The sequence below is a fragment of the Pagrus pagrus genome (assembly GCF_965226575.1).
Source record: "Pagrus pagrus genome assembly, chromosome: 10".
Classification (NCBI taxonomy): domain Eukaryota; kingdom Metazoa; phylum Chordata; class Actinopteri; order Spariformes; family Sparidae; genus Pagrus; species Pagrus pagrus.
In genome coordinates, this window is record NC_140194.1 from 33,396,668 (window position 1) to 33,468,756 (window position 72,089).

General features: G+C 40.2%; 1 protein-coding gene across 2 annotated transcripts; it reads right to left on the bottom strand.

The window, feature by feature from the left end:
* Window positions 1–6,218: 6,218 nt before the first annotated feature.
* On the bottom strand, window positions 6,219–37,553 carry LOC311263687 (paired box protein Pax-6-like). Of its 2 annotated transcripts, none has more exons than XM_084363948.1 (11): window positions 37,464–37,553; window positions 32,379–32,432; window positions 24,235–24,365; window positions 22,583–22,798; window positions 20,611–20,773; window positions 15,427–15,579; window positions 10,094–10,176; window positions 9,640–9,790; window positions 8,432–8,541; window positions 7,936–8,077; window positions 6,219–7,201 (listed from the first exon to the last, which is right to left on the bottom strand). In XM_084363948.1, the coding sequence occupies exons 1-11, from the start codon at window positions 37,474–37,476 to the stop codon at window positions 7,116–7,118; spliced, it is 1,302 nt and encodes a 433-aa protein (XP_084220074.1). In that variant the 5' UTR covers window positions 37,477–37,553; the 3' UTR covers window positions 6,219–7,115. The 2 variants fall into 2 exon arrangements, with proteins under 2 accessions (XP_084220074.1, XP_084220075.1); XM_084363949.1 differs by lacking the exon at window positions 37,464–37,553 and adding an exon at window positions 34,957–35,014.
* Between the last annotated feature and the right edge of the window lie 34,536 nt (window positions 37,554–72,089).

Below are 72,089 nucleotides of genomic sequence, written 5' to 3' on the forward strand. Positions count from 1 at the left end.
ATGCACACAAATGTGGACATGACTGATATAGTGTTTTAACCACAGGTGGTCTTCTTCAGGTCTAAGCAAAGAAGTGAACATACCTGTATTTAATATAGCCTGATGAAACATCACAGGCACAGCATTATCTCATAATTCACCTAAATAAGTAATTGGACCACTTCTGTAGTCTTATTATCTTCATGTGATTGCACAGACCTGGATAGGTGTCTGTTCACTTCTTTACCTGATGAAGACCATCTGTGGTTGAAGTATTCCAGATCTACAACAAAAAAAAAACAGAAGTGTGTCGCATTTTTTCTTCCTTTTTATTTATTTAGTTACTCTCTACTCAAGTAACTTTTTAGTTAGTACTTTTGGACTCTTACCCAAGGAGTTATTTTGATGATTACTTTAATTTCTACTTAAGTACAGTTCTCTAGCCAGCTTTAGTGAGTGGTTTGGGGGATTTGTCAGTTCAAATCCTAGTTCATGGGAGAGAGGGAGGCTGAATGTGGTGTTATAAAACTTTTTTCTCTGCGGAGTGTGGTGCATCACCTTTACACACACACACACGCACGCACGCACGCACGCACGCACGCACGCACACACACACACACACACACACATACAGTCATAGTCCCATTACAACCAGAATAACCTAACGATCTTGTCATCAGTCTTGTTTCAGTGGTAGGAAGTCATCATTGATCACTATCCAAATGTTCTTTGATGATGAGGGTTCCTATTGTGCTGTTTGATGCAGACAGTAATTGATAGGTGCTGACATGATGTGGATTGTGTGATATGTAATGGAATGAAACTTTTCAGAGTGAAACTGCAGGTCATCTGTCTTGGATCCCCTCTCTCTTTCTCTCAGTGACAGCCGTCAGCTCCTCTTTCTCTCGCTCTTTTTTCCAAACCTTTGTTAGGGAAATGAGGAGAGGATGACCCCATTCTCATTTTGCAGCCACCCGCTGGCCAATGGAAGACAGAAAGAAATGACAGGCTGAATGAATGAGGTAGAGGGAGAGAGCCAATGAATAGTTTTTTTTCCTATTCAACAATGCTTCACTTATGAATTTGCAGTGTATGAAATTTGGGTGTACCTTGTGTGTGTGTGTGTGTGTGTGTGTGTGTGTGTGTGTGTGTGTGTGTGTAGTTGTGTATGTGTAGTAGTATGTATGTGTATTAACCCTAACCCTGTAGTCACTACTAGAGGATATTATATTACAAGATAGGATATTTAACTGAAAACAAATAAAACTACTAATTTGTTCGTACTGTTTGTTTATATTCAACATTGTTTTCATGCATACACTTTCCTTTCCTACATAGCATGGCTGAGGGCTGATGAAATGTATTATTATTTTTTTTAAAAACATGGAGTTAATTCAGGAATGGACGTAGATTTTTTTTTTTTTTATCTGCTATGGGACCAAGGGACTGTAGCTGCCACATTTTGTTTGACTGAACAGTGGCCAATTAAATCCATGGTGGATGTGCAAGGGATACATTTATTTGTTCCAGCTACAAATACTACAGTATTTGAGAACTGTCTCCAAGATGTAAAATAACAGCAGGAGTCAGGCGAAGTCAGAAAAAGTATATATGGTGGTGAATGGCAAGAGACAAATACTGTAATATGTTGAATTGTGTCATGAATCAACATATGATGTTTGTCAATTTAAAGATAATCTTCCAATTCCAGAAAGTCTCAGTTTGTCATCAAACTAATGAAATATAAGACTGTGAAAATATGTAATTATAAAGACTTTACACAGCCAACAATCGCGTTAGTGAAGTTGTCTCGTTGAATGCTCACTAAAACTGAAACCTTGTAGAGCTGGTCCTGTATATAAGCTATCTCACAGAACTGAATCAGAACCAACTCTGCTTTCACATAACTGCCGCTATCAATATGAGCAGACTTGTTTGGATTTTCACCCTTTCTAATACTTCTTCTGTGCTATGGTGACAGCCATGTTGTTGTTGGTGAAACATTTTGAGCCAGACGATGTAGTTCACTGAGTGGTTTTAGACAAAAGCATTTCACTATCTTAAAGACAAAGCGCCATTTTCTTGACTTTTTAAATTATCTTTTAAATTGACAATGTGTCATGTGTAATTAAAGGCACAATTCAAACAGGACTAAAATGTATCTGTCTCTAGTCATTGACTTCTGGACAGATTTTTTCTGAAATAAGGTCCAATGGGACATATTGGAAGGGGCAGGACTTTGCCTCCCGTGAAAACTGTTTATTTCAGCCAGCCTTAGTATTTTGGCTGCACAATTAATTGAAATATAACCGAAATTGCAATATGATCAAGTTAACATTCAAATCACAGAAGCTGCAATTTTTGTGTGACAAACATCATTTTAATAAAGTACTGTAGAGCTGCAGAGAGGTCCTGACTGACAAATCTTGTTCTCAAGATGGAAAAAAAACATGCTTGTTTGCTACAGACCCCATCAGATGTCACACTAATGATTTTTTTTTTGTGAAAATAAAGACTGATGCTAAAGTGATTATTCACACTAATCATCAATTATATCCCGATTGCCTTTCCTGTAAAATTAATCATAATATAATGTTTTAATGCTATTGTGCAGCCCTAGTATATAGAGTAAAAAGGGGACTGTAACTGTCACTGTAATATTCAACAGTATAAGCCATTTTCACAATGTGATATGTGAGCTGGTCCTAGCTCTTTACTATAAAATAGATGTAGTTATCACAGGTTGCTCTAAAATTTGAAGGTTTGCCAATGGTGTTAAATAATGTCAACTCCCCAAAGGGAGCAAGAGAGAGACAAATACTTTATCTTGTTGTAGAAATATGGTCTTGTAAAGTTGTATAGGACACCCTAACACCACTTTATGTCATCTGTGTCCAGTTTTAGTACTTGAACGGTACCAAGGTGTTTTGTTTTGTGCAATACTGGTATCCTTTGGCCTCAGGCAATGTTGTCTGTAAGAGCTCATGCTGCTGATGATAGGCCTGAGCGTGGGTCCCTTCTTGTGTATCTTAGGGAGTCTTGTGTCTAGCATCATAGGCATGCTTCCTGAGGGTGGACTTGTTGTGCGGCTGTTGTTGGCATCCATCCATTTATTTTCTACACTGTATGAATGTGCTATATCCTTTGCAGGATCATGTGGGACTGAAGCCTGTCCCAAAACACAATGGATGAGAGGTAGGGTACGCCCTGGACAGGTTGTCAGCATAGTATTGATCTTACACATAGAGAAAGCCATTCACTGCCACATTCATACCCAAGTGCAATTCAACATGTTTTCACAGCTAAGCAGTTGATTCAGCTAGTTTAGGCTAGTGTTAACTCTGTTATTTAAACTCTCATGAGGAGGACACAACTGCACCAAGCCTGCTTGAAAAGAAAGGTCTAGGTCCAATTCTAAGAAAGCCCTGGTGTGGTTTTATGGCACAAGCTCAAAGCAGATCAACCACAGGATTATGGCATATGAGGTGTGTGACATCATTAAGATGTCAAAAGCCAAACAATGCATAAGTAAAAATGTCTGCAATCTGATATGCGGCCCTTGACACGTGTCATCCCCCCTCTCTCTCATCCCCTTTCCAGTCCTCTTTCTGCTGTCAAATCAAGAAAATATTTTTATTAAAAGGTAAATTAGAGAAAAAACACAGCAACTATAGTCTGCCAGAAACAAAAGAGAGAAAGTAAGAGCTATGTTACTGGCATGAACAGTAAACTTAAAAATAAGACAACAAAAACGCAGTATACATGGTCTGATGACCAGTGCAGATGACCTGGAAACAGCCTGGACTGGCGTTATTCCTGGCCCAGTTCACCCCTGCTAGCAAGCCAGGTTGGGAGCTGTCACTACCCAATCTAAGTAGATGCCCAATTTGAGTAGTGCATGAGCGAGCATGTCGGCCATCTTTGAAAAAGCGAAGTACAGCAAAGACCACTTGGACAAAAACAAGATATAGAACTGCAGTGAAACATGCAATTTGTAAAGTTTTGAATTTGCTATTGATTATTTTGTGTGTGGTTGCTCATGGAGTATAGCATTTTTTCAATTATTATATTGTGTACTGTACAAACATTTGGACAATGTACTTTTTTGCTTTGGCAATATTGTTCTTGAAACTTCTGTTCCAATAAACCCTTTTTGAATTGAGTTGAAAAAACAAAAAAAAAAAGGTTACAAGAGGCAACCACACACATCTGAAAGACTCATTGACAGTGTGTGATTTGTCCAAGTGATGTTGCCTTACCCAACTGTCCAAGACAGCAGAAGCGCTTGGGCATGGGCATCCACTCGGATCAGGTAGAATACAGGCTATTGAGGCTGGGTTGCACAGGTTTTTTAATGATTAGCTTTGCAGCCACTGTTGCTCACCAGCTAGTCCTGCAGTGGTCACTGCTTCACTAAGCTTCCAGCAGCAGATATTTGAACAGAATAATCTTTGCTGTGCCATTTTCTGGTGAGACTTATTTATGTAACTCTGACAACCATCACACATCTGTCTGTGACCTTCACATCCTACATTTGACCTCAACAATCATCATGTGACAGCATTTGACAGCACAGTCTTTAAATGACTCATGTAGAAATAATCTTTGTAGATGAGCTGTATAACATTTTCACGACTGAATAAAAAACTCATCTTGGAGATGGTTATTCTTTGTCCTACCACGGGGATGACTGAACATGTTCATCTTCTGCTGCAAATGACACCAACAAGTCTCTACAACAGGCAACAACAACTTCAATGCTTCTTGTTGTAGCGGGACGAGTATTTCCCCTTTTGTGTTGCTCATTGCCATGGTTGTTGCTTTAATTAAGCGGTGTATATAAGAGGGGAGGGACCCATAGATCGCCCCTTTCTCTGGCAGCTGGTGCGCGCTTCCCTTCCGGGTTACCTGGGTTCAGGTGCTGCAGACACGCTGCATCTCCCTCTCCTCCATGCTGTTGTGCAACAACGTCTGACAAGACAGTGCCCAGTGTGTGCGTTGGCTTCCTTTTACCCTGTCCTCCGTGCTGTTGTGCGACAACGTCCAACAAGACAGTGTCCAGTGTGTGTCGGCTTCCTTTCATCTTCTCCGCGCTGTTGCGCAACAACGTCCGACAGGACAGTGTCCAGTTTGTGTGTGTGTGTGTTGGCTTCCTTTCACCCTCTCCTCCTGGTGTTTGAGCCCAACGACGCTGACGGGCTGAGGTCTCAGCACATGGCCTGCAGGAGCCACGCCACTCCACTCGGGACCGCTGCTGCTTTATGGAGGCTTGAAACTGCTGTTAGATGAAGGCTCAAACGTGTTGCTGTGTTGAGCCTGAGATGAACTGGTTTTGTTTATGATTTGAAATTTAAATTTTGATTTATTACCAAGTCCTGATTTGTTTGTTTAATTGTTGGTGTTGTTTTTGTTTAATTATTTCAGGATCAGATTGATTATTGCTCTATTTGAGATTAGTTTCCTGCTTAAATTTGAATTATATAATTTGGATATTGTTTTTTTATATATATATAGATTGTTTGGTTTTGTTAGAATACATGGTTTTGCCCTCACTAATTGTTTGTCCGTTTACTTCCAGGCGCTGAGGGCCCCACTGGTGACCCCCCCCCCCCCCCGTGTTGGTGATGGTGTCCTATTGTGTGTAGTGTTTCCACTTCACTCCTTTTTTTTAGCTTTACCCTTGTGTGTGTTTGTGTGGTGTATTATGTTGTGGATTGTGGTGCTTCCATTTTAGTTGATGCCTTCACTGCCCTCATCCCCCCCCCCCCCCCCACACACACACTGGTGACCATAGAGGCCCCAGCCCTGGAAGAAGCCCTTTTTCTTTTCTTTTAAAAGTAAGGTTGACTTTTAGATACATCTTTACTGTTTCATATGTATTAAATAAATTGTTGAATATTTTGTTTGGAACCACGTCTCCTGCCTCCCAGTATAACGAACCTGTGTTGTCCTTAATTCAGAATATCTACTTAATTGCTTTATTCACACCTTTATTTCTTTGTTCTTCTTTCTTTTCTTTTCCCTGGGTTAAACCCTGGGGTGGCGTTGTTGGTTGGTTAATTTTTGCTTTAAGTTAAATCATAACTTATTTGAGGTCCCCCCCCTCGCACGCCACAAAGTCATAGATTCTCCAAGTCTATGGAGGTGTAGAGACAAACTCCAATTCAGTGGTTGTCTCAGAGGGCTGTACATTTGAGTTCAGGTGCACCAGGGATGGTTCAGTGTTACTCTACAAGGGATTATAATTGAAATAACTTTATTATGGAAACCCTCCTTGATGGAGAGGACAAATACTTTACACTTTGAAATTAGAAACCGATGTACATCGCAGACACAATCTAATTTTCACTTTTTATAAGCCAGCAAAGTGTTTGTTCTGCTTAGTCTTTCAGCAGTTGCTTTACTGTTGAATTTCTGGACATAGGAGCTTTGGAATTAAAACAAATTGAGACCCCAAACAGACACGTTTTTTCAGTTCAAAATCAGCGTCTCTGCCAGTTAGCAGATCACATCCAGGGCAATGTTTTACAATACCAAACACATTTCACCAGAATCCATATTCTCAAGTTCTGTACACATTCCAGGCTGGAGTTTTTTGGATCTGCTCATAAAACAAGATCACAGCAGACAGGCGATTTCAAGTTTTGTTAAGTTCTTCCCTTTATGTTTCAGTCATTGTTGCCACAAATACACCAACATGATATAAATTAGGAACTGAAAGTGGAGGTAATATGTCTTCCCACAGAAAAGTTTCTTCTTGTGTGGACTACTGCTCCACCCTCCTGAGCTTCCTGAGTACAGCTCAGGCTAGAGCTTTTCCTTTCGGGATAGTGTCCTCACCAGTCAGACTTTGAATGGTGGCTGATGGTTTACAGTAATATTAAAATCCTTCAATTGGAACAGTATTCAAACTCATTCTTGTCCTGCTCATCTCCACAATTTGGTTTGAACATTTTCTTGCAATTGCTAAAGAAAGTAATTTCTTCATATTCATTTGCTGCAGTATAGGCCGTTTCAGTTGATGACAGGTCCTTTTTGACATTCAAGCTGTAAAATAGGGATAGGTCAGGCTGTGATGTCCCAAACAGTCCTGTTGCATTTCCAACAGGCAAGAAGGACTGACATGAGAAACAACATCACTGCAGGCGTGGCCAGTACTGTGACATGTCTGCTTCACTTCCTGGAACTTGGACTGGAACTGAGACACCAGGGGAAATCAGACCTGGTAAGAGGAGAGCAGAGGGGTTTTAGATTATAGTTACAGAATAAGACCGACATTACACAACAAACATGTTGAGTCCACACGGAGTCCAAACTGTGCATACTGTATGTCATGGAAAGAGCTAAGAGAAAGCTTGTACAGTTTCTTGGGTTGCACTGATAATCAATACAGAACAATCTGAGATTATTTTGAAATCTAACTTTGTAAAAAATGTCCGTCTGCATGTTTTAGTTTTAATCTGACAAACTCTGCTGGACCTTCCATCTTTACAAAGTAATGTGGTACAGCTAAGCATTGGCTGAACTTTACTTTTATTTCCAAAAGTAACAAAACGTGACAAATGCAGAATCTTTGGGAAATGCGTACAAAAAGCACAACATACTTACAATATTTCCATTTGACGGAATGCTGCAGAAAACTGCACAAAATAAGTGAACTTTTTGTTGTGCAGCTCAATTGGGTTAGCTTATGCTGCAAGTCTTGTTTTTTTGTTTGTAAGTTGTAATTAAATGATCCAGTCTGTTTCTTGTTATACTTTTTGACAATTTTAATATTCCAGGAATTATTTAAAGGAACAACCTTATTACACCGAAATATTCAAACCCAAGACACCATGTTTTAATGGCTACATCACTGATCATCAGCAGGGTGTAACAAACCTGACACAAAAATTTAAAAATCAGGAGGAGGGGGTCTGTAGAATATCAAACAGTTGCCAGTTAGTAACTTCCTACCTGTTGACGATGTTGCAGAGGAGGTCATTGACTGGCTGTTGATGTGTGGCTGCATGTGTGGAGGAGTGTATGTCTCATAACTTCTTCCATTTACAGTGGGGCTGGTGGGCAGCATGCAGGAATAAGATGTCTGACTGGAAGCCTGAAAGCATACATTAATGTTACCCATTTAAACAACACAATGTAACACTCTGATTGACTATTGGAAAAGTGTCATGCAAGATTGCCAGTGTTGTTACATCCTCGTAACTATCAAGATTACGAGACTCCATAGTATGTTTTCTGAGTTAGAAGCTAGGTAGACCTGAGGCTGGAAAGAGCTTAACACCGACTCCAGAAACACAAAGAGGCAAAAGGTATGAGCAAAGCACGCTAATTATTCTGTTCTTGGCTGTTGTCTGAAAGTCTCCAGTCTCCCCACTATCTAAAAATATCAACACTGGAACACTGGACTGGAAAGGCGGAATGTTTCAGCAGTCTTGTAAAATAATCTTACTTGCATAGGCAGGCTGGCAGCCATACTGAAGCTGGGCATGGCTGGTAGACTGTAGCTGTTGGAGAGAACTGGATCTGATCTTCCCAACATGGATCCCGATGAGAAGGATACTAGAGACAGAGAGATGTGAGACATGGAGAGAACCAACAGATCTGTAGTGTCCCAGGCAAAGTAACACACAAACTAGGGAGACAGTTGGTCCAAGACATTGTTTTACAAGTCATGGGTCACATGTTAATCTCAAATTGGAGTAGGTAAACCGTTAATTCTGGAGTTAGTGGTTCAATTCTACCCACATTTTAAGGTGCAGTCATATCCTCAGAACTCTGATACCTAATTCAGTTGTCAGAAATCATATTGAAATTAATGAAGAACAATAGTATAGTTATATTTTCACAAGCATGTACAAGAAAATGTAGTTTTCTGAGAAGTCTACAATTACAGAGCTCTGATGTGATGTGGTTTACCATGGTAGTACTGAGAGGCCTGTTACACTTTACAAAAAAAGAGAAAGTTGTGCTGGACTAACCACTGAAACAATGACACAAGTTATTAGGTTGGAAATAAGTGCTTGTCAAATGTATGTTGTATACAGTAGGCCCGAGGGGTGAATTGTTAGAAAAATGACCAAAATGCATCCCCCTTGTTAACCTGCCAGGTTCCTCTAGTAGCAGAGAGTCCAGGTACAGAGAGGTTGTTTAGTCAAATATGTTAGTCTGCCTGACTCATTGATCTTTAATCTGACTGAGGGTTGTGGCATGACCATGGCTGTGACATATCATAACTGTGCTGATAAATCCATGGTGCTGTCAGTGGTGATCATGTAGCAGATGCCGTTTTCTCTCAGTCCCAGCCTTCTGTCACTTTAGTTGACAATATTCTCTAAACTCTATACTATAAATACTCAGTTCTATACTAGTTTGTATTATGTAACCAATATACTCTATAGAGTTATGTCACCTTCATGATCAAAGTGACAAGTAAGATGTAATAATGCGTAGTAACGTATTGTCACAGAAGAGTGAAGGGCTCATAGAGACACACTGCTGCCTGCATTATTCCTGTAATAGTTCTACAGTCATCATCATACTGTATTTGACCACAGATATAGTTTTTACTCAAGGGTTTCAGTTAGGGTTTGGGCCATCCCTCCTGTTAAAAATTATAAATCACAGATTTACCATATATATATATGTCTTTGTCAGTACCTGGTGTAGTAGGTTGTGGCAGAGGCTGGTAAACACTGGCGTTGAAGCTGCTGCTGATGGGAATGTGGTTGGCGGAGTTGGACACCTGGCGGCGTTGATTTCTCAACTTTTCCTCTCTTCTCCACTTTGCTCGTCTGTTGGAAAACCAAACCTGCATGTTCCAGAATAGAAAACATGGGTTGTTATAATCGTTAAAGAACGTGTTATTGGTTGATCTAATAGTTCTTCCTGTCCACACTTTAGTGAGGAATACATAGGTTTTTTATTCTATGCAAAAATACAAAAATACCTAATTAAAATCACTCAAACAAAGAATCCCTTCACAGCCAGTGTGGACTGGGAAAACCATAAGTTATTACAACACACACACACACACACACACACACACACACACACACACACACACAAACAAACAAACTTGTAAGCTTTAAAAAATAGTCTACCAAGAGTTTACCTGAATTCTTGCCTCTGGGAGGTCTATTTTGTTGGCAAGGCGTTCTCGGGCAAACACATCTGGATAGTGAGTCCTTTCAAATTCTAGAACAAAGACAAACTGTGTCATTACATGATAGCATTAGTCAGAATCAGAATCAGTATTCCTTTATTGTCTCACAACAGAGAAATTTGTTTGCCACAGCAGCCAAAGGACAGAATATTTACAAAAAAACAATAACAATAGCCAAAAATTAACAACATACAAATTAAAAAGGTAAGAAATATAATAGACTTGTATATACATATAAACATGATATTGTACGAAATTAACAGCAGTGAATTTTTATTTACAATATAAATAACAAATATGGGTATTACGAAAATTGACAGTGCAGAGTGCAGAGAGAGGTCTATTGGGAGCAGTGCTGATTGTAGACTCTGACAGCAGCAGGAAGGAAGGACCTGAGATACCTCTCCTTCACACAGTTAGACCACTGGAGGTGGTTGGGCTGGCACCAGTCCACAAAGTCCTTAATAAGTTCTCTGTAGGCTCTGTTGTCCCTGTCCCTGATGAGGCCGACGATAGCAGAGTCGTCAGAGAACATTTGTAGATGGCTGTGGGGTGTTTGGTGGGAGAAGTCTGCAGTGTACAGGGTGAAAAGGAAAGGGGCCAGGACTGTTGCCTGTGGGGCCCCCGTACTGCAGATGACCGTGTCTGACACACAGTCCCGAATGTGTTGGTCCACCCCTGCGAGCTCCAGCTTGTCCCCCAAAAGTGCAGGCTGTATGGTGTTGAAAGCACTGGAAAAATCAAAGAACATGATCCTCACAGTGCTTCCAGGCTTCTCCAGGTGGGACAGTGATCTGTCCAGGAGGAAGATGATGGCGTCGTCCACTCCGATGCCAGGTTGATATGCAAACTGGAGTGGGTCCATAAAAGGACCCACCAGAGGGCGGAGATGGACGAGGAACAGCCACTCCAGGGTCTTCATCAGGTGTGAAGTGAGAGCAACTGGTCTGTAGCTGTTGAAGTCCTTAGGGTGAGGGATCTTTGGTACTGGTACCACGCAGGAGGTTTTCCACAGCAGTGGCACTTTTCCCAGCTTCAGGCTCATGTTGAAGATGTACTCCACAATCCTGCACAGCTGGTCTGCACAGGACTTGAGGAGCCTGGAGCTGATCCTGTCTGGACCTGTAGCCTTCTACACCTTCATCTTCCTAAACTGATTTCTCAACTGGATAGTGGTATAGTGGATAGTTTTGCTAGGTCTAATTGATATACTATATCTTGGACAGTAAATTTGGAGTGAAGACAGTGAGGCAGAACTCACTTTATGACACAGAGCCGGCCCGAGGCATAAGCGAACTAAGTGGCTGCTTGGGGGCCCCCAATCGAGAAAAAAAAATGTATTTTAAATTTTTTAAATTTTTTTTACTTTTGGCCGTCCCTGTACAGCCCGCTTGAGGTCAATAGTAAATCAGAACATAAATGAAAAAATATTTACGCCATGCATGCAATACAGCTGTGTTGCTTTTATTTTGAAAATGGTGCTTTTGTTTTTTTATTTACATGCAGATGCGCATGTATGCACAAGCGTGGACAGCTATAGATGATGCTGATGCTAGCAACTAGCCCTCAAAGTGTCAGCTCACGCCAAAAAAAGAAAGATTGATACCGAATGTCGTATTTTTAACAAGACATGGACTGCCAAATATTTATTTACAGAAGTCAAAGGTAAAGCCGTGTGCGTAGTTTGTGGTGCAGAGGTCGCGAAGAGCGGGCAAGGGAGTCAGATGCTTTGCTTTTTACCAAACTTCACACATCCAGAGATGCAGCTGTCAAGACAAGTAATGTCATATCCCACAGAATCGCTAGAAACAGTAAACCGTTTATTAAGGAGTGTTTGTTGGCACTAATATGCCCGGAGAAAAAGGATGCTTTTGAGAACCTGCCCCTCTCCCGACGCACTGTAATGAGGAGGATCGAGGACATTGCAGGAAACCTGGAGCTTCAGCTGCAGAACAGCGCTGTCAACTTTGACTTTTTTATTCTTGGCTTTGGAAATTTGAACGTGGGATAAATACGGACTTAAAGATCACAGAGGAGCTGGCAGCCATGCAGTCAATGAAAGGGACAACAAGTGGGAGTGATATATTCACAGAGGTAAATGCATATTTTAACAAGTTGGGACTGAAGTGGGACAAACTGGCGGGTGTGACGACGGATGGTTGTCCAAATCTGACAGGGAAAAATGTTGGACTTTTGAAGAGAATGCAGGATAAAGTGACAGAAATTAACCCTGAACAGAAATTGGTATTTTTGTATTGTATCATACATCAGGAAGTGTTGTGTAAGTCAGTGTTAAAAATGAACCATGTTGTCGACGTTGTAAATAAAATGGTTAACTTCATCAGGGCAAGAGCATTAAATCACAGACAGTTTGTTGCACTTTTGGAGGAAAATGAGACTGGACATGGTGACATAGGCTACCACACAGCTGTCAGGTGGCTCAGCCTGGGCAAAGTGCTTAAAAGAGTGTCGGATCTAAGAGAAGAGATTCAAGAGTTCTGTGTGAGCGAAGGGAATGACATCCCACAGCTTTCAGATTTTGAAAATGAGAGAAAATTAATCTCTCATCTCTCTCTCTCTCATCTCTGATGAGATGAGAAAATTAATATTGAACAAAATTAAGTTCAAATTTTTGTTGGTTCGGCCCTCCAACACAGCTCAGGTTTGTTATGTGGCCCCTTGGTAAAATTATTTGCCCACCCCTGCTCTAAGGTTAAAAGGTGACTGGTTTGGTGTAAATAACAACTATATTAACACAGGGGTCTACCAAGCCCAGGGGGCCAGAGGTCTAGAGGGGCCAGGAGCCCCAAAACATTTGTGGCATATGAGCAAGGATGGATTACTGAATGAGCCTACTGGGCCCAAGAGGTCAAGGGGCCCTGAAACCCAAGTCGTTGCGTGAAGTCACTACCTCAATAAGTCAAAAAGCAAAAGGCTATGAATCTGAACTAATTTAGGTATTGCCCTTCTCCAGCTGGCCATCCAAAAAATGCACCAGAATACAGGAAATCACATCTACCAAATTCAGAATTTTCTGGTGGAGGACCCCCAGACCCCCCTTCCCCCATTTGCACCCATTTTCATAAAAATAAAGTGTGGGGGGGGGGGGTCCTTATGCATCTGTGCCCAGGATGACAGTAGTTCATAATCCATCACTGTATTAATACAATTTATAATGTAACATTATAGTGTGACATTTGTGTCAATAATTGTCAAGCACAGGTGACTCCGCAGTGGTGGGAGGGGGGCCCCAAATCAAATTCTGCTTACGGCCCCCAAAAGGCTTGGGCCGGCTCTGTTATGACACAAATAGACACCCTAGAAGTTACCTGAGTTATATTTGACCACGCTAGGGCACAGGGGCGATCCTAGGATCAGACCTTTAGGGGTAAAATTCTATTGTGGATGATTTTTTTCCCCTTCAGCTAAACAGTTACTTTTTCTTGCACTAAAACAATCTTCATTATCTGTCCACTGTCTCATCTGGTTCTTTCTTTTCTCCCTCTTCATCCTCCTCTCTCCCTCACTGCACATCCAATCACACACAAATACTTTGCAACAATGCAGCCAGAAAATGACATAAAGTAAATGGTTATGACGCAAATACATGTAAGAGGAGTTTGGGGAGAATCCACATTTGATAAATGGATCCTACTGATATTAATCACAGTGTTAAGTTTTATGACCTGGACCGCCCAATCCACAGGTTTTCCGCAGTGTCCCTGGTTATACCTGTGATCCACGCATCACTACTGTGATAAAAGCAAACGTGTGTTTTTGTTTGCAGTTTCTAGTGTAATCTGTTCAGACATTTACATGATAATAATTAAAGTTATAGTGAAGGCCCACACTTGGACATTAGACTGTGATTGACTTGATTTATGGATGGTTAAAATAAAGATTAGATTTCTTTTTCTGTGTGCTGTGTATTCACACTGTGTACTGTGCATTTATACTGTGTATTTATACTGTGTACTGTGTATTCACACTGTGTACTGTGTATTTATACTATGTACTGTGTATTCACACTGTGTACTGTGTATTCACACTGTGTACTGTGTATTTATACTGTGTACAGTGTATTTTTACTGAGTACTGTGTATTCACACTGTGTACTGTGTACTTATACTGTGTACTGTGTATTCACACTGTGTACTGTGTATTTATACTGTGTACTGTGTATTCACACTGTGTACTGTGTATTTATACTGTGTCCTGGTCAGAGGTGCAGGAACCATTTCTACTTGCAGAATGTGTTTATATATTGATTCATTATCTGCCTCTGTATTAGGTGATATTCTGATTGTGAAATCATCATGTGTAAAAAGAAAAGAAAATTGTTTGTAATAAATGAAGAAAGTTGTTTATGGTCCTTTTGTTCTCCTACAGTCAGGCTGACACATTTTAAGTCACTGATGAACCAGAAACAAGCTAAATATAAAACTTGATGGGGACACACTTGAGTGTAATCTGTAATCTGTATGAAACTCCAGTCATGTTGTGATGTATCAGATCAGTCTGATCCGCTGCAGTGTCCAATCAATAACTGATATCAACTAAAGGCGCATGTCGGCTGGTCAAAAGACTTCTGTGAAGGCTGCTCTCGTGTGTCCTCGCTCATAGCTCTGCAGAAATCACTCCTTGGGGCACAAATAAGAGCTAACCAAGTGGTATTTGTGCCTAAATCTAACCATACCGTAAGCACAGCATTGTAATAAAATAAAATGCACAATTGAACCTAAAGAAACGTAGAATTACAACATAAAGATATGATACGTTTCAACATATCTGTGGTTTGCACAAATGTACAGTCGTGCCATCATTAATCATAAATCACATTAAGACTAATTGCACTAATACACTACAACATGTAGGCTACTGTCTGTTAGTTGACTAAATAGCAGCAGCTAGGCTGACAGACAGGAGTACAAGTATCAAAAATCAGGTTTTGAGTCAAATGAGGAAGACGCAAATCTGCTGGTGTTTCATTTTACATCCCCAATACAGTATATGTTCAATAAAGTTGAAACTGTTGTTAATAAAGTTATACAAGATCATGTTATCATGTAAACATTCCCTACAGTTAAGACAACTGTAGGGAATGTTTACATGATAACATGATCTTGTCTACATTGGTACATTGTGAATCTGACCCGACTCATTCAAGTGTCACATACAAAATTACAACACCGAATAGCTTGTAATTGTTTACGCATACATATAAATGTCTGTTTTTGGTTCCATGATGTGCTAAGGTATATGACACTGTATCATGCAGTTACCTTTCTCCAGTGCTTCTATCTGCTCCTGTGTGAAAGACGTCCTGTTTCTCTGCAGTTTCCTCTTCAGCTGAAGCCTCATCTGAGTCTCCTCTGAGTCTTCACCATTGGAACTAACTGATATGGTGTTCTCCCCTCCCTCTGAAGGTGGGCACTCTGTACCAAGGAGGGAAGGAACAAATACATTGAGTTACTCTAATGCTTAGATACACTATCAGCTGGGTTAAGGTGAACTCCTGCCATCAGATAAATGTAGTGAAGTAAATAAAGCACTATCCTATCCTACACCAGCACGGGATGTTATTGGAGCCAGCCAACCGTAAGAAAAGAAAGCGGAAGCGGTGCAAATGTAAACAAAAGAGAGGGAAGAGAGCCAGGATCCATGCTAGGTTAAAGGCGAACCCCTCCAGACCAGCAGTACCGTCGCTCCTACTCTCCAACGTCCACTTCCTCGACAACAAGCTGGATGAGCTACGTCTGTTGAGAGAAACCCACAGGGAGTGGAAAGACTGCTGTGCATTTGCTTTGGCTACAGGACAATATCCCAGACGCGACCATACAGCTGGAGGGGATGCCGGCTTTCTGGGCAGACAGAGATGCAGCTACCTCCGGTAAAAGTTGAGGAGGGGGTCTGTGCATCTATATCAACAAAGACTGGTGTGTAAACGTCACGTTAGCCACTAAACACTGCTCTCAGCTGGCGGAGTTCCTCACCGTGAAATGCTGGCCATTCTATCTGCCGAGGGATTTCACCATAGTGATTGTAGCCGTTGTGTACATAGCTCCTAGTGCAAATGCTAAAGCTAACGCTAACAAGCGCTTGGAGGGCTACAGTACACGATGCCATCAGTGAGCTCCTGACTACACACCTGGACAGCTTTGTAGTGGTGGCAGGGGATTTTAACCACACCAGTTTAAAGGCTGTTTTCCCCAAGTTCAAGCAAGTCACCGGGCAGCTGTAGCTCAGGAGGTAGAGTGGGTCGTCTAGTGATCGGAAGGTCACTGGTTCGAATCCCCGCTCCTCCCAGCTACATGTCGAAGTGTCCTTGGGCAAGATTCTGAACCCCCAAATTGCTCCTGATGAGCAGTTGGTGACTTGCATAGCAGCCTCTGCCATCAGTGTAATCAGTCTGCCATCAGTGTATACAGGGTGGAATTTGAGCTGTCAGTACACTGGAAGAGCGCTAAGACCTTCACTGCATGTGGCAACTGGATGACTACAGAGGTGTAGTGCTGATAGCCCGAGATATGACTGCTCTCTACTCACGCTCTCAAAGGGAATCAAGGCTGCAAAAGGCACCTATGCAGAACAGGGAGTCCAAGCTGATGCTGACGGAATACAAGTCCAGGCAGGGGGTCAACAACGATGATGCTTCTCTTCCAGACAGGCTCAACAACTTCTTTGCACGCTTTGAAGCACCATCAACGCAGCAGACACACGCAGACCAGGGTCAACCCACAGAAAGCTGGAGACCCAGATAACATCTGCCAACAAGTTCGCGGAATGAGGAATCAATGTGCAGAGAAGAAGTTAAACACCTAGAGGGTTGGTGCAGAGAAAATAATCTGGTGCTCAATGCGGACAAAACGAAGGAGATGATTATTGACTTCCAGAGGTCACAGCCCGAGCACACTCCTCTCAGCATCAGTGGCTGCACAGTGGAGAGAGTGGAGAACATAAAGTTCCTCAGAGTGCAGATCTTGCAGGACCTAAGCTGGAATAAGAACAGCTCAGGGATCAGAAAACGGGCCCAGCAGAGACTGTACTTGCTGAGGAAGCTGAAACAAGCCTCTCTCCCCATCAGCATCCTCAGGAATTTCTATAGTGGTGTGGTGGAGAGCGTTCTGACATATTGTATCTCGACATGGCACTCCAGCTGCAGTATGTCAAAAAAGCACTGCAGAGAATAGTAAGAGGAGATGAGAGATTGATTGATTGATTGATTGATTGATTGATTGATTGAAATTACCCAATAATGTCAACTGATGCCAACAGTGTGTTTGTTCTCATTCTGTGTTTGACGGCTGCATTTGACACAATTAATCATGATATCTTAATCTACAGATTTGAGAAATGGGTAGGTCTCTCTAGTAGGACTTGACGGGTTTCTGTCAAACTTGTCAGGAAGACAGTTTTTTGTGAGTTCAGGGGATTTTGTGGCCTGGACATTTGCCCTATTCTATTTTCTTTACACAAGAAGAGTTCATTTGCAAAAACAAATTAAAGCCATTCTGAAAATGAATAAGCCAACACTAGGAGATAACTGATTTAGCAAATGAATGCTGCATATTCTGTATTAAATTACTATAACAAAGAGGACTGCACAATTGTATATATTTGTTTCGCCAGACAACCTCAGGCCTTTACCTGCCTCAATGCTATCAATATTTGGATAAGGAAAAAGTACATGAATCAATTAAACTAAATGGAAACTGATACTCTACTTGTATGCAGAATCGAAATATTACATTTTACAAAGTCAAAAGAAACATGATCTTTTCATTCAAGAAAAATTAACCCATTTTGAAGTTAGAACAATGGTAAATGCTGACACATTCATTACAAGTTGCTTAAATTCTCTTTTTACCAAGATACATAAAAGACTTGGTTAATTCTAATTCTGAACACTGCATCCACAAAAACAGAGTTCACATTAAACCACTGTGTTTTCAAATGTGTTTTATAATCCTTTTACATCTCTATAAAGCCTACAACCTTTCTAAAGTGTCGCTTTCTGTTTTTATGGCCCTATTCTGTGAAACATCAGCCCCATAATTCTTAGAACAACAAACTCATGGTATATTTAACAAGAAGTGAAGGACCTATATTTAAAATCTAGATTGTAATTTGAGGTAATTCAGCTGCCATGTTATATAAATCTCAACCTTTGATATTGATATGTAACTTTTTCCTCCAGTTTTCAGAAGGGTTGTTTTTTAATGTTTTAATTGTTATAGAACATTTACTTACTGACATCGTTCATTTTCACTTCATTGTTAACTTTTTATTTTCATTGTTTATTTTCATGTTGGTTTTTTGCCTTGCTTTATTTTCCTGTTAATCCTGTTCTGTAAAGCATTTTGGGTTACATCATTGAATGAAAGATGCAACAAAAAGCTATTATTATTATTATTATTATTATTATTATTATTATTTTATTATTATTATTATTATTATTATTATTATTAGTAGTAGTAGTAGTAGTAGTAGTAGTAGCAGTAGTAGAATATATAGTATTGCATATGTACATAAGCAACTGTTTACTAACACATTAACTTAAATGACGTGTTTACAGCTTCTTCTTTTTCTTCTAGGCCAAGAAAATAAAAAAAGCTTAATAATGCTGCTGTTAAAATAAAGGGTCACATTTTGGCTAGGTCCATTCACTTAACATGTATAAATTACAGCAATTAGTATGTTTATTATGGGTGCAGCCTTATATTTCAGCTCCCTGAAGTCTCAGCTCTGAGTTGGGTCTGTGGAATATCAATGCATTTTGTAAAATTGATCAATTTAGAAAAATAAATGCCTGTTTTAAAACTCTTTGATTACGTAAGTGAACACTGAGCCACCTCTGTTTATTTGTTCAAAAATGACTGATTCAGCCTTTTATTTCATACATAATGTACATATATACCTCCATAAAAAGGTTTTGATTTTATAATAAACATTCAAAAAGATACCTTTGAAAAGTGCAATATTAGCCTAAGATATTCCATGCTTAATGAATGCATGTGAGTTAAAGATAAGTGAAGGTACAGGGCACTTCAAAGTGGAGATCTCCACCATGTGATCTCTGAGCAGAAGGGAGCTTGACTCCAGCTCCCTGTGGATCTCATGTTATTTGTGGTGCTAGCCTAATTATTCATTATCCCCAGCAGACAGAGACTGCAAAACAGAATGAAGCCATTGCTCAGTGTCACAATCAGTCAGGCAGAAAGAGACACAAATGAGAGCAGACGCCCCTTACACACACACACACACACACACACACACACACACACACACACACAGGCATAAACATGCTGTAGACTGAGGAGGCAGCAGCCGTGGTAGTATAGCACGACTTGGTTTCACTGTTGTAATCCCAGGGTGCTGGAGGAGGAGCAGCAGCATATGAGTCTGCTCCATACAGCAAATGGGGCCCTCAGCCACACACACTGAAGGAAAAGGAAAGGAAGCTGTTCATGTCAGCTCTACACACCGTGTCCTCTGCTCCATGAATTTAAATACATTTTGCAAGTGAGCAATTAACTACAGTAAAATTATAATAATTTAAGGCAATGGCATTGAGGAACATCATAAAAGAGAATCAGACTTAAATGTCACCTGATACGAACAAAATTCAGTCAGAATCTTTGTATTTAAAACCAGAACCAGATTTAGTCACAACAGATACATCTTGAGTTGTGGTACTTTAAAAGAAATGAAGAGAAAGAAATACATTACATACAAGTTTCAACACTAAATTACAAACATTTAAAAGTTTTTGTTGTTGCTGATGATGTTTTTTCTGGCCTTGTTCATGTGATGAACAAAATGTGGTAGACAGGAGGAAGGATGTGAGAACATCTTTGTGTATTTAGAGAAAACTGAAAATGGTGGAAAATCATGTTAAAACTGAGCTGTTGTGGTGGGGCAGGGTCAGTCTTGCCAGTTCATGCCAGTGGCAGCCCAGTCACCAGGATAAAATGTTGGCATTTAATGTTTCTGCAAACCACTGATTCATTCACATTTGTGCGTGTCATACTCTATGTACCATATTGTCATTTCAACAAAATGTGGAGGGGATGGTGGTGGAGTTCAGGGCACCAAAAATATACCTGTTTTGTCACAACTAACATGGTTTGAGTTTTCCCGAGGTCTCATCAAAAACACCTGCTTTTGTCACCACAAACTGGTGGAAAAACTCAGGAAACTGTCAGTCTCAAACTGCTATCACTGCTTTGACAGCCTGCTGGCCTGTAACTCCATCACCAACCCCTCCACCATCTGATATATCAGTCAGGTCATAAACATGTAATGTCAATGTGATATGACATGTAGAAACGTCAAAATGGTACTTAGCCATGTGTATGCTACGTAGTGTGTCTCAGCGGTGGTTGTGAGTGAATCCCTGTATCATAGTAGCAGTGGTAAAGTAGAAGCAGTAGTAATGTTATTAATAGTATGAGTTAGTGTCTTACCATTTGTAGTGAGTGTGGTCCCGGTGTACCACCCTGAGCGTCCTCCCCACGTGGTTTGTCCATTGAGCATCTTGAGTTTGTCAAACATCCCTTCAGGTCCCACTGTGCCCATTTGCTGCTTGTCACTGGCCAGATTCCTGAGCACTCGATTAATGGATGAAACCTGGTCATACACACAACATTGTAGTTATTTATTTATATATTTATTTAAGTGTACAGTTTAAACATAAATACCAACATTTGATGTATTGTACCAGATAAGTTTCAAGATGGGTTGTATATGCAGTCCCTTGGCAGGTCAGATTACATAAGAGCATATATTGTTGGACATGTATGGCATTGTTTGACAGAATCTGTATGATATATGATGGTAACAATATGTTAAAAGAGAAAGGCAGCAGCTACCTGTGGCCCCTACCTGTGCACACACACACACACACACACACACACACACACACACATATATATTGTTTACTGTAAAGTTGTAACTGATATTTATAATACCTGGTAAATGGTCAATAAATTATGTGTTCATCTATAAACATTATTCAACTTTAACATAAAATTGATTTTTGAGTCTCACAACTCGTCAAACATGCTTCGGCTACCTGACCTACAATCCCAATAGCTTTGTTACATATTATAAACCATTTAATAAATGTTTTATAGTATGTTTACTTGTTTGTTAACAGTCACACTGACTAAAGTTAGCGCAACATGATGTAATGTCCTGACCTTACAGTAACAGATTCAGCATCATGTTGATGGTACAGTGTCTGGTCTCTGCCTCTTGTTTCTGCTCTATGTAACTTCAGTGAGAGGGTAGGATCACAGCGTTACATACATGTTTACTTCAACATACAAGTTTTCAATACATAACATTGTTATGATGTCATGAGTTAGTACCTACATTACATCTGACAAACTGTTACAGTTACTGTTACCTGGGATGTGTATTTACCACAGTGGTGTTAACTATAAATTTACCATTTACCATTTAGTAATAATGGTTATTAGTGTTACCAGTTTAAAGTCCATATCCATTCATGAATTGAGCTAAGCCAGGATAGGCTCACTGTTCCACATACAGAACTTTAAAACTGTGCACAGAGAGATAACAAAGGCATTATGTGTATTACTCCGATAAAAGTACTTAACTGTCAAATTCCACGTTTTTTTTTTTTTTTTTTTTCTTTCACTGAACTTATATATGCTTGACTACTGAATTAAGTTTTAGGTCAATAGCCATTTTGATACACACCTCTATCGACCGCAAATTCTAATTAGATCAATATTAAAGGTCTGATGGTTTTTTTTTACCTCCGCTAGCAAAGTTATGTTTTCACCTGTCTGTTTGTTGGTTGGTTTGTCAGCAGTATTGCACAAAAAACTACTGAACAGATTTCAATGAAACTTGAATGGAGGATGGGACTTGGCCCAGAATAGACACCATTAACTTTTCGTGTGGATCCGGGCAAAGGGACTCATCCAGGAATTTTTTCTAACTTTCTTAAACATTTTGAGGTCGGACATTTTCATTATATTTCTCAGGCAATAATGCATGGATCTTGATGAAAATAATCAGAGGTATTTAGGTGGCTGGTATCTATGAGTGACGACAGTTTAATGCACATCCTAGAGCTGTAGATCTGAAATTATGTTAAGCAGTTATGGCTAGTTTCAAATTTAGAGTGATAAAGGGCTAAAGAGTTTGATATTTGATGTTTGATAAGGAGACTGCTGGGCCTTGGCACAGATGTGAGTATCATTCTAGTTAAAACTTCCTGCTCCAGCTTATTTTTGTGCCACATCTGCTGACTCCCAGGAACTTCTAGTACCAAGACTACCCGCAAGCCTGTTGTTAGAGTGTAACAAATGTACAATGTTTCACTGATTAGTCTCAATGTTTGGCTAACATGCCCTGAGCAAAGCTCTTATTGACATGACTTGGCTGAAGAACAGAAGGTCTTACACTGGGTATATTATCGTTGGTGCAGACTCCCTCTGCCAGCAGTCGGTCTCTAATCTCCCAGGCAAAAATGGATGGACACTCTCTCTTGTACTGAGCGATCTTTCCCACCACCTCTGGAGTGGCCACCCTGGGTTTACTCCCTCCTATGGCCCGAGGACGGATGGAACCCGTCTCGTAGTACCTGCCCAAGATCTTACTCACACAGCCATTAGACACCTGGACACAAAAAACAGCATCACACAGATTTTTGTGGGCTAGGGCAAAAACTGATTGGCTTTCAAAAGGTTTCTGTTTGAAAGATGATCTACAGAGCCATCATGGCAATGGCTAAAGGGGGACTCCACCACATAACATATGAAAGTCTGCTTATAGGTACTGCGGAGGACTACGGCATATGTGGAAAAAGTCGTGTTAAGTCTTTGATAGCTTCAGAGACGGAGCTGGATAACCACAAATCTGCTGTGATGTCACCTGAGTCAGTGTTGGTTGGGACTGAAGATGGAGCTGAACGTTAGAGACTCAAGGACACATTAACAACTGCTAGCATATCACATGCAAATCTCCCACCAAACTGTTGGCAGGGGGATTGTGTTGTGGAGAAAATAGGCACCAGGTTTTAACAGGGAAGAGGAATGTGTGGAATTAATAAATATATGTAGGATATGCAGCACGCATGTACACAGCAGCTTTGGGTGAACAACTGGGCTCAGCTCAATTGGGCTCAGCAGTGAACACAGCTGGACAGCAGACTGGGACTGAACACAGCCTCTGAGACTGACGGAGGTCAGTGTGTAGACAGGGGATATGGTACAGAGGTGATTGACAGCGGCTTCTACCAGGACTATGACTCCAGGGACAAAAAGAAACGGTAGTTGAGGACAGGAGAGAGGTGAAGCAGCAGAGGAGAGAGAGAGTTGGACATCAGCAGTGGGTGAAAACGGCGTATAAAGCCAGAATATTTTCACATCTTACTCTGTAAACTTAGGATTTATTTGAACCAAACCAGAGGTGATTGTGGAAAGACAAACCAACACTGTTCTGACGAGTTTAATTAAGTTATGACAACTTTGGAGTGTGTTTTATGATGAGTTAACAAGGCAATTAAGCTTGTCTTAAGAAACTTAAATTAAAAAGATGGTGTACAGTTGTGTTTTTCTGATTTAGGAAGGAAAATAGGTTTAAAAATATTTCCTTTCTTGACATTTTGTGAGTTTATTTTGCTGACATATTAGACTGAGTAACGAACTCACCACCTGCATACATCTCTCACCCGGAACTAAACAGATATCAGACTATCATCTCTTGAGCTACAAAATTATATTTGAAAGTTTTTTGACTGTTTTATCTCAGGTCTGGCTATATCTTACACACTGGACCTTTTCAGTATAGGTTAGGGTATGACTGTAGGTCATATGTAGGCATTTTAACAAAAAACAGAAGTTGTTGTTTTTCTTGGGAGGACAGTGTTGATGTAGGGTGACATACATAAGTCCAACTGGATGCCATACCAATAACCTAACCCTACCAAAATCCAGGGATGCAGTGTATTGTATTATTTGTACTGTGTGTTTCTCTGCATGACCTGTGACTCAAATTAGATAGATAGACTCTACAACCACTGACAGTATCAGCTTTGAGCCTGATGAGTTTACCTGTAGTATTCTGGAAATGTCACAGGGTCGAGCTCCACTGTGTGCCAGCTCCACTATCTTCTGCCTGGTAGAATCAGGTAAAGGTCTCCCATTCACAAACACACCTCCCAGCTGGTTTACTCCACTGTGACCTACACACACAAACACACACACACACACACACACACACACACACACACACACACACACACACACACACACAAACAGAAAGTAAAATAAAGGCTTTTAGCTATTGGTCTACAAAGCTTTATTTATTCTACGATGATTTGATTCAGTCCAAAGCAGAAAAAAATGAGTGGAAATGAAAAGTGAAGCCTAACCACAATGAACTGAATAGCCAAACTGCACATGCAAGCGAAGAGGGAGCTCAGGTCAGGTGTGCAGGGAAAATGAAACTTGACCTGAGTCAACCAGGTTAGGGTCAAAGTTTCATACTGAGGGCGCCCCAGTAGCTCAGCTGGTAGAGAGTACGACCCATGTACAGATGCTGTATGGTCACTGTAGTGGCCCAGGGTATGAGTCCAACCTGCGGCCCTTTGCTGCATGTCATCTCCCCTCTCTCTCATCCCTGTCATCTCTTAAGCTGTCCTATATGGCCAAAAGATATATGTTTTTGTGTGAAGCTTAAAATTCTGTCTGCTGATCAACATGTTGCACGTCTGACATGTTTCTCTCAGCGACCACAGCCTGTGCTGTGACACTGTGCAGGTTAAGTAGGGATTTACACTGAATCAATTGTCTATTGTCTGTTAATGGCTCTGTGGGGGAAAGCATATTGCAGATTTATAAACCTCTCTACAGGGCATTAATAAATCATACAACCGGCCAACACACACACACACACACACACACACACACACACACACACACACACACACACAGTGTGACCAGGGAAGTTGGGCTGCTGTATATCAAAAAAGTTTTCACTTTAGATGCTCCATTCAGTCATCATTGGAAGGATGACTGTCATAAATATTAAAAAGATAGGATTAGATAAGATAATCCTTTATTAGTCCCACAACAGGCAAAACTGCATTATTACAGCAGCAAAGGGGAGAGCAAAAATAGAGCTAAGCATCAATAAAAACAACAATGATAAGTAAAAACATGTAAACAAAAAAGCAAGATATTAACAAGAGAAACAATAAAGCAGTAAGAACAATATTAACAATATTAATAAGAAACAAACACAACAGTTCTGTAATATGACACCATGCTACCATTGTTTTTAGCCAAAACATGATCTTTTCCTAACCATTACCATTACCATTAACCCTAACCCTAACCCCTTCACTTTAATCAGCAAGTGACAAGCAAGAAATGGGAACTTATTTTAGGTCCTGAGGAGTTGTAGCTTTTAGTTACCAACAAACAGCTAAACACACACTGCTACGTTCACCTCTGTACTATTACTGCTGACATCACACTCACTGTCACTTACACGCTCTATCCTTCTCTCGCTTGACTTGCTAATGTTACACACACAGCTTGTTATTCCTTAAAGGAGTTCACTGCTAACATGACTACAGTGTACATTTTAGGACATCCTCGGGTGTCAGGCTTCAGCGTCAGACCTTAGATGAAAAGGCATCAGGTCTCAGCAAAACCTCTGTCAGACTCGTACTAAACAGCCTTAGAAAAAAAGTCATCGGACCAAAAGTCATCAGAAAAACAATCATCAGGCTAAACGGCATCAGAAAAAAAAATGATCAGACTAAACGGCATCAGAAAAAAAAGACGTCAGACGAAACGGCATCAGCAAAAAAGACATCAGATGAAACGGCATCAGAAAAAAAATCATCAGATGAAACGGTATCAGAAAAAAAATCATCAGACGAAACGGCATCAGAAAAAAAGACGTCAGACGAAACGGCATCAGCAAAAAAGACATCAGATGAAACGGCATCAGAAAAAAAATCATCAGATGAAACGGTATCAGAAAAAAAATCATCAGACGAAAGGGCATCAGAAAAAAAGACATCAGACTAAACGGCATCAGAAAAAAAGACATTAGATGAAACGGCATCAGAAAAAAAGTTGTCAGACTAAACGGCCTCAGGAAAAAAAGGCCTCAGCCTCAGGAAAAAAGACGTCAGGCTGAACGCATCAGGAAAAATCAGTCACATACATAGACTGTTAAGAAGTCGCATAAAAACGGACTGCAGACTGTAGGTGCAGAAGAGTGTTTGTCTATCGCGAAAATAAATGAAGTCATCAAAACACCACAGCGGTAACGAGCATGCCATAATGAGCCAGGAACAACTACGCCATCAAGTCGCGACCATAGCGGCAACAGGCAACAGGCAGATATATTAGACCGTCTTTGGCTACAGCAGGACACGAACGTAAGTGTTATTATTTCTTCTTTCTTTCTCTCATAACTCAAAACTGTTTATAAACATTAGCTATTTGATGTGAACCAAAGGTGAACTATGCAAGTCCGTTTGCTTTTCCGGAGTTTTGCTAACCTTCTGCATGTGCATTTGTTGACATCTGATGTCTTTTTTTCTGATGCCGTTTAGTCTGATGATTTCTTTTCTGATATCGTTTCATCTGATGATTTTTTTCTGATGCTGTTTCATCTGATGTCTGTTTTTCTGATGCCGTTTCGTCTGACGTCTTTTTTTTCTGATGCCGTTTAGTCTGATCTTTTTTTTTTCTAATGCCGTTTAGCCTGATGATTGTTTTTCTGATGACTTTTGGTCCGATTACTTTTTTTCTAAGGCTGTTTAGTACGAGTCTGACAGAGGTTTTGCTGAGACCTGATGCCTTTCCATCTAAGGTCTGACACTGAAGCCTGACACCCGAGGATGTCCTAAAATGTACACCGCACATGACACATTTTTCTTGAAATCTTAAAAACACATTCCAAACAAATTCTCAGATGATTAGGCCTGGTGGGGACTCAACTTAGGTCTGACTGGCTGTCGGTTGGAAAACCTTTGTCTTTAAGCGTTATCAAATTGCTGAATGTGTTAATTTGTTTGTGTTTTATTTATTATTATATAATTATTATTATATTATTTATTATATTATTAATAGTGCTACAGTGTGATTTGTTTTAAGCTCCTTGTAATAAGCATTAGTTTCTCATTAGTGCTTCTAAATGTCTTATCATTTAATGATAAAGGTATTCATTTAGCTATTAACACTTTTATTAACAGTTTTATTAATCTTAATAAACATCTCATAATAATTTATAAAGGCCTTATTACCTATAAACTAATGCATATTACAAAGTTACCAAAGACATGTAACCATCCTCCGGCAAGTGCAACAAGAAAAATATACAGTGACAGAATATTCATTCATGAAAAGGATATTCAGCAATATTAGCAACAGTGATCTAACAGCAGTAACATGGAGCTACAATAAAGGTATTAGGTCACCTGGTTCCTGTATGTCTTTGTAATTGTTAATCATTTATTGCTTAGTATAATTAATAATCAGTAATTCATCAAATAATGAATTATTCAGTTAAGAAACCTCAGGGTGTTCATTCATTCATTCATTAATTCATAGATATATAGAGAGGTCCTTCCTTGGAGCAGAGCTACTCCACTGGAAAAACAGATGGATAACCTGAATCAGAGATGGTTTATCTTCCAATACGCCTCACATTGTCATGCCTTTGAACTTATCTTCTGGTTAATTAAATTATATGAAGAGTAAGGACCTCTGAAGAAGCTGCTGTTGACTTTAAGTGTGACGGTGGATTATTTCACCCTCTAACTCTCCCTCATGCTGCCTCACATCATGTTCACTTTGTGTTTTGGGGTCGATTGTTTTGCTGTAGAAATGTTAATCACAGCGTCATTTCCCAGGGGAACACACCGGGGCTTTCCTCTGCTGACACACAATTAATAGACAGACATATGGAGTCAATTTGGCTGTGGTCTCTCTGTGGACACACACACACACACACACACACACACACACACACACACACACACTCACAGCGAGTGGGCCCCTGGGAGAGCAGCTCAGCAGCTTTCACTTTAAATCAGCTCATTCACACTGATCCTGACTGAATTTACTTTCACTTTAGCCGTTTACTGTTATTATCAATACGCTCTCGACTTTAAACATTGTTGTTTGTCCATGCAACCACAGCAGCGGGATGACATCACTAGTTCATGATCCAAAACTGTCACAAATCACTGTTGAGATGATGAGGTAACTTAATGGTTAAAGTCTGGTTTGGTTAGGTCTAGGCAAACATTGTGGTTAAGGTTGAAATGGCAACTTTGCTATGGTTAGCAGAGTGTCATCTTCATGTTTACAACAATAAACACTTGGTTAAGGTTAGAATGATCGTGGTCATGCTTGTGAAAAAAAATTGTACCTGACTTCCTCCTGCTGTCCTGTCATAATTCCTGTGCTTTGTCACTTGAATATAACATATTTTGTGGCACTTGCTGAAATTACCAATGCAGTTGTTCTTTTTGCAAGCAGGTGTTGATATTATACCTCATTTTACAACCTATTTATCTGATGGTTTTTATAAATCATTATTATGGAATGATATGTCTATTTTACTTTAAATCAAGTGTCACATTAAAATTAAGAAATGCATGTGCTGTCAGCGGAGAAGAAACCAGTCTTGTTGCAGCCCAGTCCCCAGAATGAGATGTTGGCACATAATGTTTCTGCAAACCATAAATACGTTCACAATTGTACGTGTCATACCTTGATATCTCTAAAATAATTAAATTACAGGCCTGAAGGTTGCCAAAACAGTGGCCACAGTTTAGGACAAAATTGTGAAATAACTAGATATTTTTAAGGAAACCTCGGGACAATTTCCAGCTGTTTTTGTGTTTTCTTTATTCCTTTTTTAAATTTTTAATGAGAAGTCGTGACATCTCAAGTCGGACTCATGGCGACCAAAACAGGTATTTTAGGCCAAAACATGATCTTTTCTGAACCTTAAACAAAGGGTTTAAGGTTCCCTTAAGTGCTTAACCCTAACTAGAGCATAAAACCAGAGCTGCAGAAAGGTGCATAGCCAACTTTTATTCTGACAACTGGGTTGTTGTTATACCACATTTTACAACTTATTTTTCTTACTGTTTATATCTTAAGGCCCTATGTAATCATATCTAGTTTACTGTAAATCACATGTCAAATTAAAATGTATCTGTGCATCTGTTGTTAGCAGAGAAATAACCAGTCTTGTTGCAGATCCACAGAGAAATTCAAGAGAAATATTGACAATGGAAGGACACACTCCTCTTTTAACATAATGGGGAAAAATCTAGCAAAAAGAGAACTCATGACATTCTGGATTTTTGAAATCCAACAGAGATTTGAATATCCTTACACGATGCAATGCATGTTGTAACCAAGTTGTGCAAAATTGACATATGATGGATTAGAATTAGAATGGATATTCTAATTACCTGAGAGAGAAAGTCTCTCTAATCTGAAATGGGATACATCTGAACTTGGTGTTTACACAGGGAAACGACATGCATTGACACAAGCAAATTTAGATCATTTTTCTGCTACTACTGCTCAACAGAATTTTTTTTTTTCTGTGGATCAGAATTTTTTTTTGTTTGACTTTCAATAAAATTCTTTAATTGCATGTCTAATTTTGATATCTGTGTAATGCACACACACACAGAGACACGCACACACACACACACACACACACACACTGGTGGAGCACACTGCAGACTGACTGAGCTATTCATTCATTTTTATCCATTCCTGACTCAACCTGTGCTTCATTTACTAATCATCTTCACAAATTACTATTGGTGTTCACCTTTAGGTATTCCACAACAAACCAGCCTCCATCCAGCTGCTCAATTTTCACTATTTGAAAATAGAAATGGAGATGTTTGATAAAAGCACCCAGTCTGACATTTAACCCAATGTTACTGCCCAACAGAGACCTGGCTGCATTTCATGTCAAGCAGCATCATCCAAGGTGAGGTAGATGTAAGGGGTAAAATCAGTGTGGGATTGATACTGATCAGAGGAGAGATGCAGGACAAAGAAACAAGCAAAGACACAGAGAGAGAAAAAATCCACACACCTTCACTGCAGAGAGCGTGGACCTCTTGTCAAGCAGTAAGAAAGAAGAAATCAGGTGGAGTTGTCAGTCCCACCCAAAAGGTTTTATACAGCCCAGCAATTTGATCTCACTAGTCATCATTAACAAAGATATCTAAAGGATTAAATCAGTCATTTTGATGACCATCAAAATTTAAGGTACATTCACAGACTATATACAACTAAAGAGTCTGCTTTACTGACGGATGATCTGCATTTAGGTCCGTTTTACACAGATCATTAAAGAGTATTCCACTTATCACAACTTGGGCCCCATTTTTGTTGTTTAGGGGAAAGAAATGTCTCATTACTTGTGTTCTCTTTCCCACAGACTTTCTTTGTGATGTTGCCATGTCCCCAGATGTCAGATATTTACTTGACTATTTTCACTTATAAAAATACGACAAAGCTACAAAAAAAAGTAATTGCATAACTGGTGCAAGCCCAAATTATAATGTAAAAATGCACACTATTGGTGTATATTGTGTGTGAGAGGTTGTTTACAGGGACACCAAATCTCTTTCCTGCTCCACACAATCTGATATCGCCCTGTTGGTGTTGTTCCTGGAACATCATAAATAATGTTGCTCCGGGAGCATCATTACAACTGACCAATCATGTTTTTGTTATGTCATAACTTTGCATAACTAGCTTTGGGAAGAAGGTGCATACGGGAGAAGTTATCCTTTCAAACACGTGAAAACTGAAAAGAAATGAGGAATAATAAGTGAAAATTGCCTAAAAATAATGAGTTGTGTTTCTGACCAACTAGTGAATTTGAGTCCAATACTTACTGTTTTTTGGTCTCTATAGCAACTCCTGAGGGGAAAATCTGGTTCTTTAGCAGCTAAATGCTTAGCCCAGTCAACAGGATAAAATTTTGGCAGTTAACGTTTCTGCAAACCCCTGATATCTTCACATTTGTTTGTGTCATAGGCTACATACCATAATTACATTTCAGCATGTATGGATCATAATCATCAGCAAGATATATCATATCACATTCACATGACCATTTTAATGGAGGTGGAGGAGATGTTGGTGGAGTTGCAGGCGAGAAGGCTGCCAAGCCAGCGACTGCAGTTCAAGTCTGTGTTTCAACATTTGTGAGAGTGAAACTACTGCATAGTTTAAGGAGGCCTCAGGACATCTCAAGCCGCATCTTTTTTTTTTTAATCTTAAGTAAAATTAGCTCTTTTCCAAAGTGTTTTTGTGTCTAAACCCTAATCACAACTTTGTCACAAAATTGGACTTAAATAGACACAAACATAAAGAAATGTAAAGTGTCAACTTATCTTTGGTTTGAACAAAACGCACACTGTCAACTTTTTTTCTGGTGAATGGGTTGAAATGCTCCACTATGTACACCAGTTAGTCTCTGTGTCTGTCAGCTGTTAGGTGTTGAACACAGTGTACAGTACGCTTTTAGAGCTTTGTTTTTAAGTAAAAACAGCTGTCTGCTGCAGCGGAAAGCAACAATATGGGGGTGAACCAAAACAGGAAATGGAAGATAAACCAGAATTATCCTTTAATATTAAGAAATATTTTACAGCACAAGGAAACAACAGTATTTCAGATATGACGAAATGATAAGTAATGAAACATACTAAATCTGGTTGAGGTTTTGAATGAATAAATGGTAAATTATAGTATAGTTAAATGTTAGTTAATTGTTTTTTCACTGGTAACAAAAACTGAAATCATTTTTTAAGCAATTGTTTATTGAAAAGTTGCAAGTAAAGATTACTTATGATTAACCATTTACAAGGTTAATAAATACTGTGTAGTTAATCTATAAACATAGAAACCATACAAACTTTTGGACGGTCATTATAAAGTTGCAATATGCATGTATATATATATATACACTGTATATATATATATATATATATATATATATACACATATGTGTTTGTGTGTGTGTGTGTGTGTGTGTGTGTGGGTGGATACCACATACATAGGTGTATAAATGTGTTATTAAAACACTGCTAAACATATACTTGTTTTTAACCTCGCTTACAGATACGGTAACATCAGCATGAATGATAATAACAACAAAATACTTCAGAGATGTAACTCACTGTTTTGCATCATGGAGGCCACTCCAGTCTCCCAGCTTGTTTGACTTCTGAAATCTGTACAAACAGAGACATAATCTTTTACAGTGTTGTATTATGCAACACGTGTATAGACAATAAAGCACGTCTGTCCCTGGACGCTTATTTAGAGTAAAGGAAGAGAAAGTGTCTTCTTGGATCTCCTCGAATCAGTTCTTACCTAATCAACTTTTCTACAGCAGCAAGACAGAAAGACACTATATTGGACAATAAAACTTGTTGAGGTGAAAAAACCCCGAGACACAGTCTGGACAGAATGGCTGAATGCCAATAAATCCTGTGATTGGTTCATATGCTAATGTATGCTAATGTCCATAAAGTTATGAGCACAGACTTGAGTCCCAGTCTTGAGTCCAGGCCTCACACTCAGGTCCAGTGTGCTCCCACAAACTGAAAAGCAGGACACATCGAACACATTTATCTTTACTCAGTAATACTAAATGTGATTTCTACACTCCACTGGAGAATCACACCTGCTGTCTTCTTATTTCTTTACATAACTTCAACTATGAGTGAGGAGTTGCTTTATGTATCTTAGGTCATCTGTGGAAAGAAAAAACTCTGTCTTCTCGAACACTGGACTCAGAGTTTGTGGAGAAACTGAATCACATTATTCTTATTGGTGTGAACAAGAAGGATTTACAGGCAATTTGTGCGTTCAAAATTAAAAGAAAACTATAGAATCAAATTAATTTTATATTTTTTATTTTTTATATGATATAACCATGAAATTATGAATTATTATCAATCCTTTCACAATAACAGAGTTTAATGCAGGTTATGCCTGTCTGCTCATTCAGCCCACTGATAAGTCTTGATCTTGATTGTTTCTCTTCACTTTGTGGTCACTGGGATTATCCTGTAGAAAATCATGCTGTGAAATAAAAACTAACAGAACATTTTGAAAAAAAACAAAAAACAGATTCAGTACAAAAAATGACTGAAGCAAATAAATCATAACTCTTCTTGATAAAGAGAGTCCATGTATTTCTACAAATAGGCTATATAGATATATATTTTTAGTTTGCATTTGATAAGTCATTGTCTTATTTGTTTTCATTTTGAACAACTTGGGTCTACAAAATGATCTCAGACCTGTTAGATATTACTGAAAGAAAGGAAATCAGCATTGAGCTACCTCAGGATTGTTTGTTGAACTGAATAATGAAAATATTACATTTAGCACAATGACTTGTGACACAGCAGAAGCCTGTATTTTGTGAATTTTCTAAATAATTTTATAATGTCTGGTAACAAACTGTGGGTGTCCTGTGGAATAGTGGTTTAGGTGTGAGTCCGCAGTTCAGTCCCATCTCTACTATAAACCCCCAATGAAGACAAATTGCTCCTGACAAATCATGATAGTTGTGCCTATATGATTATCATTAATGATTATCCATAAATGTAAAACTGTCCTTAATTTTCACCAAAACGTGCCCTGTTGTTGAGGATGATGAGACAAACCAAGACGATTAGTTGAACTATCTGTTGTCACTGATGCATGTAGAAAACACGACATGCATCATACTTCATTCCGATATTCACACCAAAGCCTTTCAAAAGCTCACCAATAAAAGCTTCAAAGCGAGCCCTTCTCTTGTCATTACCAACCTGCATAATGAACATGAAGCAGCTCCACACAGGAACACACACACACACACACACACACACACACACGCACAAGGCCGGCTATGGGCACCTTGTCCCCGCTGTAACTCAGCGCCTTTCTCTCTGTGAAAGGAGACAAAGAGCCGGAGGAGCGGAGCCGCGGCTCGGCTCGGTAAATACCCGCCAGGCTTTGTGTGTCCGCGGGATTTTGGTGTCGTTGGCTCGTTAGCTGCGGCTCGTTAAAAAATCTGTGACACAAAACCGCGGCGGGGAGCCCAATTTGACCAGTGCAACTGACATAAAGGAGTTCTGTTGAACACACTGATGACAATATAAAAGTTTCATTCAGCCGCATTCAGCGCGCTGATATGAGCAGAAAAGAGCCGAGAGAGGCGCAGAGCTTCGCAGAGTCCCGCTGCACAGAACACTGTCACTGCAGGATCAGCATCATCATCATCATCATCATCATCATAAAAATAATAATTCAGTAGTAGCCTAGTAGCTAATATTTTATTGTAACGCTGTAATAAGTGCAGACCGACACAGTGAGTAAAGGCAACTGTTGATGCCGAGAATGAGATAATTTTACATGATAGCTGGACATTAAAAGTCGAAGGACGTTCTACAGAGATGGACAGGAACAAGTCAATGACCGGCTGTGGCATCACTTCACCTTCTTCATCACTCACAGACAGCAGCCTGCAGGAGCCCGCTACACTACACGACACACAAACATGAACTGATGAACTAAATCTGACCTCCAGTCAGTAAGTGATAGGCTACATGTCAACTGTGTTTCTTTATTGAATTGGTTGTACAGGTTGACTGCTCTTTTCGTTTTCATTTTGTTGTTCTTGACTTGTTCTTTGAAAATTGTTCATGGTTTGTTTTTATGGATTTTAAATGTTGGAAATAAAAATGGTTCTGTTCTTACAGCCTGGTCTAGATTACGGGGTTGGTTCGGTTAGCGGGTTGTCGGCGGTCTGTCCCCTGCAAGAAGAAAAAAGAGTTTGTGGAGGGTTAAAGTTTCCCCTGAGAGTCTGTATTTAGATGATGATGTTAGTTTGACGCTGTTTTAAAGGTTGTTCACGGTGACCAGCAGCAGCCAGCACACACATCACATTCTGTAGGATACATAATGTAGGCTATTTTAGTAACACTTTAAAAATCAAATTCAATATGACATTTGAACAGAAAGCCGGTTATTCTGTAATAATACAACATCAGATAGTTGCTGCTCTGCTCGCGATCACTTCAAATGAAATATGGCTCAAGATGTGTTTTTGTGCACGTGCAGTGAATGTCACGCCTCCGGCAGCCCGTGCCGCTCCGCTCCGCTCTCATCCCGCTGACACACAAACAACTGAAATGTTACAAATCCACATGTTGGATGAATTCATTCTGACCTGATTAATCATGCAGTTAATTGGCTTCGATTTAATGAAGACGTTAATTAACAGCTGACTTAATTAGATAATCAATTAAGACAAACTTTACCGTCTTGTATATGCCGGCTTTGTGTTTAAAAAGCGTGTATTGTATCAGACTGAGAGCAGACGCGTCTTCTCATTTAGAATGTGATTCAGACACATAGGCAGGATATTAAAATGACGGAGTTACGATTTGAAGGCCTCTCAAACACTCCGGTATTTTCTGCCTGGGCCTCCATGAAGAACAAGTCAAATAAATATCACAAGGCCTTCACTGGAGAACCTGTTCGTTTATAGGTTTAATACAGTAACCTTCCTTATTTTGCCTTTAAATATCAATTAAGGCAACTAATATTCTACAATTTTCTACAGCATTTTTTTTTAGCTGACAAAAATAAAGAATATGGTCTTTACAGGTTACAAATGATAGTCTTAAATGAATGACTTGTAGTTGTATCCAGGTCAAAGAGCCGTGAAACCTTTAGCTCCCTCTTCCGCACATATCCATTTAGAGACGACCAGTCTGGATGTAAAAAGTTCTTAATCACACCGTTTGAGAACAGTAAGGCTGGCTGGTTCCGAGTGTTTGAAGAAGAGCACAGAAACATTGTTCACTTGAGGTTTATGATCACATAGGGCTGGTTTAGGGCGACTGTAAAAGGTGGATTTTGTCATGTAGCCTAAATGAAAGGTTTAATATAACGAATGAGCTTTACAAGATGTGGAAACATCCCAGGATCGATAATAGAAATTGTTTGTGGGATCTTTAAAAATAAACGGTAGAGTAGGCCTACAACGTAACAAAAAGTCTGAGGTTGACGCAACATGGCGGATTTACTGACAGATTGCTCCAAATAATTGTCTGGACTCAAAAGACCGTGGAGAAGGAAATACACTTGATGTATTTAAGCGTTTAGCTCTGGTGATAAAAGTGATCACATCCTCAGCGCACACTTCTCCGCTCTCTGACAGGCAGGTCGGAGGTATCTCAAAACTTCTGCTAAATAAATACACCTTGCAGTCCTATCGAGCTTCCAGAACCCGTCAGAGAAAACGAGCCGGGACTAATCCACTGCAGTCACCCGGCAGCTCCACGCGCTCTCAGCACGAGCGTCAAATCGGAAGCGAGCGATGAGTCAGGGTTGTTTGTTTGTTTGTGTTTTTTCGTTCTATTGGCGGGCCAATTTAACTCCGAACCAAGCAGTGCAGTCCGGCCCGATGTAAGACACAGTGAATGTGAGTGACTGCTGCTCTTTACATGTTTTATTTTTAGGACTTGAACTTGCAGATAGAACAAAAATGTACTCCTGAGGCCGCTTCAGTGCAGTTACTGGACTAACATGTTAACACAAGTCATTTGCCAAGTACGCAAACGGTAAACGTATAGAGCAGCTTGTTAGGTTTTTATGACTGTTTGTAGTCTATTGGTTGTGATTTAAGATAACTTCAGCGTCTCTCAGCAACTTCTGAAACTAGACATAAGCATCTGTTGATTGAAAATTCCAGATTTTGTGTGAAGCTGTCAATGGCAGTTAGACATAATTAATAAGTCATATTTCCATCATTTAAGAGCAATCTGTTGAAATAAATTCAAAATAAATATTTTATCCTTTCTCTTCTTTTGTCTATTTGAATTGTTGCTCCACCAAATATTTCCACCACTTAAGAGACAGAGGAGTGATGGAGAGCTGTCTTTCTTCCTTCTGCATTTCTGTTTTGGAAACTCTTTCTGTTTTGTTTTCGTCTTTCAACCATTTTTATTTTTTTCATGCTGCATGTTCAGTTGTTGTTTCTACTAATTCAGTTTTCTACTCTGTTTAAAATGTATTTTCGTTCTTTGTTAACATTAGAATGAAAACATGTTTCTCTTCACTCTTTTTCCAAGCCGGGTCCCTCATTACCAACTAATCTTCATCTACAACAAACTGTAACTTTTTAACTCCAAGCTCCAACTGATGGAGGGAGATGTGGGAGAGAGAGAGAGAGAGAGAGAGAGAGAGAGAGAGCTTACCTTTCTGTGGCATGCTGTAGACAAGTAAAGTTTTGCTTCGTTTAGTTTTCCAACAGCTCCTTTCTTCTATTCTTTCCTCCAATTAGTTTCTCCTTGACTGAGGAGACAAGCGCAGAGAGAGACAGAGCTGCTCCTCTGAGGAGGAGGGAGGAGAGAAGAGGTGAGGGAGGGAGGGGGGGTGAGTGGGAGGGCCGAGAGACACAGAGAGAGAGAGGATGGGGAGAGAGAGTGAGGGGAGGGGAGGGGACGGAGGGTTAGAGCTCCATTGGTGAGAGCCTGTTTCTGTGTGTGTGTGTGTGTGTGTGTGTGTGTGTGTGTGTGTGTGTGTGTGTGTGTGTGTGAGAGAGAGAGGTGTGCAGTGTGTGTGAGTGTGAGTTGTGTGATCACTCTCCCACACTTCATCCCTCTCTCAGCTTCACTTCACTTCATTGTGCTTTGTTGGCATGAAATTGACAAGTAGTCAGAGACCATACTGATATACTTGAAATATAATTAACAGTATTAAGAAATACTTTATACTTAATTGTGAGATGTTGACAGACACTTGGTCTGGGGCAGTTTTTCATGGTTTGGGCCAGTTACCAATCACAAACTGAGCTGTACAACAGACACTGGACCAGAACAGGTAGAAGAGTTTCTCCGTCCTCCTCCTTCCTCCTCCTCCAGGAGGAATTCCACTGCCCTTTCTGATTTTGGTCCAAGGAGTCTGGGTCTTTTGCCTGTCACATGGAAAGTGACAGAAGTGGGTTTAATATAAAAAATTCCTGGATCTGTCCCTTTCTCTGCACCAAAAGCTAATGGGGTCTGTTCTGAGCTGAGACTCATCCTCCATCCAAGTTTCAAGAAAATCATTTTGTGTAATCCTGCTGACAAACCAACCAACAAACAGACACAGGTGAAAAAAAATACAGTGCATATATACACAAATAGAAACATATACAGTATTCAGTCATAGGTTTCAGGGAAAAAAAAGTTCAATATGTTTTCAAAAGTGTATTACTGTTTTCACTGTTAAATAAGTAGAGAATCAGTTGTAGGGGAGAATATGTCAGATCTTGGCTATGGAAACATCTGCTTAGTAAAAGATTTTGCATATAGAATAGTAAAAATAATCATATTCAAAAGCGGAATCATCTTGATTATCATGTTTGTTTTTTTATTTATATTTTTTTATTTTCCAACATTCTCATTCATAATCATAACAGGCCAAGTGACAAACAACATTCACACACACAGAAATAATCATAAAAAGAAAAATGAAAACATCCCTCCCTCCCACGAGGAGCCGTCCCACTAACACATTGGCAGCGTACGCCTCTACTACCTCCATAAATACAACTTATCATGAGGCAGATAAAGAGAGAAAGAAAAGGAAGAAGAAAAAGAAAGAGAAAAGAGAGAGAGAGAGAAAAAAAGGGAATTTCTATATAGAAAGATATATATATATATATATATATATATCCATACGAAAAATAAGTTATGATAATAAAATAAAAATAACATAACAAGCAAATAAATAATAATGATAATAATAGAAATAAATAGGTAAATGCATACAGTCAGAAAATATACAACAAAATTATAATGCTAAACTCATTTTGTGTCATTCATAGACTCCAGATATTTACCCTATTTCAAAAGGTACAGGGGTGTGAAAGTAGGCAGTGTTTCAAAACAAACATGATAATCAAGATGATTCCGCTTTTGAATATGATTATTTTTACTATTCTATATGCAAAATCTTTTACTAAGCAGATGTTTCCATAGCCAAGATCTGACATATTCCCCTACAACTGATTCTCTACTTATTTAACAGTGAAAACAGTAATACACTTTTGAAAACATATTGAACTTTTTTTCCCTGAAACCTATGATTTTCGTCCTGCATCCTGTGTGCCATTTTTTCATATGCTGCTATTTTTCCCAGTTCTATCATCCATTCCTGGAACGGAGGCTCTCCAGGTTCTTTCCAGTTCCTCAGAATAATCTGGCGACCAGATACAGTTTCGGGCAAAATACAAAATCTTTTTTCACAACACTAACAATAACACAATTAATCTTTTTCCAATATTCTTTAAGCTTAGGACAGGACAATAGAACATGTACCATTGTACCTTCTTCTTTCTCACATTTCCAACATGTAGGTGAGTCTTTTAAACCAAGTCTATACAGCCTATTTGGGGTCCAATAGAAACGATGCAGTATTTTAAATTGCATGAGCCTGACTTTCAGGTCTCTTGACATAAATCTTGATTTACCACAGACCTTAATCCATTCTTGTTCATCATACAAAACCCCCAGATCTCTTTCCCAGGCTCATCTCAGGGCCATCACCCCTGCCTCACCTTCACATTCAACTAGCATCCTGTAATACTTGGCTGCTTCATGACCTTTGCCCAGTATCTGGAGAATTTCAGTAAGCTTATTTGCTGATTTTGGGGGATGAGAGCTCGACCCAAAAGTCTTCTGTAGTAGATGATGCAGTTGGAAATATCTCCAGAGTTGATTTTGGGGTAGATCATACTCTTGTCTAAGAGCATCAAATGTTTTAACTGTATTATTATTATTATATAGATGCTCTAAATTAAAAATACCTCTTTCCACCCATTCTTTCCAGAAAAATTCATTCTTGTTAATATTCAGCTTAGGATTCAGCCAAATACTCGCAGCCTTATTTAAGTAAGGTTCAAACTGGATCAAACCTGAAATCTTTCTCCAGATGTTTTGAAGATGGGAGATGATTGGATGGGTCTTCATATGTTTAGGTAATTTGGTGGACAAATAGTTAAGGTGAGGGAGGGGGGTGACCACGATTGTTCCAGGCTATACCATGGTGGTGCTCTCTCTGGAGGTAGAGCCCAATGGGCCCAGATGTCTGAGGTTGAATGCATAATAATAATACATTAAGTTTGGGAGTCCTAAACCACCTCTATTAATTTGTCTCTGTAACTTCCTCATATTTATAATAATTATCTGGGATAATTATCTGGGACTCTTAGTGGCAATGACTGGAGTAAATAGTTAATTCTAGGGATACAGTTCATTTTAATAACATTAACTTTTCCCCACAGAGACAAATACAGCGATGACCATCGTTTCACATCAATATCTATACCCTGAATCAAGTTCACTTTTATAATATCCTCCCATTTAGGGGGGAAAAGGATGCCTAAATATCTTAGGCCCTGTTTGGGCCAGCTAAATCTGCCATCTTGAAAAAATGTAGCTGGGCAATACTCTGTCAATGGCAGGGCCTCCGATTTATCCCAGTTGACTTTGTACCCTGAAATCTTAGAAAATATATTAATTGTATTCAATAGCGTGGGTATTGATACCGCAGGGTCTGACACCAGCAACAAAACATAGTCCACAAACATCAATAATTTATGGGCCGTCCCATTATGTACCACCCCCGGAAAGTTATCATCAGACCTAACTGCAGTTGCTAGGGGCTCCATCGCTAAACAGAATAATAAGGGACTAAGCGGTGATCCCTGTCGTGTCCCCCTCTCCAGCTTAAAGCATGGGGAGGTGTACCCATTAGTTAACACTGCTGCTTCTGGCCCATTATATAACAAATGGACCCACTTAATAAAGACCTCTCCGAACCCAAAAGTTTCTAAATTTAAAAAAAAAAAACCCATTCCACCCTGTCAAATGCCTTTTCGGCGTCGAGTGATACTGCGGCAATTGGCAGGTTCAGGTTTAAGACTTCCCACATAATATTAATAAAACGTCTAATGTTATCTGCAGAGCTACGTCTCTGAATAAAGCCCACCTGATCTTCATGCACTATAGAAGACATTACCTTCTCCAGCCTATTTGCTAGGACTTTGGACAGGATCTTAGTATCCAATGGAATAAGGGAGATTGGACGATAATTCTTACAATAGCAAGGATCTTTTCCTTTTTTAGGAATAAGAGTAATTAAAGCTTTTGATAAAGTAGCTGGTAAACTCCCTTTTACAAATGATTCATTGTACATGCTAAGAAGTAGTGGTGTCAACTCGGTGGCATAGCATTTAAAAAACTCAGCTGTAAAGCCATCTGGACCGGGGGCTCTGCCACTGGGCAGATTTTTAATTACCTTTATAATTTCATCACTAGATAACGGCTGGTCTAAATCCATCATTTGTGATTTGGACACTCTAGGAAGATTCAGCCCTTGAAAAAAGGATGTCATATAATCCTCATTATGCTGAGTGTCTGCCGTATATAATTTTTCATAATACTCTCTGAACATGTTATTAATATCTACAGTTTTAACTCTTAATTCCCCCTCCTCTGATCTAATAGCTGAGATAATAGCTGATTGTTCTTTCTGTTTTAAAGAGTTTGCAAATAGTTTACCTGCCTTATCCCCTGACTCGTCTCATTCTGAAGAGTGAAAACTCCACTTTCTGTGATGCAATGCAGTTATACTCATATTTAAGTTTAATTAGGGTTTTCAAACTCTCGAACTTAAAGTTCTTTTTTAGCTCAGTCTCACACCTCTTAATTTTCTCTTCAATCTCCACTTATTTTGCCATACACTTCTTTTTTTTAATAAGAGGAATATTGGATAATATAGCCTCTCAGGACAGCCTTCAATAGACCACTGGGGGTCACAGAGAGAGGAAAAAAAAAAAAAAAGAAAAAGAGAGAGAGAGAAAAAAAAGTGTCACTATAAACAAAATTATAGGACTCCTGTACACAGTCCAGCATTAATCTCTCCCATTGTTCCCCCTGTTTACTCCCTCCAGTCAATCTCTTCACTGTTGCAGTGTCTCATACCTGAAGTGTATAGATTTTTGTTCTCATCTCAGATCAGGCCAGCCTTACTTCAGGATCCCTTGAATGTAATCCATTGCTTTCTTCGGGTCCTGAAAGCGCCGCTGTGCACCGTTGTGCACCGTTGTGCACCGTTGTGCTCGATCTTTAACACAGCCGGATGAAGAAGAGCAACTTAATATTGCGCTCTTGCAGAGCCTTCTTACATTCCCTAAATTTGTCCCGTTTCAGCTGCGTGGCTCTGGAAAAATCGGGGAATATCATGATGTGACTACCTTCCCATGTGAGTTGGGGTTTGCTCCGTGAGGTGCGCAGGATGAGCTCCCTGTCGGCCGAGCGCAGAAAGCGGACCAGGATCGTTCGCGGTCTCTCCCCTGGATTTGGACAAGGTGTCGGGGTCCTATGCGCCCGGTCTATCTCCAGTGGTTGTGTATCATCGTTGCCGTGAAGGATCGATGTCAACAGTTTTTTCATAAACGATCTCATGTCTCCACTTTCTTTACCTTCAGGGATGCCCACCACACGTATATTATTCCGTCGATCCCGGTTCTCCATATCTTCAAGTTTATCTCGCAATTCATTCCCTCAAACATTTAGTCTAAAAACAGCTCCCAGTGTCCATAAGACACCACCATCACATTCTGGGTTATTAAATGATGATTTCACAATCAGAATATCACTGAATACAGAGGCAGATAATGGATCAATATATAAACACATTCTGCAAGTAGAAATGGTTCCTGCGCCTCTGACCAGGACACAGTATAAATACACAGTACACAATGTGAATACACAGTACACAGTATAAATACACAGTACACAGTATAAATACGCAGTACACAGTAAAAATACACAGTACACAGTATAAATACACAGTACACAGTGTGAATACACAGTACACGGTATAAATACACAGTACACGGTATAAATACACAGTACACAGTATAAATACGCAGTACACAGTATAAATACACTGCACACAGTATAAATACACTGTACACAGTATAAATACACAGTACACAGTGTGAATACACAGTACACAGTATAAATACACTGTACACAGTATAAGAGAAGTTCCCCATATGTACCAGTTCACTTCATTTGTTCCCTGCCAGATTGTTTAGTCAATTTCCATATTGCTTTGTTAGCGCTTTTGTTTCTGAGGATCTGATTACCTGGACCTGCCTACTTGTAGCTTTGCTTAAACAAATCACTGAAATATTCTCACTGCCTTTCTCTGTCTGCATCTGAGTCCAATTCTGTATTCCCTGAGTGTGACAGCAAAGCAGCCAATGAGGTGCATTCTACAAGTATCAGTAGCAGGAATGTTTTGTGTGATCACTGTCAGAGAATAATTTGACATTTTATGTGAGATTCTTTGTTCAGTGAGGATAAATTGAATTTCCCTGGTATTTTTCTATTTGTTTAAACAGATGATATGTTAGGATAATAAATGCAACCATGTAAAGTGAGTGTTAAATGTTAGCTGTTTAAAAAAAATTCATGAAGTTATCTTCATGTATATGCCAAGGATCTTGTAATATAAGTTAATGGGACAGAATGTTTTCTTTTACAGTTTCCCATTGAGACAATTGTGGGTGAACTTACAAATTACAGATTACCATCAGTCAAACCAAAGAAAGTTGTTGTGTGTGGTTATTTGTGGGGGCTACAAGCTCCAAACTCAGCCCCATCTAATTCCCTGGTCTGAACTAGAAGTACAGACAACGATTTATTGTTGGTCATTCGTGTTTAATTGTCTGAGTTTTTCTGGTTAATTGTAGTGAGGCTATACAGAGGAAGGCTGATGTTGTTTTTTGTCAGCTTATCAGGGGTCGGGTTGCAGTGGCAGCAAGCAGAGCAGGGTATTCCAGACATTCTTTTCCAGCTCCTCCTGGAGGGTCCCGAGGAGTTCTTAGGCCAGATGAGATAGGCCGTGCCCAGACAGACCGCTTCAAACTTGTCTGCAGACCGCCTCAGTGCCTGCTGGAGTTTAGGGACAGAAGAAGCCAGAACCATGTCATCTGCAAAGAGCAGAGACACTACTGAGGTTCCCAAACCGGACACTCTCCTCACCATGGCTTGAGATCCTGTCCATGAATGTCACGAATAGGATCAGGGACAATGGGCAACCCAGGTCCAACACTCACTGGAAACGTGTTTGAATTTGTGCCAAGTATATGCCCACAGCTCTGACTTTGGTTAAACCAGATAGCTTGTAGCAACAGCCCTAGTACCCCATACTCCCACAGTACTCCCTGGGCCAGTATCTGACTGATTTAACTTGACTTCCAGTACAATTCACATCCTCCTCTGGTCTTCAATTGGAATACAGACATACTGCATTGGTGCAGGCTTGTACCACTTTTACACAAAGATTAGGGCATGTTAAAGGTGGGTAAACCTGCCAGGAATAGGCGATTGACTAATTTCACATTGCCAGGAGAAGAATTTGCCTTTCTGTGTTTTTTTTTTTTCTTGTGTTCATCATAATGAATATGCCGGGAAAAAAAACGAAAAGTAGAAAGCAGCAAATCATATCAGACTACATCCAGAAGACATTTAAACTTGTTTTAAAAGTATTAATAACATTCTGGATTAGACACATTGCTTTTTTACAGAGCTGATGATGGAAATTTCTAACTCACTCTCAGTTGTGAGTTGTACATGCGCAGTACTGATCAAGCAGGTCACACAGCTGGAGTAGTGAATGTCAAACCCTACCACTCTCCCAAGTGAGTGAAATGCTTAGCCTCATGCCTCTCTCCAAATCCAAGACAAAAACATTTCTTCCGGTCACCGTTTCCGCCCATCTGCGCAGTGTGTGCATAGTTCAACTATCATCACAATTTGTGATGTCACACAGAGAGAACGTTTCACCTGCTGTTGGAAACTCAGATGATAACCAAATCTGTTACCGTGCTCATACTTCCATACATTACATACTGTATGGAGGTTTGGGGAAAAACATATAAAACAATCATAAATCAGATTGTCTTGCTTCAAAAGAGAGCAATCAGAATCATAAACAGAGCTGATTATTGCCAACCAACAAACAAATTATTCATAAATTCACAGGCACTCAAATTCAGTGAAGTTGTAGATCTCAAAATAACATCACTGATGTACATACAGTAGGTACTACTTCAAAGTGGCCATTTGCACGCAACGCGTGAAATGTAAGTGACAACTGTAGCCACTAGGTGGAAGCATAGTACTGAATTACAGCTCAATCGATTTTGGGACAATTCCACATTTGACCACAATGTAGCTGCAATGGAGAGTGGCGCTGTTTTAGGCTACAGGTAGAGTGAATGGAGAGGGGGACTGCTAAACCATATCAGATTGATTCAGACTGATTGTTTCACAGCGGTGGGACACCTCAATTATCTGGGTGACCTTGGATAATCACTTGTGCTTTCTTTGTTTTACAGTAGAGCTAAAATATGGACATTAGTTGTTTTTTAAGGAAAATTTGTTTACTGGTAAAATTGCCGACCTGAATTATTGTCCCAGTCCGCCCCCGTGAGCCTATATCACGGCCTGACTGGATGTTGCTTAAATATAAGAATAGCCTATAATAATATCTGATACCCTAAAGACATCTGAGGTTGCGATTTTGCTCGCTCGCTGCAGCCATGGCTAAGCGGAGACAGAAACAATTATGCACAGCCTACAGAAGTTTCAACGTCCATACAAGCATTTAAGAAATGATTCTTATCAGTCCCATAATTCAGAGAGGATTTTTACTCAACGAAAAAATGTATAAAGATCAGTTTTTAGGTTGAAGACACGACAGCAGCACGTATGTCCAGACGCTGATGTGTGTCAGCTGGGGCAGCGGGTCGGTGATCCATAAGACACATGAGAGCATTATGACTGATGTATAGCTCCCCTGGTAGAGCAGCTCCCTCAGTAAGCAGAATCATCTGTTAGTATGGGCTCGAATCTCAGTATAGGTTGTACCTTTAGTTAATGTGTTTTCTTTTCTCATCATCATTATGATCACATATGGCTCCAAGTTTGAGCAAATAAATGAGCATAAATTCTCCGCCGGGCCGCGGCACCAGCTTTCCTGCTTGTGTACATAAAATACATTAAATTCTGACACCACAACTGTAGCGTACCGAATATCAATAGATGATAACCAGAAAAAAAAACGTTCTATTGATCTGATTCACCGGCTTCATGCACGTCGGAGCTATTTTCTGAGAAGGGGGGCAGGATTTTTGTTGGGAGGGGCGGGGGAAGCACGCACTTTAATCAATGATTAAGGATTTGATTTGAAGTTATTTTATAATGGCGTGCAGTTATAAGAGAACTAGAATGGATGAACACGGCATCTTTATTGTTAAGAAAATGAAACTTTGATCACTAAATCAGGCCATTTAAGGAACATAACAGCATTATTTGTACCCTTGAATGAAAAAAAGAAAAGTCTGCGCTCCTGACTCGGGGCTTTCATGCATATCCAAAAGTGGACCTTCTCTCAGTTGACCTACTGATGAAGATTTTAAGCAGGGTCGAGACATCACTTTCATCCATAAGGTCACTGTGAACGTTCATAAGGGTCAAATGTGTTAGTCTCTCCTGCGTCATGGTGCGCAGCAGGTTTTCAGCCTGCGCAAGGCCGAGAAAGAGCGCTCGGATGCCGCGACAGATATTGGCAGGGCCAGACACAGCTTAATGAGCTTCTCCACCTGCGACAGCATGGAGCGGGTTTGGGGCTGCAAGGTATGCAGGATGGACACATCCTGGATGGTGCTTACTTCTCGTCCCCTACACACATTCCTCAGTATGTCCAGCTCAAGGCTTAGCCGCTCTCGTGGAAAGGGGGTCAGTTCCGAGGAACCCACATCCACTCGTTTCCCCTGAGCCGCCTGAAGAACTGCCTGCTCTCGCCCTGCAGCTATGCGGAGTCCTTCCTGATCAAAACGCCGCTCCGCCTCGGAGCGCACCAGGTCCATATGCAGCCTGACTCCTATGCCAGATGCCTAGGCTACTGTATGTAGTCAGGCAGGCTGCATGTCACATCAAAAGCATAGATCTATGCATTAATTATATGTAAGAGATAAATGTATGTCAGATTCTTTATTTCTTTAGATCGCCACCTTTCAAAAGTGGAATAATACAGGCATTTTTCCATCCATAAAATTAAAAATGTGACACAGTGGTTCCGCAAAAAAAATTCTGAAGCCAAATGAACATTCATTTATGGTTATCAGCTCCGATGGACATTTCTACAGTCAGCATGCAAACTGCACACTCCCTCCAAACTTGTAACATCTGTGGAATTGTGTTGTGTGATAAACATTTTGGAGTGGCCTTTTATTGTGACCAGTCCTAGGCACACCTGTGTACTAATCATGCTGTTTAATCAGCACCAGTCAGGCGCTCATCAACGACATCATCTTATTTTGAGGCACAGATTGTTCAGAAATACACAATAAGCAATGTGTGCTTTAATTATCCCAAAGGCTCATTCCATGACAGACTGAGCCCTGGAATGATATCAGTTGAACCTTCCTGTACCTGGCCCTGCAGAGGGAGCTTGCATGGTGCAACAATGGCAACTGATTTCTCTAGGCATAAGATAACCACCATCTCCAAGGAGACAATAGCCAGCTGGTGGATACAGTTCTGGCAGAAGATGGGGTTGTTGCGTAAAACCCTGGCATCATGTACTGAATATCCAACAAAAACAGTAAGTAAATCTGCCACTTGCCTGCATATTTATGGATGGGAAAAAACATATCGGTTAAGTAATGTTAAGGTTGCGGTTTTATCCTGATATGACAGCCATCAATGGCACCAGCAGCATGGACAGAGGCTGGGCATTGTGCAAGCTGAAAGAAGCCCTCTGCAATTTGTGGTATCTCATCTGGAGTTTGCAGTGAAATCAGGGTGTGTAACTTTATCTCCCTGCTAACTGTTTAAATCACTCAGTGGATCATAGTTTAAGGAACACCAAATGCAGAACTCACTACAAAGAGGGAAAGCCCATAGGCAACACTATAAAGTAAGACAAGCGCCTCTATCTCCTGGCTCCAGCAGTGGCTGGATTTGTGTAGTGTTAAATTACACAAACCCTTTAATGCCAACTAAATGTCCACAGATTCTTTATAACAATACATATGACAGTAAATGATGGACTGAGACAAAGAATTCCCCCAAGATTACAATATTTATTGTTCATAAATATTTTTAAAAATATATTAAAATCAGAAAATGTATTAACTACTCAATTATGATGGGAGGCTCTTTAATAAACATCATATCCCAGTTCACTTTAAACCCCATCCTAAGGTCAAATCACCCAGGCATAAACAGAGTAATGTAGTTTATGCTGCTCAGTGCAGCCAGGACTGCACAGATTTATACATTGGGGAGACAAAACAACCTCTCCATAAACGAATGGAACAACACAGGAGGACCAACTCCTCAGGTCAAGACTCTGCTGTCCACTTACATCTGAAGGAGACAAATCATTTCTTTGAGGACAACAATGTATACATGTTGTCCAGAGAAGACAGATGGTTTGAAAGAGGAGTAAAAGAATCCATCTATGTCAAACTGGAACGTCTTTGAACAGAGGAAGAGGCCTACGTATATTGCTTATCCCCAACCTACAATGCTGTACTGAGTTCTCTCCCCTTGAATGTGTGTGAACAACCATTCACACCTGGATTCACCTAGCCTTAGCAACCCACATGAAGACTGGTTTGACCTAACGACTCTGAAACTCAGAGCTCACACGTGTCCTTTACGACTCTGTAAGGACACTCCCACACAAAGTTTAAAAGTCTACAACTCCCCTCCAGTTATACCCCTTTTCCACTGGTCAAAAATCCCACTTAAACCCACTACTACTTGTATGCTATGGGAATGTGTAAACTCTGCATTTACAGCATAACTGACTGAACTGACTCTGCAGTAGACACAGGTTTTTTTCACCTCGGCTCGGCTTTGATCTAAATGTAAGACCTGGGTGAACACACTAAATTCGTTACGCTAAAAAGTGATGACATATTATCAACATCCGGTAGTGGCGTGTAAATAAGGAAGGAATTCTGGATGCGGTCTATTAAGGAGGTTTAATTACTGAACACAGGGGTAGACATTAAGGGAAATTTTGTTTGTCATTGTAACCACTGGCCTAGGAATTGATCCCCATAATAACGAAAAAGAACAATTTGATTTAATAACATTTATTTGATTTAATAACATTTATTTTAATACTGCAGTACTGAGGTCAAAAAGTGCAAATACATAAATCAAAAGTGCAAACAGTGCTGCATTACTCAAGCACAATCAGGTCTTCCTCCATCTCCTCCTCAGTTGGTTGATTTTTGCGCCCCCCTCCATGTTAAAGGGCGTTTTACTTGCATGCTAAAAAAATAAGATAAGATTTACAGCCTCACTCCACACCATGTTCTCTAATGCAGACATCAAGTTTAAATATTTGACCAACAGTGTTTTACAGGAGGATGATCTGAACAGCTGTTCTATTCACACTTGTGTGTTGTATGTTTTTTTGTCTTTTCAATGTTTATTTATCTATGAAATCAATCTGTGCCTTTTTTTTTTTGCCAAGCTTCTCTCAAGTTTTACTCTTTCAAATAATCAACCATCTACAGAACTTTTCAGTACGCTATTTTTCTACTTCTTCTTCTCATCATCATTATCATTAATTATTATTATTAATAATATTGTTTAAAGTGAGCCTATTACCGTTCAACTGAAAATTACATCATACAAGCAGCAACTTTTGCAGCCTTGTCAGTCTGATGGCGAGTTATCACCTTTCTGTCATCACTAACATACTGTTAATAATCAAAGAAGCTCTGAGGCTTTGTTCTATTCGTTATAAGTGCTTGGAGCATTCTGGTGGCCCTGGCGGTTTTAAAAGTACGTCTGGGCCACCGGGCCATTTATATTGTCGATCCCTGCAGTGTTGGAGGTGGAGCCCCGTTCATTCCTATGAAAGCTGCTCAGTGGTGTTTTGAAGCCTAAAAATCAAGACATCCCGGCTATGAAAATACCTGGATCGCCGACCGAGCTGGCTAACTTCCGGTTTAGCACCCGGTAGATGGCAGCAGATTCTTATCAAGAATGTCTCGGTACATTTCTCCATTCATCCTTCCTTCAATTATATGAAGTCTGCCAGTATCATATGCTGAAAAACAGTCCCACAGCATGATGTTCCCACCTCCAAACTAGTGTTTTTGGGGTGATGAGCTGTGCCATTTGTCCTCCAAACATGGTGTGTGCTATGACATCCAAAGAGTTCAATTTTGGTCTCAACTGACCAGACTATATTCTCCCAGTATTTCATAGGCTTGTCCAAATGTTGTGCAGCAAACTTTAAACGAGCTTCAACATGCTTTTTCTTCAACGATGAAGTCTTTCGCGGTGAGCATGCATAGAGGCCATGGCGGTTGAGTGCATTACTTATTGTTTTCTTTGAAACAACTGTACCTGCTAAATCCAGGTCTTTCTGAAGCTCTCCATGAGTGGTCGTTGGCTCTTGGACAACTCTTCTGATTATTCTTTTGACTCCTCTGTCAGAAATCTTTCGAGGAGCACCTGGCCAGTTTATGGTGAAATGATGTTCTTTCCACTTCCGGATAATGGTCCGACGGTGCTTACTGGAACATTCAGAAGTTAAGAAACACGTCTGTAACTAATGCCATCAGTATGTTTTAGCACTTAAACCATAGCTTAGCACTTAAACCATAGCACTTATGTACTTAAGGTATCCTTGATAAATAGCAGCTACCATGCTCAGATGAGGGCTTGAAAATTGTTTCTATTTTTTCTTTTCTACTTTATCAGCGGTGATATGTTGTGGTTTCTTTCTTGTGACAAATGTACTTATTGTAAGTCGCTTTGGACAAAAGCATCTGCCCTAAATGTAAATGCAAATGTAAATGTTTTGCAACAATAAGGTTGCAAGAGAGCTCTTTGCTTTTACCCATCATGAGATGCCCATTGTGTGACACCTTGGTAATGAGAAACCTTTTTATAGGCCATCAATTAGGACTAAACCAGCTGATATTAAGGATTGCTTTCTAAATACTGACAGATTTCAGCTGGTTTCTCGGCTTTCCATGCCCTTTTGCATCTCCTTTTTTTCATGTGTTCACTACTTATTCCCTGTGTCATTTCACTTCGGTTGTTACTGACATCTGGTGACAATTTCATGTCAATTGCCTAATCAGAAATATATTTACTGAGAAAAATGTTGAAATGTTTTTTTCCCCGCTGTATATCATGTATCACGATATAGACTAAAAATATTGTTATATTATGTTAAGGCCATATTACCCAGTCCTAACTTGAACTCAGGAATATCTTCTTTTTCTATACCCTTTTTTTCTGCAAATGTATGATGAAGAAGTTTTATGCAAATTTGCAGTGATCTTTAAGTGAAGATGAGATGCAAATATTGGGCAACTATGAATGATGAAGGGGTGCCGGTGCAAGTTTTTTTTTACACAAATGCACACTATGGTGCAGGATGTGTTTTAGGCCATGTATACACAATCGTGTGTGCGACTTTATCAATTATCAATATATGTTTTAATGTAATCTTTTTATTTATATGGTGTTTGATGACATATGCACCTGCCACAATTGTTAGCTATAAGAAGTTTAGTAACCTTTGAGTATTTGGATCTTTGTAGCTTTGTGGCATTACAACTTTGTGGCGAATTTGTAAATATACAGATATACATGTTTGTGATTCATCTAAAATATTGTCTTGTTATTATGGCAATTATTTTAAAAAATATATTTATGAAAGAATTTCTTGTTTCTTTTTTCATGTACTTACCTTCACATACATAAAAGATTTCCCTCTCTTCTCTATATAGCTGACAGAATAATAATACCTGTTCCACTGCCTGTTCGTGCAACTAATAATATATTTTACCTTGATGTTTCATGACAATACAGTCAGTCCTATAAATAGTCTTTACATGAATCCCTCTCCTCTTCTGTTTGCTCTCCTCTTTGCTGTCTTTCAGGAAAATACTTTTCAACATGTTTGAAAGAGATGACAATGTTGGAAAGAAGTGATTATATTAGTAAGAATGGCCTCAGTATGAAGAAGCCTTTCCTTTTACTTGTCCAAAGCAGTCAGATTTTTCTTATACTCAGGGCTTGGAAACAAAGGCTGTCCTAATAAGAAAAATGACAACATTTGTCAATGGTTTGACAAGATCACGTAATAAACTCACAGTTTGCCAGCAGATAAGTAGGGAGTCAGGAAAACAAGTCCAAAATCATAGGGGTAAGAATGCCAGGGAATGGCAGCAGGTAACATGGGTAACATGATATCCAACTAATTTGCAAGAGCAAAAAATATAATGCTGCGCAGATTAAGTTTTCTATTAACAAAATGAGGAAGCATGATTTAGTGACATATATGGCAGGCCACAAAATGCTGATACTGATTGTATCAGTAAAATGTTAATTGACATAGGTTTCATCTGTTTTTCTACAGTATCCACTTTGAAGTACATCTTAAACAACTACAGTATGTTGAATTTTTTTATGAATATATTTAAGTGCCAGAAGCACTTGGTTTCAGAGCTTGGAGTCTGTTGGAAAAGTCAACAGACTCCAAGCTCTGCTTAACTTTATTTAACATTTAACTGATACCACCATATACTTCTCTAATCTTACCCAAAGTGTTTTTGTTGCCTAGACCTAGTCATACATTGGATACCCAGTCTTTGGTGTCAAAGCCACCGTCTCAGTGGCAGTAAAGCAACATTGGCAATTTGGCAGAGGGCACAGGACAATTAGCTGATGTAACAGGTGGAGAAGGCTCAGTCAACTGGCAGCGGGGAGGAAACTCTGAGAGCATCTGGTGGACAAGTGGGGAAATGAAAAAATCTGGACGGATCCATGAAGCATACAAGGAGAGAGACGAGATCTAGAGCTGTAGATGGAGAAGATGCAGTGGTCACCAAAACGTCACTCAAGTACACCCTCAGTCTTCTGCCCGTATACCAACAATTTGGATTTTTCTCTGGTTCTCCATAGCATTGTGCTGAACTTATCCAACATGTATAGCCGCAGCATATTTGTGAAATTGTAAAAAATGCTAGGGGTGGATGCAACCAACCAGGGCTGATTGACTTGCTGTTAGTATTTTAAGACCAATGTTCAAAACACATTATTGGTCATGTGGTTATCTGACAACTAACATATGTGAATTACAACACCTGCACAGCGTGAGTGGCTGAAATGAAACACAAAATAAATGTGGCAAAGTGGGCAGAAGGTTGGCTCATTACATGCCAAGGATATGCAGAAATGAATTAAGTTTGGTTAAATATTCACTAAAAATAGACTGGAACAGGCGAGATCCATTTTGGTCTGATCAGTTATCTCGATCAAATCATATTCATAATCTGTTCAAAACCCTCAGCCTCAAAATTGCTATCTAAATTTGTCTTGCAATATCGTACGCCAAGTGATACATTGTGTCCTATATAATTCTTAATTTCTTGGATTAGCTGGTAAATTCTGCATGGAAGGAAAGACATAGAGGGTGTTATCATTAAATCACTAAATGTCCACCATAACAGTATAATTCATGACTTCAAACAGCAACAGTCATTTGGTAACAAGCAGCAATCTCCTGGGCTGAAAAATGAAGGCAACACGGAAGTACCAAAAACTGCAGTTTCTTGAAGGGCCACTTGAGGCTGGCTCCAAAAGAGAGTCAATCCCCATAGGCCAATATTTGACAAATCATATGGCTTGCTGTGACAAACAAACCAGTGCAGAGGGACAGCAGAGGTTTTTTTAGACGTTGTAAGTTGTTGTTGTTAACTGGCAGACAGCTGCAGAGCAGGCGAGTTCTGGAGGAGAGAATAGTGTGCTTTTTTTTTTTTCTGCAGCAACGAAGCAGTGCAGATGCTGAAATCTACTGTAGTGTACTGTACTTCTCCCTTATTTGACTGCTGAATGGAGGGAAAATGCACTTTACTGCACAAATGTTCAGGGAAGATATGGGGAAAAGAAAAGATAAGGTTAGTGCTGTATTTGGTCAGAGGCTGAACTAAATCACAGCCACACGCTCTCTGTGCTTGTTGTTGCTATTATGTGGCTAATGTATGGTAAGTATCCTGTTTGTTTGAGGCAAATAAACTCAAATAAATGAAAATGAACCTGGGATTAAACGCATGCGAATAGCATTTTACGAAAATGGCTTTTTTTTGTGTGAACACAGATTGCTTATTATAGTGTATACATATTTGTGATGCGAAACATGACGCTTCAGAGAAAAAAATCACAGATGGGCTGCCTTGCCTGCGGGAAGTGGGAATGGGGTCAATAGGCAATTTTTAGCGGGTTGACCCATGTTTAAAAACCTGTGTAGACCTGCTAATTTTGGTGGAAAAGCGGTATTAGTCTTAGCTCGCTTGGTAGCTTCCATCTAGGTGGGCTTGTCCAACTAACAAGGCTTACATCCCGCTTCAGCTCCACCCACACACCACCTCTTTGCCCATTTTTGATTAACCTATGAGTGATATCACAGTGGCTCTGTCCACTATTTTTACTGTCAGTGTCTGGAAACAGGAATCAAACTGTTCATCTCAGTCACGCATTCAGAAACGGTCGTCTTATGGCTGCCTGTTTCTCAGCTGTGAATGAGAATGAAGCAATGTAGCTGACTAATGTATGATGCCTCTGACCTGACCATTAAACGCATGTCCTGTGTTCTCTATTAGCCTTATTAATGTCTTCATATTCACGTCTGTAACGGGGTGATATCTCTTCATCCCCCCTCCTCATTCTCCACTTCCTTTCTCTCTTCCTCCATCCTTCCCTCCCTCTGTACATTAATCTTTGCTTTGTACTGGTCCTCACATCAGCATCTGTAATGAAAAGATATATATCCCTTCTTGCAGCTGAAAGGCTTTGCCATATAAGGCCATCGCTAGGACACAGACGACTTGTATCTTTTTCGATGTTTATTGAAGGCTTATATGATGATTATTTTGGTAAAAGAAAAGCCCTCCTCTGATCTATTTTTATTTGCTGTTGCTGCAAACTTGTTTACTTGTTGTCTTGATAAATATGTCCATAGCATTAGTTCCATCTGTACATACCATTTTTTCAAGTTACTGACTATGAAAGTGAACACTTCCTGCACAGATATTTCATGTTTTAAGCCTAACGGCAGCTCAAATGGTGGCAAACAATCACTGAAAAAATTCTGTTGGTTCAAATCCACTCAATTTTGGTGTACAAGTGTGACCATCTAATACGCTCAAGAGCAGTTTTACTTTTTTGGTTGGTATGTTTTTTTATTTGCAACAACAATGTCATGATCCCGGTTCTTGTTGTTCTTGTGTTTCCTGTTTTATTTTGAAATTGTACCCTTGTGTGTCGTGTGTCGCTTTTCAGTTCCTCCCTCTCTCTGATTTTCCCTCCTTCCAGTGTTTTTCCGTTCCTTTCCCTCACCTGTCCTTTTCCCGCCTCACTCCACCTGCACCTCATCCCCTCATTAGTGTGTGTATATATAGTCTTTGTTCTCCCTCATGTCTTTGTCAGTTCGTTCTGTGTTCTCCCGTGATGCCAACTTGTTTCCCACCCGCGTCATCTCCAGGTCTTTTGTCCTTGTGACTCATTCTTGTTTTTTTCTGGATTCCTTGGTTGTTGTATCATTCGGCTTTGTTTAATTAAAGCTTGCTTTTTGTTCACCCAATCCTGCCTCTCGTGTGTTGTCTGCATTTGGGTCCTCACTTTGTTTGACAAAGTTGTGACAAAGACTGAAATGACATACAGATAGGCAGATATGGGAGAAAAGAGATTAACAACATAAATGATATGGACTTAGACTTATTTCTGTGAGTCTCATTGTGTGTAACTTGTGTTGTGCAATATGTATTCTGTGAATGACTTTGTATTGAATAAGCCTTGCGTTGGTGTTCATGGACATGATGAAGATATTTTTTTTCATATTTGGGTCCATAAATCATTATTGGTGCTTAAAATCTTTTCCCCATACATTTATTGGAAAAGGTATGGTTGAGTCAATTGATAACAGTTTGTATAATTTTGACAGAGGTTTGTTTGTGTTCGCTATTTTATCGATATTGTCTAATACAGGTGGTGATTGAAGGTTGTTGCTGGATGACTTGCTCTTTTCTTTGATTTGATGTTTTAATTGAGTATATAGTAGAATATAGTAAATATTGTCCTTCTCTAATACCATACTGTTGGAGAATGAGTAAAGAATTATTTTTCAAAGATGTGGTGTAGATGTGTTATGCTTTTCTCCTGTCATTTGGTACCTAATTCATGGGTGATGTGTTCACACAAAAGTCCTAGTTGTGCCAAATGGGTGTATGTGTGCCAAATGAATTTGTGAAATTTTTAATTGTTTTGATTTTCCACCAGGCTGACAGGGTTGGTATGGTAGGTCCTTGATTGATATTTTTTTGCATTCTGTTTGTTACAATTTAGTAAAAATTTCACTTTCTCATAGTTTGGTTTCTTGTAGTAGTCGCACATACACTTGTAGTTTAAAATGGTTTATAACATTGCTTCTTTTTACCCGTGAGTTGATCCCACATACCTTACAGTGTACATATTTTAATGCGATAGACATTTGTTTATCAAATTCCCTGTATGCTTCTTATCCATGAATGTGTACATACTACACAGCACACAGATTAGAGGAGACATGGGCTGAAGTGGAAGGGGAACACAAGCAAAACGAATAAGCAAAGGAGAACTACATAGGTCTAAAAAAACAAAACATTTGAGTAGAACAAAGTCACATACACATTTTGAAACCTTATGTCTCATTGTTGAGACAACTGGGTTGCTTTTATATTTGATAACCAGTGATTGGACCTCCAGACACAGGTATCTTCACACTACAATCACTTGAGACACATTCACTGTAGTCGGTGATCTCCATTTCACTAATTGTGAGACTACTAGCACCAATTGGCTGGACCTCTGTTGAATAAGGTCAGTTACTTTAAAGGGGGTGAATACTTATATCGTATCATATATCTTTAATTACTTTACATTACATTGACGAAAATCTGTTCTCACTTTGACATTAAAGGGTTTTTCTTTGTCTTGTCAAAAAAGCCAAATTACATAATTATATTGACCATTTATGAAAGTAATAACAGGGGAAAACATCCAAGGGGCTGAATACTTTTTATAGTGTGTAATTAGTTTAGGTCCCTTAAAATGAGGGGACTATGTATGGACATTTTTGCAATTCCTAAACCCTTCCTCCAATTTTGAAGTAAATACCCTCAAATTAAACCTGAAAGTCTGCACTTCAATTTCATCTTGATCATTTCATTTCAAATCTGTTGTGGTAGCGTACAAGGCCAAAATTATGAAAATTGTGTCACTGTCCAAATATTTCTGGACCTAACTGTATGTATGTATGTATAAATGTGTGTGTGTGTGTGTATGTGTGTACATGTACGTACGTATATGTATACGTATATATATATATATATATATATATATATGTGTGTGTGTGTGTGTGTGTGTGTGTGTATATATATATATATATATATATATATATATATATAGTGATGACCCCTGCTGTTGAGGCAGCAGCCTCCTGATGTGACTTGGGTTTGTGGGAAGAGTTTTGGTTGATCATGGGCACCTGGGCCCAGTGTTCTTGAGATTATAAAACCCATGATTCATCCATTCTCTCTCTCTTCTCTCCAGCAGATGTCCCACGGGGTGATGTGATGCCGCAGTTCTTCTAAGTTCTATTATTCTCAGTTTATACACTTTACAACATACATTCATTACAATTTACACACATGCACATCCTACACTACTGATAGTACTGATGTTCACATTCCATTTGATCATTATTTTCCTTTGTTGCACATCTGTTAAATAAATATACTTTGTTAAAACTTCCTTAATTCAGTGTGTCTCCCATCTTGTCATGGCCAAAGAGCCAGGTTGTGATAGATATAGATAGATATAGATATACAGTATATCTATCTATCTCACACATATCACACAACCTGGCTCTTTGGCCATGACAAGATGGGAGACACACTGAATTAAGGAAGTTTTAACAAATATATATATATATATATATATATTAGGGGTGGAGCCGAACCCAAATACGGTATTCGGATAGGCACAAATAACGTGTTTTTTACAAATACTTATTTCGATCAAATACTTTAAAAAATATTTGTATTCGGGAACAAGAAAAACATCATAGCAAAAAGCTACGTTTCCTCATGAGACCGCAGCACATGCCCAGATGAGTGAGTGAGTGACGTTCAGGAGTCGGGGGTGGGGTAGGTATTGTTATAGGTATTATTTGTTTTTATTCTGTCTGTTCAACGTCCTCCAACAAGGATGGGTGCTGGTGGGGTTCATAATGTTCACAATGATATTTTATTAGTTGTTGGTTTAACCATGGATGAGGTAATGGCTGTTATGTTATTTTCTTTTCAATGACATTCCTTGTTACATGTTCATTGCTGGATTTATGAAAAAACATCAACCAATATTGCATATCCATAATTATTATAATGGATAATTAAAGAATACTTACAGTATAACAAAAATTAGAAGTGTAACTAAAAAAATATATTATTTTTACACCTATTTTGAATTTTACTCGAATACAAATACAAATACAAATACTTTTCCCCCTTCAACAAATACAAATACAGATACAAATATCGGCTGCTCTGCACACCCCTAATATATATATATATATATATATACAGATAGATAGATAGATAGATAGATCTATATATATATCTATCTATGATAATACACAGTGTAAAAAAAGGTTCAGATTTAAATCCAGCTAAATGGGACTACGCCATCTGCTGTTGCAATTTGTCACTGCACTTTAGTTACTTAGCAAAGGATTATGGGTAATCCTCAGACCCGGGAAAGATCGACTGTAGAGACTGAGCTTGTGCTGTCCTGTCCACAGAGAGAACCGTTACTGATCCATCACCCAGGTGTCAATAAACCTGCTGTCAAACCTGAACTGCTCAGAGTGATTCCTTAAGGCAGAAGACATCACACAGTGGTCACATTGATGCCGTGACTCTTCCATGACTACGCCGGACCGGGTGAATGTCTTCTCATCACTGTATCACTTTGGAGTAGTGTCGTTTTCTTAAGTGTGTTTTATTTTTTTTTGTGGTTTATTTAGATGATAGCATCTGTATTCCCTGTGATCTGTTGTTTTAGCTGAGTGTAGTTTTACCTGTCCAGTATGGATTTCAGTAGGTCTGATACCATTGATGTGTCCCCCCCTTGGTTTTGGTAGAGGTAGATGGTGGCACAGCACACCTGCTCCATTTTCACTGGGTCACCATGATGTGGGGGCTAAATCTGATTTTTGTGAAGATTCTGTACACAGTCCTTTCAGATGTGGCAATGCAGCGACACCTCAAACTCAAAGCCCTTAGACGAGTTGAATCCACCACACTGCACTGATACATCAGTTCCACAGTCCCCTCTGAATGATGGGAAACTAGTTGAGCAAATGTGCACCATTGTGCAGCAGATGGGGCAGCAGGTAGCTGATAGCATTATGTCACACCTAAACACATCTAGCACCCACAAAAGCTGTGCACACAGATCATCTCAGAACAGTTGAAAATAAGGATTCCACCCCTGGCCGCACATTAGATCTCTCTCAGGTCCAGCTGGTCACTCAGCAAGAAGTCAAGGACCCTGTTATGCCAGGTTTGTTAGAGGGAGGACCCAAATGCGGACACGGAAGCTGAAAGTAATTTCGGGAATGTTTTATTGATTTCACAATGGTTAGATGGTGTGGGAGTTGAACGCTCCAGGCGGAGTCCCATCTGGTAGCGTGGAGGTGGAGGAGGGGGTGCAGGTGCGGTAGCTCACAGGACGCTGGTGGGAGTGTGGTGCGTCGAGACGCCAGAGAGCACAGAGTGAGCCGGCTGGCTGCAAAGGGGCAGAGGGCTGGATGGCTGACTCAGGAGACACAGGAAGCCGGTGGGTTGGTGATCACTAGAAAGAGCACAAGAGTAGTTAATTTTCCTAGAAAGCAAAGCAATTAGACGTCGTGTAGAGCGACAATCGAACAGGAGCCATATACCACATTGAGTAGATACAATCATCTGGCAGCAGGCAGCGTGAAGAGCAGGGCTTTATCAGCAGCCGCTGATTGCAAACCTGCTGCAGGTGCGCGTGTGACAGCGGCTCCGGTAAAGGGAAGCTCCGCCCAGCCTCTCCAAGCACCTCTGCAAGCAGAAAGCAGAAAAGAAACCACACCAAGCACCAAAATCCCCCACAAATATTACAGGACATAACATACCCACCTGTATTCCGGGGCGAGAGTTCAGATGTGCTGATTGTTGATGAATGGGAGGAGTTGATGAGAATGTACATCCGGAAAAGTGGTGTTCAGCTTGAGTATCAAGCAGAGGAAATTCTTATTCACCTGAGAGGCCGAGCAAAGGATGTTGTGAGGTGTGGCATAAGGAATAGTGGGATTGATGTGCAACATAACCCACAGGCCATTTATGGACTTCTACGCAAACGCTTCAGCTCTAGCCATTGCTCCTCTGTGCCACTAGCTGACTTTTATTCCACCCAGCCAAAAGACCAAGATGACCCATATGAGTACTGGCTTAGACTTAACAGAGCAGCTGATGTTGCTACAAGTTGCCTCAAAGAGCAGGGTTAAGTGTTTGACAACCCCAGTGTTGAAGTCACACGTATGTTCATCAGACGCTGCCCCAGTAGAGATCTAGCTCTTACCTTTTGGTCAAAGACAATCGATAAATGGTCAGCTCGTGAAGTGCAGGAAGTGTTGGATGAATATCAGCTAGAGAAGGGTGTTAGGTCTTCTAATGGGGGGAGTAACAGAATCAACATAAATGCAGTTGAGGTTAGCCAGAATGCTACTCCAGTTTCTGACACTCCAGAGATGAAAAAGACTGTGAGCCAAGATTCTTCTGCCTTAGAAAAATTGATTGGCATGCTAGAGAAAGTGTTGCTTCATGGCCATGCTCACGCCAGAAGAAACCCAAATAGCAACAACAGGGGTCCCAGGATTGACTTACCTGGCCATTCAAGATGCACCTGCCCAGAGGGGAGACGCCCTCCTCTCAATGGTCAGCAGGGAAACTGAATGATCTGCATACAGGGGAGGAATGCGCAGACCACGTGAGTGAACCTCCCACCTTGGATTTGACGGAAGATGACTATGAGACATTTTGTCACACCTATAGCAGCTCCCAGAGACTAATGAACTGAGAAAATATCTGCTGAGGATTTTATCATTGTTGGTTGTGGCGGTCACCCTGTCACACTTTCTGCGATATATGATCTGACTGTATCTGTTTATGGCTATAAAGTTTTAATCCCTGTCCTAGTTGTGCCAGGCCAAACTGATGATATGATTCTTGGTAGCAATGCCATCAAATGGCTGATTTCACAGATGAAAGGGGCAGCTAGAGACCAGAACATCACATCTCCTTTGAGCAATGCTCAGGATGATACTTTGCCACAGTTGTTGTCTCTGCTGTCTCCCTCAAACCACAGAGAAGGTGGAGCAGTGCCACTCAGAATCGGCACAGCGAAACTTAAGAGATGCGTTAATCTACAGCCCATGTCTGAACATTTGGTGTGGGCTAAGCTGCCTGCGTCTGATGTCTCTGTAGCGGGTAGCACAGTCATCATTGAACCCACCCAGTCGAAATCCAGGCCTGCACAGATTCTGGTGGGGAGAGTTGTCACTCACTTTTGGGGTGATGGCTGGGTTCCTGTCAAAATAGTAAATCCCACTGAAAATCTAACCACTCTTAGAAGAAATGCAAAAGTTGCAGGTGTGTCCACCTGTCTTTCAGTGCAGGACTTACCTGAACCGGTCAGCATCCAATCCAGTGCGCAGTACACACAGAGCTCATCACCTGCGCCACGGTCAGAGGAAGAAATATCACACGTCCTGAGTGACATGGGCCTGCAGGATCTGGACCGCTCATCTTGTGAAGTCTCTCCTGAGTGGAATGATAAACTGCTGCAGATTATTGTGCAGTTTGGATCCATCTTTTCGAGGCACAAGATGGACTGTGTTGAGACAACAGATTTTGTCCACAGGATCCTCCTAGTGGATGACAAGCCCTTCAGACTTCCGTACAGGCGGGTCCCACTGTGCCATTATGATAAGCTCAGAACTGCTTTGACTGAGATGGAAGAATTTGGAATAATTCGGAAGTCCCAGAGTGAATATGCATCTCCCCTTGTCCTGGTAGCATAGCAAAATGGTGACCTCCACACCTGTAATGACTTCAGGTGGTTAAATGCAAGAACAGTGAAGGATGCACATCCATTGCCTCACCAGACAGATGCCCTTTTTGCACTTGGTGGAAATGTGTTCTTTTCCACAATGGACCTGACATCTGGGTTTTACAATGTCAGACTTAATGAGGATGACAAAAAATACAGTGTTCTCCTCCCCATTTGGTCTCCATGAATATAATAGGATGCCCCAAGGCCTGACTAACAGCCATGCCACTTTCATGCGACTGATGATGTCTGTCTTTGGAGATGAAAACTTCACAAGCCTATTATGTTACTTGGACGATGTCACGGTCTATGCTCCATCAGAATGTGTTGCTCTTGAGCGTCTGAAGATGGTTTTCTCACGCCTCGCTGCAAATAACTTAACCCTAACCCTCTCACCTAATAAGTGCCACTTTCTCTGCCGGTCTGTGAAGTTTCTGGGACACATCATATGTGAGGATGGTGTTAAGACAGACCCGAGTAAAGTACAGGCTATCAATGAGGTTCAGGAAGCTGATCTGATGGAGTCTGATGGAAAAACACCATGTGCTAAGAAAATCAGATCTTTCTTAGGGATGGTTCTTTACTACCATCATTTCATTAAGGGATGCTACGGTGGCCCTGAAGGGCAAACAACCACAACAAATGGGGAATCACAACGACAAAAAGAAAAACACAACAACAAAAAGAAAAACACAGTCACAAAAACACGACATCCGGGGTCAAACTAGCAGTAGCAGCTACAGGTAAACAAGCCGGCTGTCGCGGGTGCGCACACAGCTCAGAGATGACATCTTCCAGGTCAGAGGTAGTAGGTCAACCTACAGACCCCGGATGTTGATAACAGACAAGCCCGGACTCAGAGGGGAATAGCACGAGCGTATCATAACAAAATATTGGTGAAATGAACTAGTTTTGCGGCAGATAATGCTCATAGAGGCTGCGCTTCAGTGCCCCGAACACTCGCATTATATGGATATAGGCGTCGCTCCACTGGATCTAATTTCGTCTGAACGACGCCAAATGACACCAAAGTTATCTGGGTGAGTAAATCATCGTATTATTTGCTAGAAATAAGGTCCAGGTTGTAAAAAACGGTAGTTCCCCTTTAACAAAAACACAACGACATTAACAAAAACACAACGACAAAAAGAAAAACACAACATTAACAAAAACACAACAACATTAACAAAAACACGACATTAACAAAAACACAACGACAAAAAGAAAATCACAACAACATTAACAAAAACAGGACATTAACAAAAACACGACAAAAAGGAAAACACAACGACAACAAGAAAAACACAACATTAACAAAAACACAACGACAAAAAGAAAAACACAACATTAACAAAAACACAACAACATTAACAAAATCACAACGACAAAAAGAAAAACACAATGACATTAACGTCTACAGGAAACATCTGCAGGAAACTCCTGCGGATGTTTTTACTAGACTGTGGTCGCTAGTGTGCTTTTCTATGCTGTGGTGTGCTGGGGTGGCAGTACATCAAAAAAGAACTCCACCAGACTGGACAAACTGATCAGACGGGCTGGCTCTGTGGTTAGTTTGAAGCTCGACTCTGGTGACAGTTGCAGAGAAGAGATCACTGAAAAAACTACTGGCTGTCATGGATGATGCCAGCCACCCCCTGCATACTGTCATCAGTGCACAGAGAAGCCAGCTCAGCAACAGGCTGCTCCTCCCTAAGTGCAAAACAAACAGACTCAAAGACGCCTTTGTCCCACGAGCCATCAAACTCTATAACTCTGCACTGGGGATGGGGAAGGTGCATTCATCATGATCTTGAACACCTAGATCTGTAGTGCTGTAAATGTGCAATAACTACGATAACTGTACAATATCTCTGTGCAATAATTGCAATAACTGTGCAATATCTACAGTGCAATGTACCATTTTTCCTCTATTATTATATTTATTATATTTTTATTAGGGCCGGGACTTTAAGGCTTTAATTAAGATCAATTAATTACACAAAAATTAACGCGTTAAAAAAATTAACGCATTTTAATCGCACTTACTTTTGCACCGCGGAACGTTTCTCACTGGATGAGTTTCAGGCGTACCGATTATACTGGAGCACAATTATTTAACGAGTTAAAAAGCCGCCGACACTGATCACTGCCCATGGATCTATAAAGTTTTAATGTAGCCCGAACGCATCTCAAACCGACCCGGTGCCTCAGCACTGCGACCAAGCTTTGATAAACACACAGGATCTGCGCTGGTTTACAGTATCCTCCTGTAGTTTAGCCGGTCGCTACTGTTTAAAAAGCGCTCGTCGCAGTGGAGCTGAGAACAGCGGCGTTTCCTCTGCTGCAGCTGAACAGCTGACATGTGGTCAAGACGTAGGTAGCCTACAGACCTGTCACTGTCTCACGGTGCATAAGACTTCAACCTCAGAGCTCTCTGTCTTCAGACTGTCCTGACCTGTCCCTGAACATCACACAGGGAAAACATAGAGCTGCCTGTGTTTTATTAATGTTTACATCAGGCTGACTTCAACAAATCAGTTTATGCTACTGTGATTTTAGTAGTTAAATACAGTAATCATCATAGTGTAGTGGCAGGAAAGACCATTTACCAAATAACGTGTTACTTAAACATTTTTCATTGTGCTGTGCTCTAAAAATAAACTAACAAACTAGTGTAGAGTCCTGTATAAGGAATGTTCAGATTAAATTTTCCCCTTAAATTTAGGTTCTCAGGAAAATCGCATCTTATCAGGTAATCGTTAATCGATCGATAAGGTCCATCAACTAACGATTAATGAATTAATCGATAATTTGCATCCCTAGTCGGTTGGTCTTGGTTAAGTACCACCTTGAAAAAAAATAAACAATGTTTTGTTGCTTAAGCTTATGTATTCAGTCATTATTCAATGGTATACTAAAACCCATATGAAAAAAAGTGCTTCTCACTGTTCTCAGGTCAAATATTTATATGCGATTAAAAATGCGATTAATTTCGATTAATTAATTACAAAGCCTCTAATTAATTAGATTAATTTTTTTAATCGAGTCCCGGCCCTAATTTTTATACTTGCACTGTACCTGTCCTAAACACAACTGTGCTCTTTTTGTGCTTTTACTTCTACTTTTTGTCTATTTGAACTCTTTACTCTTTACTTTTTTACTGTACTGTCGGTGTTTGTGATGCTGCTGGAACCTCAATTTCCCTGAGGGAACCTTCCCAAGGGATAAATAAAGTACAATCTAATCTAATCTAATCTACCGGAAAAGGTAGGTACCTGCTATCATAGACATATATACATAGATGCCTCATTGAGCGGGTTGGCCTGCTGCTGCGATACATCGACCTCGCCGCCATATTGAAGGAGGCAGCCCAGCCTCGTGAACTAATACAAGTCAATGGAGTGAACTTTATAACGCTCCTTCTACAAAGTGCTATAAGTTAATGTCTCTCATTTACACATTCAAACACATACAAATATATTTGAGAAACAGATAGGAACCAAAAACAACGTCTGTAACGTTCTCTGATGATTATAAATGTTAACTCCTCCTTATATGTTCAGTGTACAGGTAGGCACCAAACCACTGGATGTATTTTTATAATGTTTTTATGAGTGTTTACAGCTGCCAAAGTATTGACTCTGTTACTGTGATGACACATGACAGTTAAATATTGAATCTGTGTCTATAATAACCAGATCCTGACATGTAAATGTGACATCTGTCTACCATACTGTCAACTTAATAATTGACAACTGACTGCATATGATACAGAATCAGAAATACTTTATTAATCTCGGATGGGAAATTGCTTGCGTTACAGCTGCTCCCATTCAAAGTCAAGAATATGCAGAAAAATAGTAGTAGTAATAATAATAATAATAATGATAAAAACTATATATATGGTGCGTATTTATAAAAGTAGCCTACTGCAACTTTACTCTTTTTTTTTTCCATGAAATGTTATTTTATACAATATCATATTTTATAATGCTCTGTCATGGAGTTTATCACTTCACTACTGAAAGAAAAGAAGGCTCACTGTCAGTTGAAGTTTCGTATCTTGATTTGCAGACTTTGTTAATTTTTTGTCTCCATGATTGTTATTATTAGTACTAAAATTATAAAAACGACGTTGGTGCTTTTTATTCCCACAGACATCACATTTACATGTCAGGATCTGGTTATTATAGACACAGATTCAATATTTAACTGTCATGTATCATCACAGTAACATTAACTTATAGCACTTTGTAGAAGGAGCGTTATAAAGTTCACTCCATTGACTTGTATTAGTTCATAGAGCTGGGCTGCCTCCTCCAATATTGCAGCAGCGGGCCAACCCTGTATATATGTCTATGATAGCAGGTACCTACCTTTTCCAGTAGACGTTAATGTCGTTGTGTTTTTCTTTTTGCCGTTGTGTTTTTGTTAATGTTGTTGTGTTTTTGTTAATGTTGTGTTCTCTTTGTCCTTGTGTTTTTGTTAATGTCATTGTGTTTTTGCTAATGTTGTTGTGTTTTTCTTTTTGTTGTTGTGTTTTTGTTAATGTTGTTGTGTTTTTGTTAATGTTGTGTTTTTCTTTTTGTTGTGTTTTTGTTAATGTTGTTGTGTTCTCTTTGTCCTTGTGTTTTTCTTTTTGTTGTTGTGTTTTTGTTAATGTTGTTGTGTTTTTCTTTTTGTTGTTGTGTTTTTGTTATGTTGTGTTTTTCTTTTTGTCGTTGTGTTTTTGTTAATGTCCTTGTGTTTTTCTTTTTGTCATTGTGTTTTTGTTAATGTCCTTGTGTTTTTGTTAATGTTGTTGTGTTTTTCTTTTTGTCGTCGTGTTCTAATGTCGTTGTGTTTTTGTTAATGTTGTTGTGTTTTTCTTTTTGTCGTTGTGTTTTTGTTAGTCGTTGTGTTTTTGTTAATGTCGCTGTGTTTTTGTTAATGTTGTTGTGTTTTTGTTAATGTTGTGTTTTGGTTTTTTTTGTCGTGTTTTTGTTAATGTCGTTGTGTTTCTGTTAATGTAGTTGCGTTTTTCTTTTTGTGGATGTGTTTTTCTTTTTGTCGTTGTGATTCCCCATTTGTTGTTGTGGTTTGCCCTTCAGAGCCACCGTAGGGACGCTCTGCTACAGCTAAGCCACTGTTCAGCCTGGTGGCAGAGCCTGCTGCTCCGCACAAGAGAGGCCATAAGCCTAAATTCAAAAATGGTCCTTTGAAACTGTCTCCCGCTGACTGGACTGATGAGTGTAGAGATTCATTCAGTTCTTTAAAACATCACTGCACAAAAAGGCAAGGGTGTCATGGCGGACGGCAGCGGGTGAGACGTGTGGGTCTGACTCTCATGGGGAGAAAATTGTTCTTATTACCCTCGATGAACTTCCTACAATGGAATAACTGCTCTTGTTATTTAATGTAGGTGACACTAGAACGCTGTCCGCCCTTTGGGCCTTTTAGGCAAAACTTTTTGCGAGTTAACCTAAACAAACAAACATTTCCACCTACCCGTGTATGCCGCCGAAGACCCGCTCCAAACCAACGATGGAGAAAATCCAAGCAACGCTAGACACGCTGGTGGCATCAAACGCCAATCTCACCAGTAAACTGGACAAACTAGACGCTCTTTCTAAAAAGATGGACAAATTAAACGCGTCTGTGGATTCGATCGGTGCGCGACTAGACTCTACAGAGGCCAACTTGCTAGAGCAAACCAACAAAGTTGCAGCTCAAGAGTTGACAATTAAAGCCCTGGATCTAAAACTAGAGGAAGCTATGAACGCAATCGACAACCTTGAAAATCGATCCAGGAGAAGGAATCTCCGTTTGCTGCACCTGCCGGAGAAGAGTGAAGCAGGCTACAGTATGGAGGCGTACCTGGCGAAGACCCTCTCTCCTCTCCTTTCCATTACTTTGGAAGAGCACGACATCGAAATCGCCCACAGAATCGGTCCACTTGTTGCGAATTCCAGGCCCTGCACGGTGATCTTCAAGCTTCACCATCTACGAAAGAAAGCCTCCATTATGAAGGCAGTGAAATCCACCGCGCTGGAGCCCAGTAACCTCCCCGGCGTGGCGCTATGGATCACGGAGGATATGTCAGTGCGTCAGAGGAAACTTCGTTACCAGTACTGGCCTCTGCGGAAGCAACTTCATGAGAGGGAAATCAAGACCAGAGTCCGGGATCCGGGCATCCTCCTTGTCTGGATTGACGACCCCCTTCTACCTGAAGTAGGCTAGAGCCAGCGCTATTAACCGCTGGTTCTGGCGCTTTGGGGGGTGAGTGACGAGATGAGTGACACTACTCCCCCATTATTTCTTGTTTCTCATCTTTGCCTAGCCTATATCTATCTCGATTTTCTTTCTTATACTCACTGTGCTCTGGACATTTGGGACTTTATTGCTGCACAATAATCAATTCTTGTTTATTATACCCAAATCCGATTGTGGAGCCCTGTGAAAATGAGTGTTGACTGTTTTCTTTATACTGATCAAAACAGGTCGTAGGCTATTGATTGCCCCAAAGGTAGGGCTTATCTTATTTTCTTTGAACAATTTTTCTCCCCCTTGCTCTGCCTGCTCATTTTTCTCTTATCATTTTCTCCCTGTTCCTTACAGCCCATTCCTTGTTCTTTGGTCACATTCTGAATGACTAAATTAACCTTGTTTTCTTTCAAAAATGGCCTTCTTGTCTATTTACGCGCCCAACAGTTTTGACTCTGATTTCTATGCGCGTTTGTCTGATACCATGCATGATGTGGCAGATTACCAGTTAATTATTGGGGCAGACTTTAATGCAGTATGGGACCACTCTGTAGACAGGACGGCTGTAGTGGAGGGCAGTGATCAGAGATCAGCTTCTGGTGGATTGAGAAAATGGGCTCAGGATTTTTCAGTAATTGATATATGGCGTGTCACCAATCATAACAGGCAAGACTTTTGGTTTTTTTCAGCAATACATCAGTCATTTTCTAGAATAGACTTTATTTTTGTATCTAAGGATCTTCTTGAAAAGGTAAGCACGGACATGCTCCCCCTGGCCTTCAGACCATAAGGCTGTCATCTGTAGGGCCAACCTCTCAGAATCTCGCGACCGTGCTCCACGCTGGCGTTTTAATACTTCTTTGCTGCGCAATGAGAGCTTTGTGAATCAACTTGAATCTGGTTTAACAGAATTTATATCATTTAACGATTATTCAGTTGAGGACACTCGTATACTTTGGGATTCGGTGAAGGGATATATTAGAAATAATTGTGTATCGTTTTCCTCTAATTTAAACAAGACTCGTCAACGCAGGGTTCTTGAATTGGAACACGATCTTGGGCAAGTTGAATGTGCCATGCACAACAAAGTTTGTCCAGACCTGATCTGGACAATAAAAGAGAAGTTGAATTCATTATTCCGACAGCGCGCTGAATTCCTTATCCATCGCATGTGTAACAGGTACCGGACTGCCGATGCCCGTTGGCAGTTGTATAGAGTCTGAGCAAAACGAAACAGAGTTAGCAGGACACAGCCGCTTCTGTTGAGTTCTCATAAAGACTTGATTTATTACACATTCATCCAAAATAAACCACAAAGCCATATTAACAACCAACAGCAACATGAGAGCCACTGATATAGGAATTAGCTTAGCTTAGCTTGTGCTAATACTGCATCGCTACCGACACATAAACATCATCACATATTCAAAACAGTAGTCAAAACAACAGTTTTCTCAGGACGTTTACACATCATATTCATTCACATTAGATTAACGATAACAAAATTGTTATCATATGTTGGAAAACCAGACTAACCTGAGCAAAACGAAACAGAGTTAGCAGGACACAGCCGCTTCTGTTGAGTTCTCATAAAGACTGAAAACTCCGGCGGAAAACCCGGAAATGCCTGCCCCCTGGGATGATCACCTGGCATTATACTGCCATCTCTTGGTCAAACTGGAGAAGCTCCCAAAGATAAGTTTTGTGAAAACAAAATAAATCTTCCACAAATGTGGGCACACATCAGTGGGCATCACACGCTCCCTGACAAAATAAAATGGCTCCTGACATTACAAAAAAACATTTCTCTGAAACATATAACCATTTTCAATTCTCACAGATAAACATTTTCAAAATTCTTGAACTCAAAATCTCTACTCAACAGCAAAACATGGTAGGTGAGGTGTATGTTGCTGGTGCGTGATAAGTGTATGACATGTATGGCATCTGGGCACACCAGATAGGGTGTGAGTCTGACATGCACATCTGTGGCAGTTGTGGCATGAGAGAGTGTGGAGATGAAGCATGAAAAAGTACATTTACACCAGGAGGGTGTGGCACTATGTTTGCAGCTAATGAGTTAACATGAGCATGTGACTGCACTGATGGTTCACCTAGTGACTCATATGTGATGAACTGTCGTGGCTTCCTTTCACGTGTAGATCTTCTAACACGCGTGGGTGTGTGTTCTACAAGAGGGGTCAGAGGGTGAGTTTCTGTGCCAGAATCTGTACTGTGGGTCTCGGCCTCTCTCTCAGATCCAGTGCTGATAGACATGTCTCTGTCACAGCCTTGTCTCTCTCCAACTTCCTCTTCCTCAGATGTCAAGACAGAGTTTGGTAACCACTCAGGTGCAGTGTGAATCTCCTCCTCTGCAGGTTCTGGAGGAGTAGATGTTTTACATCTCTGCTGCAAGGTAGGTTGCTCCTGAGGAGTAGGTGGTCTCTTCTCTGTCCTCTCGGTTGGTATTCTCAACCAGTAACCTGAACTACAGTCATTGTCTGAGTCTGAGTTGTCACTTACTCTTGTCTCTGTCTGTTTTTCTCGTCTGTTTTCTCGTCTGTGTCTATGTGTTTGTCTCTTTTCAGTCAGTGGACGGGTCTGAGATGGGACAGTCTCAACAGGTAAGTCATTTACCAACAACAGGAGATTACGATGTAGTGTTCGGGTCCTTTTCTGATCACCACTCTCTGGACACACAATGTACACTGGACTCTCAGCAAGCTGGGCTTTGACTACATAGATAGTTTTCTCCCAGTATGCTCTTAATTTCCCAGGTCCTCCACGTTGACTGAGGTTCCTGACTAAGACCCGGTCTCCTTGTTGCAACACAACTCCTTTTGTTTTTTTGTCATAGGTTACTTTACCTCTTGCACTGGACTTTTTGCTGTTTTCACAGGCAATTTGGTAGGCTTCTGACATTCTCGCAGCCCACTTTTCTGCATAACCTTTAGGTGAGTATGAGTCTCTCTCCCTAGCTAAACCAAACAGCAAGTCCACTGGGAGACGTGGATGGCGGCCATAGAGGAGAAAAAACGGAGAATAGCCCGTTGCCTCATGCCGGGTACAATTGTACGCATGTACAACATTTGGGAGGTGGTCCTTCCACCGCAATTTCTCACTCTCGGTCAAAGTCCTCAGCATCTGGAGTATGGTGCGGTTCAACCGCTCTGCTGGATTGCTTTGAGGATGGTATGGTGTCGTTCTCGAATGACCTACTCCAGATAGCTGTTGCAGTGTTTGAAATAGCTTGTTTTCAAACTCACGGCCTTGGTCGTGATGCAGTCTTGA

What these genes read in the sequence shown, in the direction of transcription:
- LOC311263687 (XM_084363948.1), bottom strand. An exon ending in GGCCTCCATGATGCAAAACA is followed by an intron (nt 24,366 to 32,378) that starts GTGAGTTACATC and finishes TTGTGTGTGTAG; the next exon opens with GTCACAGTGGAGTAAACCAG. An exon ending in TCCCAGAGGCAAGAATTCAG is followed by an intron (nt 9,791 to 10,093) that starts GTAAACTCTTGG and finishes TGGAACATGCAG; the next exon opens with GTTTGGTTTTCCAACAGACG.